Genomic DNA, 72,089 nt, shown 5'->3' with positions numbered 1-72,089 from the left:
CAAAACCAATGGACACAGCAACTGTGTCTGAGTGTATACAATGTTCCACATGCATAGTATCCTAGTTCTCCAAAGAAAAGAAGGCAGTAAATTCATCTCCTCATTTGTTCTTCAAGGTCATGGCTATTCATTATAATTACATTTGAATTCATTCGAGTCCTCTTTTTACTTACATTCTTTTGACCCTGAGGAGTAGCATCAATTTAACCCACAAGGGAACAGGAGTCCTAAGGAGCAGTGTCACTTCTGGTCCCCAAAAAGAGGGACTGAGGGACACTATCACTTCCATTCCAAAGAGAGCAATGACTATGTCTCTCCCTGGACCATACCATCTTGGAAGCACCAAAAATATCAAACCCTGAACTAGTTTTGAAAACAGCAATGGAAAAAACTCCTGAAACTTGGGACAGTATTCTGCCTGCTCTGGGAAAAGAAACCAACTTTAACATAAGATTCAAAGTCAAGACATAAAGAGGTAAAATGAGCAAATGACAAAAAGAGAAACTGACCATAAAAAAGCTACTTTGGTGATAGGAAAGATCAAAACAAAAACTCAAAAGAAGACAACAATGTCAAAACAGTTACAAGCAAAACCTCAAGAAAAATGTTACTCAACATTAACCCACTAAAAAATCCTGGTAGAGATAAAAATTATTTTCAAAATTAAATAAGAGTTGTAGAGAAAAACTGGATAAAGAAATTAAAGCAATGCTCTGCACACATATATTGTATCTAGGATATACTGTGACATATTTAACTTGTATAGGACTGCTTGCCAACTGGGGGAGGGGCTGAAGGGAGAGAGGGGAAAAGTCAGAACAGAAGTGAGTACAAGGGATAATGTTGTAAAAAAAATTACCCAGGCATGGACTCTGTCAATAAAAAGTTATAATAATTAAAAAAAGAAATTAAAGCAATACAAAAAATGTGAAAACACAATTAGTAGCTTGGTAAAAGGGGCACAAGAAAAATGCGGAGAACAATTATTTAAAAAGTAGAATTGACCAAAGAGTTACAAAAGTTCACTGAAGAAAATAATTCCTTAAAAATTAGAATTAGGCAAACAGAAAGTAATGACTCCATGAGACACCAAGAAACAATAAAACAAAATCTAAAGAAAGAAAAAGTAGAATGGAAAGTAGGTGGAAAATAGATTGAGAAGAGATCACTTAAGAATTATTGGACAGTCTGTTGGCTATGATCAAAGAAAGAGTCTACACATCATATTTCAAGAAATTATAAAGGAAAACTGGCACTAGAACCAGAAAACAAAATAGAAATTGAAGGAATCCATCAGTCATTTCCTGAAAGATATCCAAAATGAAAACTTTCTGGGATATTATAGCCAAATTTTAGAACTCCCAAGTCAAAAGAAAAATATTTCAAGGAACCAGAAAGAAACCATTGCAATATTGTGGAGCCACACTCAGGATCACATAAGATTTGGCAGTTTCATGTTAAAGGAACAAAAGATTTGAAATATGATATTTTGGAAAGAAACTAAGATTACAACCAAGAATAACCTACCCAAAACAATTGAGTATAATTCTCTGGGGTAGAGATGAATATTTAAGAAATAGACAACTTTCTAGCGTTTCTTATAGAAAGATTAAATATGAACAGCACAGTTGATTTTCAAATATAAGACTCAAAAGAAGCACAAAAAGATAAGCATGAAAAAGATATTATAAGGACTGAATAAGGTTGAACTGTTAACATTCCTCTATGAAACGATAATACATATAACTCTTAATAACTCTGTCATTAGTAGGATTGTTAGAAAGATTACATAGGTAGAGGGCATGAAGTGAGACAATTATTTTGTGGTGATCTAAAACTAAGGATGGATGACAAAAAGAGATACACTGGGAAAAGAAGAAAAGGAAAGGAAGAATGGAGAAAATGATCTTGCATAAAAGAGGTATACAAGTCTGAGCTTTTACAGTGGAATGGGAAATGGAGTGGGTGGATAATATTAAATTTCATTCTTATCTGAAATAATTCAAACATATATATGTATATATGTATGTATATTCATTTTATAAAAGGAGAATCTATCTACCCAACAGGAAAGTAGTAAAATAGGAGGGAAAGGGGATAAAAAAAAGAAGAGGAGATGATAAAAAAGAGGACAGATAAAATAAGGCAATGGTCAGAAGCAAAATAGACTTTAGAAAAGGGACAAGAAAACAGGATGGAGGGAAATGCAATTACCAGTATCAAAAAGGAAAAGGGTAAATGCAACACCAATGAAGATGAAAAATCAATTATTAAGAGTTCTTTTCCCTATTATATGTTAATAAAGCTAACAATCTAAGTAAAATGAAGAAATTTTTTGCCTCATAAATTGGCTCAATTAACAGAAGAGGAAACAAAATACTTAAATAACCCTATCTTAAAAAAAAGAAATTTAACAAGCCATCAATGAGCTCCCTAAGAAAAAATTCTCAGAATCAGATGAAGTTACAGGTGAATTTTACCAAACATTTAAGCAACAATGGATCCCAATATTATATGAACTATGTGAAAAAAATTCCTAAAGAACTCCTACCAAATTCCTTTTATTATACAAATATAGTTGTGATACCTAATCCTTGGAAAGCAAAAACAAAAAAATAAATAAAATATTAACAGGAAATTACAGCAATTGCAAAGATCATGCACTATGACTAGTTAGGATTTGTACCAGGAATATAGAGGCTGGTTCAATATTAGGAAAAATCTAAGCATATAATTAACCATAACAATCACAAAAACAATAAAAATTATATGATTATTTCAATAGATGCAGACAAAGCTTTTGACAAAATACAACCAACATTCCTATGAAAAATACTAGAAATAACCTTTGTTAAAATCATAAATACTAGTGGCAAGGAACTGGATGCCCATCACTTGGAGAATGGCTGAATAAGTTATGGTATATGAATGTTATAGAATATTATTGTCCTATAAAAAATGATCAGCAGGATGATTTCAGAAAGGCCTGGAGAAACTTACATGAACTGATGCTAAGTGAAGTAAGTAGAACCAAGAGAACACTGTACACAGCAACAAGAAGATTATATGATGATCAATTCTGATGGATGTGGTTCTTTTCAACAATGAGGTGATTCAGACTAATTCCAATAGACTTGTGACGGAGAGAGCCACCTGCACTTAGAGAGAGGACTATGGGGATTGAATGGTGAATCACAACATAGTATTTTCACTTTTTTGTTATTGCTTGCTTGTTTTTTTTCTTTCTCATTTTTTCCTTTTTGATCTGATTTTTCTTGTGCAGCATGATAATTGTGGAAATATGTATGGAAGAAGTGCACATTGAACATATATTGTATTACTTGTCATCGAAGGGAGAGGGTGGGGAGAAGGCAGGGAGAAAAAAAATTGGAACAAAAGATTTTGCAAGGGTGAATGTTGAAAACTATGCATAAATTTTGAAAACAAAAAACTTCTTAAAAATGATAAATACTATCTAAATCCGAAAGCAAATATTATCTGCTTTTCTAAAATAGAATAGGGTAGAAGCCTTCCAGATAACATCAGAAATATCTATTACCACCATTATTATTCAATATTTTATTAGAAATGCTAAGTACAGCAACAAGACAAGAAAAAATGAAGGAATAGAAATAAGCAGGGAGGAAATAAAGTTATCAATCATATGATGGCATACTTAAATAATCCTTCTCCATTAATGGTTTTTTCTCCTTTTTCAAAGAGAACCAATGACATCACAGGTGATATTTTGACTTTTGGGTGAATTGATTTAAGTGAAATAGTGTTGCACAAAGTCATCAGTCTTACTCTTTCTTCCAGAATCATCAAAGTCCAGTGGCAAGGCAAAAATCAAGATGACTGATGATGGCCCAGGATGCTATGGAATGACTTTGGCATCTTTAATGTCTGAACAAGCTCTAAGCCTTCATAGCACCTACTTCTGCTGCCTTTATCACTATTGGAACAAATTGTTCTCATCCACACCAGGGATGTCATCACATGGTTGGTGCAGACACCCTCCAACTCACCAACAGATTTGAGGCTGGTTAGTTACTCTCAACTTGGTTTGGCCTGTTTGCTGAGATGGTTTACCAAGATGTGGTGGTTATACATGGTTGGAGCCAAAGGTGAGAGTTGAGTGCTAGTAGACACCCAACATACAGAAATGAATCCTTGAAAGGATCTCAGCAAGCCCTCATATAAGAGGTATTAGTTCCCCTTTAACATCCTGATATATCTTAAATACTTTTAAAAATTAGTTGAAACAATTAACAACTTTAGTAAAATTAAAGGATATAAAATAAACTCACATAATTTATCATCATTTCTGTATTTTACCAAAAAAAACAGAAAAAGAAATTTCATTTAAAATAATTGTAGAAATTATAAAATACTTGGGAGACAAATCTATGGATTATATGAACAAAATTATAAAACACTTACCCCACAAATAAAGAGAGATCTAAACAATTAGAGAAATATTCATTACTCATGGTTAAGCTAAGTCAATATAATTGGCAATTCTACCTAAAAATGTATTTATTCACTGTCATGCCAATCAAACTACAAAAAATGACTTTATAAAGCAAAGTTAAGTTAAGAGAAATAAAAAGAACAAAATTCATTGGAAGAACAAAAAGTCAAGAATATCAACGAAATCAATTTTTTTTTAAATGTGAAGATGGTCTAGCAATATTAAATTTCAAACTATATTGCAAATCAGTAATCATCAAAACAGTCTGATACTGGTTAATAAATGATGGATTAGTGGAATAGATTTGGTACACAATACACAGTAGTAAATAACCATAGTAATCTGTTGTTTGATAAATGCAAAATCCAAACTTTCCGAACAAGAACTCATCATCTGATAAAAATTGTTGGGAGGCTGGAGTGCAGTTTGGCAGAAACTAGGCAAAGATGTTACATCATATATCAAGATAAGATCAAAATTGGTTCATGTTTTAGACATAAAGCATGATATCATAAGAAAAGTAGGAGAGCATGGAAAATTTTTACCTGATCATATAATCAATTCTTGATTAGTATAATCAAGAAATAAAGAGGATCATGGGAAGTAAAATGGATAATTTTGGTCATACAAAATTAAGGAATTTCACACAAATGGAACCAATGAAGACAAGATTAGAAGAAAAGCAATATATTGGGTGGGGGCTGGGAGGGACTTCACAGCAAATTTCTCTGAAAAAATGCTTCAATTCTCAAATGTGTAGGGAACTTAACTAAATGTATGAGCCATTCCCCAACTGATAAATAGCAAAAGGATATGAACAGAAAGAGAAATCAAAGTTATTAATAATAGCCATGTGAAAAAATATTCTTGATCACTACTGATTAGAGAAATACAAATTAAAACAACTCTTGAGGTATCATCTCATACCTAGTAGATTGGCTACCATAACAGAAAAAGATAATGATAAATTCAAGAGGGGGATGTTGAAAAATAGAGACACTAATGCTCTGTTGTTGGAGTTGTGAAATAATTTGATCATTCTGAAAAGCAATTTGAACTATGATCAAAACTGTATAAAATTGTGCATACTCTTTGATCCAGCAATACCTCTACTAGGACTATCTCAAAGATTTAAAAGAAAATGGAAAAGGACTTACATGTACAAAAATATTTACAGCAGCTCTTTTTTTATGGTGACAAAGAATTGGGAATTAAGGAGATGCCTATCAATTGGGAATGGCTGAACAAGTTGTAGTATATGATTGTGATGGAATATTCTTGTACTATAAGAAATGATGAGCTAGTTACAGAAAAAACAACTGACAAAACCTATATGAACTAATGCAGATTAAAGTAAGCACATTATACACAGTAACAGCAGTATTGTAACAAAGATCAAATGTAAAAGACTGATGAATACCCTGACTGAAAACAATTCCTAAGGGCCCATGATGGAAAATGCTATCCATCTCCAGAGTGAGAACTGATAAACTTTTGAGTATATATTGAAGCATACTTCTATTGTGCTTTTTATATTTTTTGCAACATGGCTAATATGGAAATATACTTTATATGACTTCACATAGATAATTGATATATCACTTGACTGTTCAGTGGATAAAGGAGGAATGGTAGGGAGAGAGTTTGAAAATAATTTCTTAAATGAATGTTATATACAAAAAGATTGTTGAAAAATTAAATATGCTGTTATGTCTTTTGAAGATTTTTATATTATTTTTAAATATGTATGGGTGAATATTTTTTGTCATCTTTAAGAACAATGAGATCTTATATTATCTGTATCTTTTGGTAAGGTGTGTAATAATAAAGAGAGGTGATGGGGAGGGAGGAAACTAGTACTTATAAGGTACCAACTGTGTGCCAAGTACTGTGCAAAATGCATAATAAATATTATCTCATGTGATCTATTATAGAACACCTCTTGTGAAAGTCTACCTGCTCCCTTTGAATAGCCTCCTCAAGGATCCCTTCTTGTGCATGTAGATCATTCTTACAAAATTTTTATATAGATATACTGCTAGTATATACCTGGAAGTGATACTCAGATACTCTTCCAGAGTTTACCAGTTGGTAATATGTTCATATTTTGATTTCTGTTTTGGAGAATTTCTAGGACCAAAATAAAAAAAAACCTTAAGATGAAAGGATTGGTATTCTTGCTATTACCCACAATATAAATGGGAAAACAAATAGGGAAAGCAGGACACCCAATTTCTGGGTGTTGGTTCCCTTTCCTGCTTGCTATGAGACCCAATGAGCAGACAGTGGAGAATTGGAGCAGAGGTTGCTTTTCTAATTCTTCCATGTCCACTGAGTAAAAAACTAATAACTATACATTGGTGAGATTTGTAGAGCAGCCAGAGAGCTTTAAGTGTTTCCCTTTCCTTGTCTGTTAAAGAGAAACTGGCTTAAATCTTGCATTTCTGTTAAGCTCGTTGATAATCTCTTTTCCTTTTGGGAGAGAGTTGAGATCACAAGAAATTGATACTGCCTCCACATCCAGAAGGGCAAGTCACTAGCTTCTTGACTTCTAAATAAGCTGTCTCCTCTTTCCCCACCTCCATTGTTCACTGTACTTTCATTACTAGGGTTTTACTCCCACTTTTATATGAAAGAACATCTATCATCTACTAATCCTTATTTGTGTGATTAATATGGCTATGGGTAAAGATTTGGAAAAAGTTTGGATGGTTTAAGAGGGATGCCTTTTCTGAGGCTGAGGTCTGAAGAAAGCCAAAACCGTCTGTGATTCTATTCAGAAGTCACACATAAAATAGTAAATTATCTCATTGTTATCATGCTCCCTCACATACTTTTAACTTTTTTTCTGAGTTATATTCTTTGATCCACTAGTTGTTCAGGACATTATTATACAGTTTTTATTTAAATCTGTACCTTTTGCTCACACTCCTCATATTACTGTTTTTATTTATATTCTATATAGAATATGGTTAATATCTTTGCCTTTTTTAATTTATTTATCAATTCTCTTGGCTTGACACAGTCTATTTTTGAAAAGATATCAAGTGAGATTGAAAAACATGCACATTCTTTAATGATTACATTCATAAAACATTCTGAGTCTTTTAAAATTAAAATTTTCAGCATAGAATCATAGGTTTAAAGCTGTAAAAGACTTTAAAGATTATCTAATCCAAACATCTCATTTTATAAATAAGACAATCAAGATCAGAAGGATAAGTGACAGACCCTATTCATCCAGGTAGTAAGTTAACAGAGACAGGATTTGGACTCAGGTCTGGACCTTGGTTCTGAGAAGACCTACAAATTGTCAAACTTGTATGGAAGCAAAGTACTGTTGTTCCTGATATTTTTCAGAAAAGCTACTCTAAGAATTCTCTCATCCTCACTCAGAAACGATTCATTCCATAGTGATCTAGATAGCTGACCTTTTGTTTTAAAAACCTATCACATTTTTGTTCAATGTTGATGCTAATGAAAGATTTTTTTTAATTGAAAACTATCTTGGTAGGTAATATGCCCAGTGACAACACTACATTAGCCTCTGACACATATTATCTTGGTGATTTAGGAAAAGTCACTTAATATCTCTTAATCTCACTTTTTCTCACCTACAAAATGGAAATGATAATGCCTTTAACACTGAACTGGTATGCTTATGGGGAACAGCTGAAATAATGTATGTAGGAGAATTTGCAATATATTATATAAAGTAAATTATTATTCTATTTAAATGTAATTAAATGTTTATTATGTACAGGGTACAATGACCTTCAAGAGTAATTTATCTAAAATGCAAAATTTTTTGCATTCATGTGCAGGCATCATGACCAAACAACTGTACCCACTTGCCAAATATCATCAAGGTTGCTGTCTGGAAAGTAATACAATGCAAACAGCATCTGTCTTTTCTTTAACACCCCCTAGGAGTCCTTAAAATCCAGGAAGTTTTTCATAAAAAGAGAGACTAGAATGATGTGGTTAGTATACGAATTTTTTCCTTGACTAAAAGGAAAAAACTTCAACTGGAGAAATAAGAGACAGGAATTCATCCAGAATCTGAAGCTAGTAGGAAGGAGATTCTTGACTTGTCCCAGAAATGAGCCCAAGTTGGATGGAACTTTCATGATCAATGGCTGCATCTTCCTGTAAAATAATGTGAACCTTGAATTAAAACCTGAACTTTGGAACAAAGCTTGACATATCCTGATAAGAAACCTAATGTTCGTTCTCTTTAGTACAAAATAGTATGACAATAGGCAATTTCAAGTTTAATGTCCAAATTATTGGTGAGCTGTACAGGTTTTAGCACTTAGACTCCTTTGGAAGTACACCTTTAACAGGCTAGCTACCTAGGAACTATTTTCTTCTATTGCCTTCAAGTAGAAATTTTTACTAGATAGGATCTTAGAGCCACCCATGGATAGGTCTGTGCACAGAACAATGTTGCCTTGGCAGTTTAATTGGACTAAATGTTTCCCTGGGATATTTGTGTGGAACCCAAAGAAAATACTCTAAGGATCATTTTTTTAATACTTGCCAATTTGGCATCCAATATCTCCAGCCATAAACATTTATGTCTAATATACCTGAGAAAATGTTGATACAGTGTGATGTGGAGCAGACATCATACAGATTAGTCTAAACAAAAACAGGAGAGTGATATTCAGCCCTTCTCTCCACCAAACTGTAGTTATTCATTTTTGACATAAAAGTACAATTTGCATATCCTTTCAAGTCTGTTTGGCTGCAAACACATGTGTGTTGGGTGCATAGAAATCCAAAATTTGTAAATTATTCAGAAACTACTGCCAAATTGTAATCAGGCAGTGGAGAAACATTGCACAGCTGCAAGTCTATGAGGATGGGAGAGAAGCTTCTTAGGGCTCAGGAGTGTGTTTTAAATAGAGCAGAGCTAAATTCCCCTGAGAAAACACCATTCAGAATTAGAAAAAAAAAGTTTACACTGTTAGTATATTTTTATGTATATATGCATTTCTTTTCACATATTAAACATTACAGGCAGGGGGCAGAAGGGACAGTTTTTGCATTTGAGATTTAAAAAGAGGTGCTTTCCAGTGGAAAACTAAAGACTATGATTAAGCTGTGATGTGAATTCCTACTTCATACCCAAACCCCATTGTAACACACAAGTAGAGAACAATTCTTTGAGAAGCTTATACATTTTTAAATGATTTGTTATTTTGTAGTATATTTTCAGCATCTTTTATTTTTGCTATTTCCTCAATAGAACAGAAGTCTATGGAAATACTATGGTATAAGTCGTTACATTATTACAGAAACACATAAGTTCAGCTCAATTCAGTTGTTTTTAAAACAACCTTCTTCAACCTACAACTTCTTCTAACTACTATTTCTCCTAATCCCAATAGTGATAAATGCCCTATTCAATTAACTTTTTTTTGGCACTGGATAGACACAGCTTTATTCTATTATGTTTCTTAAAATAACCATAATCATAATCACTTTCACTTCTTTATTTAGCCTTTTGGAATATTCAGAGCATTTCCTTCAAAACAATCAACAATCAATCACCAAGCATTATCTTGTGGTTACTACTTGCCCAACATTGTGCTAATCCTTCTGGATGCAAATGCAAAAGAAAAATTAATTAATCTCTCTCATAAAAATTTTAGCCTGAAAGCTATATAAGGCAGAAATTATTTTCTCCATTTAATAGACAAGGAAAATAAATCATAAAGGTTTCATGACTTTCACGTACTCATCAATTGGCAAACATTTATTAAGCACCTACTTTGTGTTGGACATTGTGGAAGTTGCCAAAAATACAAAGACAAAAATGAAATAATCCTTGCCCTCAAGGAGCTTAAATTCTATTGGGAGAGAAGACACATACAGATATAGGTGTATACAGAATATACATAATATTGTTTAGGAAGGGAAGAATTAGGAAATGCTTCATGTAGTGCTTGAGCTGAGTCTGGAAGGAAATAAAGGTTTTTATGAGCAGATAACATGTTCTAGGCAACAGCTAACACAAAGGTACAGAGTGTATGGGGGAGGAATAAGAAAGTCATTTTGGTTAGATTCCATGATATTATAGCAAGATACTGTCAGTGTCAAGATTTAAACCCAATGCTCTAAACTCCAATGTAGCATTTTTTTGTGGTAAAGGAGGAATACTATTTTAGATGCTGTGATAATGGCCCTCAGGATGAGTCTTGGAGCTATTCATAAATATTAATGTTTTGTTAGGTGGCACAGTGGATAAAGCACTGGACTTGGAGTGAGGAAGACTCTACTTTGTGAGTTCAAACCTGGCCTCAGATTCTTTATGGCTATGTGATCCTGGGCAAGTCACTTAACCCTGTTTCTCTCAGTTTCCTCATCTGTAAAATGATCTGGAAAAGGATATGACAAACCCTCCACTATCTTTGCCAATAAAACCTCAAAAGGAAACATGAAAAATCACTTATGACTGAACAACAACGAAATCCACAGTCCTGATACTTCTCCCCCATTGTCTCCAGTATCCTTTCATCTATTTAGGAATTAGCTAAATATTTCCTTCAGAAGAGCTGAGGAAATGTAAGAGCCATTTTAAAAGCAATTTGAGATCATGAGATAGGGTTCAGTGCAACCAAACGTATTTAACAAGTCGTAGAATTCAAACTCTAATGAACACAATGTTATTTGCTGATTTTTCAAGAGAAAGAATTATGAGATAGTTCAGAGGTAGTGAGAGCATGAATTATGTTTTTATCTTTCTTTGTATCTCCAGTGCCTAACATAGTATCAAACATATGTAGTAAGTATTTAATAAATGATAGTTGACTTGACTTGGGGAAAGTTGTTGAGGGTAACTAAAATTTGGTCCTGGATTCACTCATTCATCATTTACTCAACAAACAGTTATTGCCTATCCACAATTTCTTCTCTTAGACTTTTAGAACTAGAAAGAATCTTGTGTAATAACTGAACTTTAACAGCTTAAAACTCTAAGACTTTTTGGAATCCCTGTATAGTACCTTAAAGCCTTCAAAACAATTCATACCTATCATCTCACTCAAACACCATAGCAGGCACTGTAGGCATTATTATCCTGTTTTACTGATGAAAAAACTTAGATTCAGAGAAATTAAATGAGAAAGAAAATAATTCTCATGAAGAGGAAAAAATAGATTACTTAAAGAGACCAATGTGAACACTCAGAGAATTTATCAACTGACTTTGTTGTTTTTTCTTTTATTAAGATACATGCAGAAGATAGAAACAGAAAGATAATGAGGAGGAACAGAAAAGCATGGAAAAGTCCCATTGGATGATAAGAAGGAGTAAAGCTCAGGATGAACTAAAACTGGTGAGTGAACCTTAGGGACAATAAAAAGAGCATTTGGGGAGTGGGCTTTAATTGGAAGGAAAAGGAACATCACAGAACACTAGGGCAGCTGCTCAGGGAGGGTAGGATGACAACTGAGTTCAGAGAGAAGCAAAGCTGCTAATTTTTTGTTTTGCTTGTTTCCTCTGCCAAGGAGAATGACCTTTAAAATGGTAAGGACAGAGCCAAAATGACTAATAGGGAGTTGATACCCAAGATCAGTAAGGTGATATGAAGAGCTTTAGCTGACCTTGATGAATTCAAGTCACCTGGCCTGGATGAACTCTATCCTCAGGTACAGAAAGAACTGGCAGATGTGACTGCTGAATCATTGTCATTGTCAGTGATATTTGAAAGATTATGGAGGACGGTGTATCTCTACTGCAAGATTGGCAAAAGGCAAATGTCCTAATTTTTAAAAAATAGGGGATGGGGAGGAAGAATGGAATCTGCTAACTGTAGATCAGAGTTTGATAAATTCTGATATGTATTATTAAAGATGAAAACAATCATTCTAAGGACCTTCTATGTGCCAGGTACTATGCTAAGGGCTTTAGAAACATTCTTTCATTTGATACTTTCAATAATGCTGGAAGGTAGATGCTATCATGACCCCAATTTTACAAGTGAAGAAACTGAGGCATATTTATCCAGAGTCACAAAGCAAGTATCTGAGGGCAGATTTGAACTCATATCTTTCTGAATCCAGATAAATGCTCTAATCATTACAATACTTTACTAATTAGTGACTGTGTAAAAAAACAAAGCCATGGTCCCAAAGAACCTACATGGAACCATAAAGAACTGCACTCTAGATTAATCTTCTTTCGTTTGTATTCCTCTGTTCATAGGCTACTGCCCATAAAGCAGTGACATAGACTGTCCCAGAATTCATCAGTTTGCTGATGTCTTTTTCACCTTGTATAAGATAGTTTCCTCTAGGATGGGTAAGTGGCACAGTGGTCTCAATCTGTAGTCAATAAAACTCGAGTTCAAATCTGGTCTCAGCGTGTCCCTGAACAAGTCATTTATTCTCCATTTTCCTCAGTTACATCTCTGTAAAATTCATGCGCCTGCCTCCCCAGATTGTTATGAGGATCAAATGGGATAATTATAAAATCCTTAACACAGTGCTTGACATATAGTAAGTACTATATAAATGTTATTACTGTTATTTGTAGTTGTTATATGTAAACAGTTTGATGGCTTAAGGGGACAGGGGGAAATATTATGTATAAGAAAAAGAATAAATTAACTTTTGAAGGATGAGAGATATGGCAACTTTCATATGTTAACAATTTAAATGCTGAAATTTGTAGAAAAATAATTGTGAGTGTAGCACCCTATCTGGGCTCACTTTCCCAATTTCTACTCATATTGTATTGTGTTTCCATAAAGTCACTGACCACCTCAGTTGTCAGGGACCTAGGAGTAATCATCAAGTATTAAGAGGCTTTCTAGTATTAATTTATCACAAGCTCCCATCTTATGTACACTTTCTTCCATTGACTCTTTCTTTTTTAAACTTTTCTTCAGATGTTTTTACCTTGGATGATCCTCATGCTTTTCTCTGAGTTATCACTAAAAGATCTGCCCATTTTCCTAGGAGCTTCCTTCTGATTCTACTTCATTTTTAGACATTACATTTCAAAATATCTATGATGTCATTGTTGTGATCCACCCAGATCTATCCTATGCAATTTGTGCCTGTGCCCTTTTGTCAATCAGTCCCAGGCTAATGTAGTACCATTGTGATGATACTAAAATTGTCGAGATAATAACTTTGAGGTATTTCATTTTCCACTTTGTTCAGCTCATTTTTCCAGAGCTATCTACAGTACTCGTGTGCTTTTTCTTAATCACTTTCTACTACATAGTACAGTTATATCAACATGTTTTAAGGGAGACATATTATTATTTTAAATTAAATAAACCACCACTTGGTTAAATTGACTTACTTATTATTCAGATTTATGTTAATGCATCCCAGAGCAATTAAAAAGCACATCCATCTTTTAAGTGCTTTGTTAACTCCTATAGCAACCCATAAGGAGGGACTGCCTGCTGCTATGAGATCTTAGCAACTTTGCCTATTGATAGATTTTTTAAAATCAGCCATCCTTATTTTGGTTATCATTATTGTTACTTCAAAGCATAAGCAAAGAAACAGAATTATTATTAATAGTAATTACAATAGCTAGTATTTACATAGCCTCTTCTAAGTACTCTGCTAAGCATTTTACAAATATCTCACTTGATCTTCTTGACAATCCTGGGAGGTAGGTACTGTTATAATCCCCATTTTATAGATAAAGAAACTGAGGGCAGAACAAGTGGCTTTTTCAGGTCTCACAGATAGTTAAGTGCTTGAAGTTGAATTTGAACTCAGGTCTTCCAGATTCCAAACCCAGCATTCTAATAACTGTGCAGCTTCTGTGGGAGATAAGTGACAGATTTTACTGCTGAATCCTAGAGCCATTACCCAGGGGGTGATTTTAATTCTCTCTCTTACAATTTTCTTCTTTTTTACAAAACAAAGATATTAATGAAATAATGCAATAACAAAAGTAACAACAGAATATCACCTCCATAACCATTAAACTCACCTTCCCACAAATGCATATACCCTTGTGGGAAAAGTAAACCTGAAGATAGGTCACTTTACACATACTAAGCATTCATATATTCATAGAGGGGTGACATTATTGATGGAGGGGTGACTGCAATATTGCTCTCTGACCTACATGTGCAAAAATGTCAGCTCTTTTTGTGGTGTCAAGGAATTGGAAATTGAATGGATGCCCATCACCTGGGGAATGGCTGAATAAGTTGTGGTGTATGAATGTAAAGGAATATTATTGTTCCATAATAACTGATAAGCAGACTAATTTCAGAAAAGTCTAAAAAAGACTTAAATGAATTGATGTTAAGTAAATTGAACAAAACCAAGAGAACATTGTATATAATAACAGCAAGATTATGTGATGACCAACTATGATAGAATTAATTCTTACATTGATCCAAGACAATTCCAATAAACTTGGGATAGAAAATACCATCCACATCCAGAGAGAGTTCTATGGAGGCTGAATGTGTTTTGAAGCACAGTATTTTCACCTTTTTGTCTGCTGATGTTTTTTCTCATGGTTTTTCCCTTTTGTTCTGATTTTTCTTTCACAATATGTTTAATATGGAAATATGGTTAAAATGATTGTACATGTATAACCAGTATCAGATTGCTTGCTGTAAGGGAGGAAGAAAAAAAATGAGAACTCAAAATTGTAATGAATGTTGAAAAGTATCTTTACATGTAATTGAAAAAATAAAATAGTAGTGAAGTTTTCAAAAAAAAATGTTACTCTCCACCCAGCTTGCTTCATTTGGGGCACTGATCTTCACTTCACCTGACCAGGTATGATTCTCCGTAACTCCCCACCAAGCTCAGGGTTCCACAACACTGATTTTCATCTATCTATCTATCTATTGTCAGGGTCACCTAAAGCATTTTGACACATCACTTCAGATGGTATGGTGAGTAAGCCTCCACCCTGCAAGGTAAGGCTACACCTGTCTGGCTCCCTTCCATTCTTCACTAGTAAAAGTGGTGGGATAGTAAGAATAACAGGCTTAGTAAGTATTACTTATAAGATCCTTGCTTGAGGCATCTTGTAGATATCATTCAGTTTTCCATTCTCTTTATCAATTTTGTTATGCAATTATGAATTCCTCTTTTGGCTCTCTGAGTGGGGTACTACTGAGAGAACAGAAATAACTGTGAATCAAGAGCTTTGGAGATCAGGTACAAGATGCTATTTCCAACCATACTGAAAGGAGTATTCTTTCAAAGCACATTTTTAGATGAAGTCAAGGTAGGAAAGAGTGCTGGTAGTGACTGTACAAAACATGGCTTAAAACCCTAGCTTTACCACTTACATTGATCACCTGCACGATCTTGTATAAGTCACTTTTCAACTTTGGACCTTAGTTTCCTTATCTTTAAAATAGAGATGCTGTTTCTCTTTACTGGTATACACACTCTCTTAATGACCTCCTTAACAACGTACAGATTTAACCACTACTTCTATACAGATGATCCAACTATAAGGGCACAGCCATCAAACCCTTATCTAGACCCCAGCACTTTAAACACCTTTATTTTTCCATTTCCCACCCAATATAAGTTATTGGGTTTCTGAGTGGTATGTGAATAGAGCACCAAGTCCAGAATAAGGAAGATTCATCTTTCTGAGTTCAAATCTGACCTTAGGCATTTATTAGCTACATAATCCCAGGCAACTCATTTAATTTTGTTTGCATTGGTTTCCCCATCTGTAAAATGAGCTGGGGAAGAAAATGGCAAACTACTCCAGTATCTTTGCAAAGAAAACCCCAAATATAGTCACGAAAGGTTGTACACAATTGAACGATAACAACAGTATTTAATTAACCTCCCTAGAATAGCATAAGCTGGTATTTAGCTCTCCCCAACTTGTTCTGAGTTCATCAGTGTTTATCACACTATACTCCTACTATTAAGGCTGTAATATTTCAAAATACAATTTGGCCAGTAAAGGAATTTCACCCAAGTTTTCCCTCTATTTCACTGTCTAGGTCCTATTTTTTGAAGTTCTCTCATCTATCTAGACTTGCCCTGATAAGGATATTCCACAACTGTATCATCATTAGGAAAAGTCCAAATATAGTATTTGAAAACATGAAATGATGTTGCTTTAGCCTTCAGGAAAAGTAGGTGAGTTTAGTTTTACTGAGTGAAATCATGAGCCAGAGATCTGTGTGTTGTGCTGTGCAACATCTTGTCTTGAAATCAGACTGTCTCAAGCTGGTTATAATTATAGAAAAAGGCAAAATAGAGACCAGGGCAGCCAAACCTAAAATTCTACATAAGTGATATCTTTTAATGCTACATGAATAGCATCAATACATCATCAGCATCAATGTTAAAAGAGTATTAATGTGTGTGAGTATTGTGGTGGCAAGGAACTGGAAAATGAGTAGATGTACATCATTTTGGGAATGGCTATGAAAGTAATAGAATATTATTGTCTTTAAAAATGATGAACAAGCTTGTTTTAGAACAACCTGGAAAGATTTACATGAACTGATGCTGAACGAAACTAGCAGAACGAGGAATACATTGTACACAGTAACAGCAAGACTGTGCAATGATCAGTTGTGAAAGATTTGGTTCTTCTCCATGGTTCAGTGATCCAAGGCATTCCCAGTAACCTTTGGATAGAAAATGCCATCTGTATGCATAAAGAGGTTGTATGTAAATCAGCGCATGCTATGTTCACTTTTTTTTTCCTGTCATGTTTTTTTCCTTTTGTTCTGATTTTTCTCTCCCAACATGATTCCTAAAGAAATGTGTATTTTAAAAGTTAATACAGAACCAAATCAGTTCCAATTGTTCAGTAATAAAGAAAACCAGTTACACTCAGCGAAAGAACTATGGGAAATGAGTGTGAACTACAACATACATTTTCACTCCTTCTGTTATTGTCCACTTGCATTTTTGTTTTCTTTCTTAGGTTATTTTTACCTTATTTCTAAATCCAATTTTTCTTGTGCAGCAAGATAATTGTATAAATATGTATGCATATATTGCATTTAACATATATTTTTAACATATTTAATATGTATTGGTCTACCTGACATCTAGGGGAGGGAGTGGGGGGAAGGAGGAGAAAGGTTGGAACAAAATGTTTTGCAAGTGTCAGCGCTGAAAAATTACCGATGCATATGCCTTGTAAATAAAAAGCTATAATAAAAAAATGAAAAAAAGTTAATATACATATATACCTAGAAAAAACAATTATTTTTTTAAATGATCAAAGGCAAAAAATAAATAAATATGAGCATTGAATAAGGACGGGATTGGAATCGTCTCTATCCAATTTTAACCTTGTCTAAGTGAGTATAGTTATAATCAATCAAGCAATTAATCATGGTCCTTGAGATTGTGAGAAAAATCTTTGAAACTCATTGAACAAGTGAAATGATACCCATCAAGAGACCTATTTCAATTGGCTGGGGAATTTTGTTAAGCTATTTGGGTCCCATATAAAAGTCCCCTAGTCAGCTGAAAAGGGGATATTGCAGAAATTTAAGCCAGTATCTCCTTCAGGTGATACCACCTCGAGGGAAAAATGAGTGTCAACTTTAGCCTTGGATTCAGATGTTAAAACAAAATCTCTCCCAGCTAACTGAAACAACAGGCTTTCAAAGATGTTCTTGGTCTTAAGGCTAATGGATTGATTGAGATGTGTTCTCACTTAGTTATGCTATCAAGATTAAAAAGGGGAGAGTGAGTTTTGACTTCACCTTTACAACATTACATATATATATATATACATATATGTATATGCATATGTATGTTATCTATGTGTATGTGTGCACATGTGTGTAATCCTTCATAGCCCCCAATTCACTGGGCCTGGAAAAGAAGATGGTGTATTCCTTTGTCACCACTGCTATTTCCTGATTTTTCTTTTGTCTCTATTACTTAATAATAAGTATTAATAATGATCATATATTCTAATTGTAATATTAAATAATAATAAATAAAAATATAGTTATAATAAGTATGTGAGGTTCATCCATCTATCAACATCACTTTGTCCAGATCTTGCTGTTGTAATCTACCACCCTCATGAGTATTCTCCCTCTTTTTTCAAGGTCAATAGTACTTTTCTCTCCACCTCAACCCCTGCCCTCATTCTGGAGCACATCAATGTTCCTTCTGCTGATGTTCCTTCAAACACTCTGGCCTTTCAGTTGATCAGCTTTCTCAATTCCAGTGACTCCCACCTCCCACCAACCTATGGAAGTGATCACATTTTAAACCTTGTCAATAACCCAGCAACTTTCTTGACTTTGAACTTTGAGGTTTCTCTCTCTGATTATAACCTTCCAATTCTACTTCCTGCCTCACTTCTCCTTTACTTATTTTTTATCCTCACTATTACCAAATGTGTTTCCCTCCCATCTACCTCACCTCCCTTTCTACCTAGTCCATTCACCCTTGTTCTGGCCTTCACTTTCCTTCTTTAACAGTTTTAGTTCTATATATTTCTAATCAATTCAAATTAATACCTCCACCCTTCACTCCCATGCCCCACCACAAAAGCCACTGATCCTACTAATATACATGTCCTACAAATCCTTAACCTTGCATCACCCCAACATCACCATCTGTCCTTTCTGCTGATGTTCCTGAACTTCTGGATGCTCCTGGAACAAGTCAAATCACTCTGTAGGGCGAGTCCAATACAAATTCATGTTACCCTGTTTGTACTGTTCCCTCACTGCTGCACAGAAATCTTGTTAGTCTTTCTCCCTTGAATCATTCCCTACCCATTCCCCTTCAATAGTTGTTCTAAAACTTCTATCCTGCTTCCAAGATGCCTGAATTCTACCCCTTTCAACAAATGTGTTTACCTCCTTCTTGAAGAAAATCAAGGCTCTATGTTTTAAGCTGCCTTTCTCCACAGGTCAAAAACCCTTCTACACCTTAATTCAATCTCCTGGCTTCTTTACTCCTGTATCCATAGAAGTGGTCCTTCTCATTGCCAAAGACAATCTGTGTGTGCCATTGAGACCTTTGTCTCTCATCATTCTCTCTTCCATTGGCTTCTCTAACAAAGCTGTCTCCTGCTCTTTCCACTTGTCTCACCATTCCTTCTTATTCTCCACAGGACTATATACTGAGCTCTCCTTTTTTTCTCTCCCAAAGTTGTTTTAAGAGGTTCAAGTAGTATCTCTACACAGGATTTCAAATGTATATATCCAGCCCTAATCTCTCTCCTGAACTCTAGTCTGTTATGATCACTTGTTAGATGGACATCTCCTAAGTGACCCATAAAAATCTCAAATTCAATGAATTAATTCCCTCTCCCCCACAACTCACACACTCCAAACTCCTTCCTGCCAAATTCCCAATTTCTTTCGAAGACAATTTCATCTTCATGGTCATCCATGTTCATTACTCTAAGTCATCACTGATTCTTCTCTATCCTTTACTCTTCTGTGACCAAATAACTGCCAAATTTTGTCTTTTCTACATTTATAACATCACATTCTCTTTATAACCTCTTGACATTCCTTTCTTAGACTACAGTAAATAGCAATCATTTTTGCTTTGGCCAGAAACCCTGAGAACCTTCCCTTCCCAGATTCATTCATTTATTTGTTCAGACTAGGTGAGAAAGGAGATTCTTTGCCTCAATTGCTACTTAGCCTTAACCACTAAATGATTGTGGTCTTCGTCAAACTGAGATCTGTTGAAGACCTTGGCTTAAAAAGGCAAAAGTCTCCCATTGCATCCAGGACCATCTCCAGACATCCTGACTTACATCTTGCCACTGAACACAGATGGCTCTGGAGGAGCAAGTGAGGCAAGTGACTTTGCACAATCCTCCCTCACTTCAATCCAATTCACTTGCATATCATGGCAATACCTCCTTATTATCATGGTTCTCTTCAACAATGATGAACAAACAACAATCTTTTTAATGTTCTTTACAGATGTTCTTTACAGTTTCTAAAAGTTCAGTGATCTGCTGTAAAATTATAATCAAACGTTGGCTTTCCATAACTTTGACAATGCTCTCTAAACATTTTCCTTGAACAGAAACAGAAGGCTGTTTTCTAAACATCTGTCCCATCTTAGCTGAAATTCTATTTTTAACTTATTTAACAAAATTTCTTTATTGTACACCCTAATTTCTGGGTTGAGGAGACTTTTCCACTGGATCAGGATTAGAGGCTTTTCCACTGAAATCCACTGAGGGGCCTGTCAGTCCCATATTCAGGGCGCCAAAATGTGGTGTTATTCTTCTTTAAAATAATAATTTCTAATCAATGTCTGTTTCCAATCTCTTATTTTCCCCCCTTTTACACTTGCCAAAATACACATTCTAAGACACAGGTATAACTGCATCACTCATCTGCTCTAAAACCTTCACTGGTTCCCATGGCCTACAAGATTAAAATATAAACTCCTTGTCTTGGTATTTAATGGCTCCCAGCTATCTTTCCAAACGCATCTCAAAATGTTCCCCTTTTGAAAGTCTATACTCTAATCAAACTGTTTCCTGAACTCAATATTTTCCACCTCAGTGGAATATTAATTATTGTACATCTTCCTCATTTTTGCTTCTTAGTATCCTTCAAGGCTCACCTAGGTGCCTCCTTTTCCATGAAGCTTTTTTTTTTCCAGATGTAGATGTTTTTTCCCTTTTCAATTTTCCTAGTATTATATTTATCTGTGCACATGTTGCCAGGTGGTGCAATTAATAGAGCATTGGACCTGGAATAATGAAGATATGAGTTCAAATCCAGCCTCAGACACTTATTATTTTTGACCCTGGGCAACTTATTTTACCTGTTTCTTCATCTATAAAGCTGGGATAATAATAACACCTACCTCACAAAGTTGTTGCAAGGATAAAATAAAATGATATTTGTGAAGCATTTTGAAAACTTTAAAGTGCCATATTTGTTTCTTGGTTATGGCCTATATCCTGTAACCCTATTTGAGGTTTTCTTGGCAAAAATCCTGATGTACTTTGCCACTTCCTTCTCGAGATCCTTTTATAGATGAGGAAAACAGAATTAAGTGACTTGCCCAGGATCATACAGCTGGTGAGGGTCTGAGACCAGATTTGAACTCAAGTAGATGAGTCTTCCTGACTCCCAGCCTGGCGTTCTATGCACTGTGGTGCCACCTGGCCATCCCAAAGTGCCATATACATGCAACTAATATAATTAATATTATGTTACAACCCCCAATAAAATATAAGTTCCTTGAAGTCAGAGATTTTTTCATTTTTTCTTTCTATTCCCAGCACCAAGCACATAGGAACAAATGGCTGTTGATATTATATATATATATATATAATATAGATATTGATCTTTTGAATTCTTAATAAATGCTTTGGGGATTTGAGGACAAGTTCACTAGTTATTTTCAATGTCAGATACCCTAATGAGGGTTAATTAACTGAGATATCAGTCCACTCCCACTTCCACCTGGTTGAGCTTTAGTCTCTACCTACATAGTCCCACATGAACATTAGCTAACCAAATTACCACCCACTCACAATGCCTGATAGCTAGCCTGTACCATACATTATAGAACAGTAATACAGACTGTGTCTCATAGAATCTATGTTGGAAGGGGGCTCAGAGGCAAACCATGTCTATATGACATCTTTTCTACAAAAAGTCCAAACAACTGGCCATCTACCTCTTCATGAAAACCTCCTAAGATTTTTTCTCCTAAGATATCCCAATACATTTTCAACAGCTGTCCTATTTAACAGGTGTTTCCTTACATCAAGCCCAAATTTGTCTCTGCAACTCCCACTTATTAGTTATCTTTCTGTCCTTGGAGGCTGAGCCAGACACTTCTAAATCCCTCTTTTATATGTCAAGCCTTTAAATATTTAAAGACGTGCCTTCATGACTCCCCTAAGTTTTCTATTCTCTAGTCCAAACATTCCTCATTTCTTCGGCTGATCCTCTCAAGAGATAATCTTGAGGTCTCTCATCATCTTAGTCAACCCCTTCTGGATACTCTCCTTGTCAGTGTCCCTCCTAACAAGTTTTGTTCAAAAATGAAGAGAATACTCCAGATGTGATCTGACCAGGATGGAGTCTGACATTGGGACTGCCACCTCCTTCATTTGGAATACTATACCTCTCAAAGCAAACAAGACTCACATTAGATTTTTGTTTTGTTTCTGGCTGTATTTCCATGCAAAGTCTTGGGCTGTAATGCTACTACACAGCAACTAAATAATATACTTCATATTCTGCTTATGTAAAACTCTTTGAGCCAGACTCAATCACCAGCAACATGAAGTGCTTGTGTTTATATTTTATACTCTGTGTCTAATTACTGCCCCTGGGGTATAACTTCCCATGTGTGCCCCAGCTTGGTGCATGCCTTGCTCATACAACATAGAGCTGCTTCCTACCTGACAATCCTCAGGCTCAGAGGGACCAGACTCCCATTCCGCTAGTGGAATAGTTCAGTAAAAGGACTGTTTGTTTGGTTTGGACCTGAGTTTGGATCTCAGCTCTGCCTTACTTCTTATACGCCATTTAACCTTCCTAAGATTTCATTTCCTCATCTGTAAAATGAAGATAGAGGATGGATTTGGTGACTGAAAATCCGTGATCCTATAAAATCCTCTTGCTATTGGAATAGCTTACAGAAAAAAAATGGCATAGCCAGGACTGTGCTGATTAATGTTTAGTAACTAGTTATTTTAAAAATGTGCGTAGGACACATTTTTAAGCTTCATTTAAATCATTACCATTTTCTCCCTCACTTTCTTAAGCCTAGACAATCAACAAAAATGATAAATCAAGTTTTGATATACAGCCTTTGCCAATTTTTAAGATGTGAATGCTCACTCTGAGAACTGAACAATCAGCTAAATCCAAAACACCTCTGATATATCCTATCAGTCACATCCTAAGCTGTCTTGGGAATATAAAGTTCTAGTTCTTTGGCACCACAAAGAGCTGCTATAAATATTTTAGAACATGTAGGTTCTTTTCCTTTTCCCTTAATCCCTTTGAAAATAGACCTAGTAGTTGCATTGTTGAATCAAAGGGTATAAAGAAAGAGGTCAATAACTTTTTTTTGAGAAGCAATTGGGGTTAAGTGATTTATCCAGGGTCACACAGCTAAGTGCTAAGTATCTGAGGCTGGATTTGAACTCAGGTCCTTCTGACCCTGTAGCTGGAGCTTCATCCATTGCACTATCTAGCTATCCCAAGGTTAGTAACTCTTTGGGCATAATTCCAGATTACTCTCCAAAATATCTGGATCAGTTCACAATTCCACCAACAAGAATTAGTGTTTCAATTTTTCCACATCCCTTCCAACATTTGTCACTTCCCTTTCAATCATTTTAGCCAATTTGGTGAGTAGGAAAGGAACAAAAAGGGCGGGGAGGGAGAGAAAATTTACAAGACAGTTTTGTTGTGTATTTACAGGGAATAGAAAATTGTATCTAATGGATTTAAAGTTTAGGGTTAGGGTTTAAAGTTTCATGTTCAATTATTTTTTAATTATACTATGTTATGGAAATGTTTGGTTTAATCCATAAGTTCAAAATAAAATAAATCAAAAATATATAAAGTTCTTCAAGTAGGAGCCTATTTCATTTTTGTCTTTGGATTCTCAGGACCTAGCACAATGTTTTATATACAGTACATGGTTAATAATTGGGTTCCCTGCCATTAACTTACTTTGGTGTGGATCAGTTGAGGAGTCAAGAAATAAGCCATTAATTAGTTACATTGGGTAGCTAATTAAGACAAAACTGGGAATAGAACTGAGGCAGGCTATTGTTTAGACAAGATATATTTTGCTGTAGCAAACTACCCCTGGATCCTAACTAGCTGGGTGAATGAGGGCAAATTTCTTCACCTTACTAGGTCTCAGTTTCTTTCCATATAAAGTGAGAAAATTGAGCGAGGTATTTTTTGAGATCTCTTCCAGCTTTACCAATTCTTGTCTGGTGATTACTCTTTTCATCTCTTTCCAATTTCTTCTTTAAAATATCTTTTCTGGTTTTTTTCTCCATTGTAGCCCTGGGTTCCTCATTCCCTTGACTTTACAAGACCACTAAGTCTTACTAAGGGTTTAGGGGTTTTCACAGCTCTTTATTGCTTTCAGGGTGTAGATTTATGCTTGAGAAAGCATTGAGGAAAAACCCTTTGTCTTAAAGACGCTATACCAGACATTCTGGGGCTGTTTCATCAACTGACTGTCAGTACAGATCACAGATGAGGTGGAGTTTTTTAAAACATATTCTTTGTGAGTCTCTCTCCATGAGAAGTGATTTAAAAGCTTACTTAAATTGCACTTTTCTCTTCATACCTTATTGTAATCAACATCTGCTTTTTAAAAGAAAACAGCCTTCTTGCTACGAGAACAGCTGAGCCCTGTCAGAGCTACTTACTGGGACCCAATATGTCTGCAATCTGGAGAAGGGAATCACACCCCACGTGCACATCAGACCCTGGGCTGGATAGGAATGGTATGGGAGTCTGAACCAGAGCAGCTTTAGCGATGGCATCTGTCTGCACGCTCCCAAGAAGCTCAGAACCATCAAAATGTTTTCAGTCCATTAGCTAAATCAAACTAACACCCAGCAATCAGTGGCCAGAAGCCTAGGCTCTCTGGGAATCATTCTCTCTCCTGCCAATTCTCCCCATTCTGTCTGTCCAGACTGAGTTAGTACTACTGCCCACAGTGAATTTCCCCTGTTGATGAACTCAATGAATGTTTGGTGCCTATTTACTTGGGTGACACTGAGCAGAGAATTCCTTACATTAAACTCATGGAACCTCAGGGTTGGAAGGAACTGTAAAGATCACCTAATCCAACTATCTCATTTGAAAAAATGAACAAACAATTACCCAAGCATATATCTTGTAAATAAAAAGCTATAATAAAAATTTAAAAAAAGAAAAATGAACAAAATCTGGAGAAGTTATAATGACTTACAAAAGAAAGTTATACAATAGAGCCAGATCTAAAACTCAGGCTCCCTAACTTCCAGTCTAGCATTTTTTTCCTATTCTATTTCCACTATATTTTCATCATCTTTTTGAAGATTCAGGATATATCATATTCTCCAACTAGATCATAAGCTCTTAAGGCTCTAAAAGCTGTCTTTTACTCTGTGACTTCCTCAGGTAAATCCCTTGCAGTGCAACTATTCATAGGTTGAGATGTGAAAAGAGACTTCAGAAGTCATCATTTTCAACTCTCCCTTTTTATAGATGAGGATGCTAAGGTCCTAAGAAGGTAATGACTTTTCTAGAGAAGCACAGGTAATACGTTTCACAAGCAGGATTCTGGCCTGAACTCTCTAATGCTAAATCCAACGCTTGCCCAAGTGTACAATGCCTTCTTCACAGTGCATGTTCCATAAATGTTGGCCAATTAAATTGTTTAACATCTAGTACAATTTCTATTTCTTTTCGCTGTAGCTCTCCATGTTTGCCTAGAGAGGTTCTAAACCTTTTCTCTACCTTGGATCCCTTTTAGGTTTATATTGAGCTTCAGCATAGATTTCAGAGGGCAAGAATATCCCATTTTTAAGGGAAAAGACAGTAGGATAGAGATTGGTGTGCATGGGGATGATCATAGAGTTTTAAATGTTTAATACAAGACCTAGATGGCTTTGGAACATTGGCAACACCAGGTGTATGTCATCCTTTTTTCCCTTTCATTCAAATATCTTGTTCTGAGCAGCTCAGTTTGGTGAGGCAGGAAGAGGGAGGCCTCAAAGTCCATCAATCTTCTCCCTGTTACAGCCCTGAGATGCCCTGTTCTGCCCTCCCTTCATTCATCTTGCGCCTTCTCCCAGCGTCAGCAGCAGTCCTGATTCTTCCACTCAATCTGGTCTGAGATACTATTCTCTCAGCTCCCTGTTCTTCCAGAAAAGGAAGAAATGAAAAAGCAAAGAGGAAATAAGGAAAGACAGAAAAAGGTAGAAGAGATTGAAAAGTCTTAATCTAGAAAATATACTTCCTCCCCTTAGAAACAAGGAAGTTGACTATTATCAGTCAATCTGTCAGTCAACTACCATTTATTAAGTACCTAATATGTGTTAAGCCCTGAGGATAAAAAGAAAGTCAAAAGTAACCAAGCTCACAGTCTAATGGAGGAGATAATATATAAAACAATAGTTTTATAAATAGGACAAATCGGGGACAGTCTCAGAAGGAAGGCCCCAAGATTAATGAAAACTGGGGGGATTAATCATACTTTTTCAGATATGGTTATTGTACTTTTTTTTTAAATTATGTTTCTTTGCTATAAGAAGGCAATACTGGAAGAAAGAGATATTATTGGAAAATGACATTGAAGTTTAAAAAAAAAACAACCTTTTAAAAATCCAAGCAGGCATTCTGAAGACAAAGCTCATAATCTTTCATGGTACCTAGAAAATGGAACTCAGATACTTTTGCAACATGTGGACTTGGTAGGAAAGAGCAGGAAAAGCAAGGAATCTCTTAAAATAGCCATCATTACCAAGTTTAAATAACAGGGAAGAACAGATCAAGGATTGTGTTGGAGGATAGGACTGGGTTTTCTTGGAGGAGATAATCTATGTCCATGATTTAGGGACAATAATCTATGGTGAAGATCATGAACCATCCATATTTTATCATCCTCTGTAATTCTTCTCTATGACCCCCATAAAGGACCTACCCAATCACTGTGAGACCTGCTTCTAGGCCTTTTTTTCTATTCTGTAGTCAGGGTTGTCCTCCAGGAAGTCTATTTTTTCTCCCTCATTCTTGCTCAATGGCTAGCTTACCTTTTTTAATGATTACAAATTTCCTAGGGATAAAGAAGGAGAGAGAGCTTCTATGTCAGTTCTTGTGCATAAATCATCACTGGTAATATTCAGGCAACTTATTCATACTCACCAGATGCCTCTCCATCATCCATTGAGTCATCTGACATGTTAATTCTTTGGAGATTGTGATGTTCCATGATCCTCAGTCTTATACCATCACTAAAAGAATATTCATATTAAAGATTTGACATTTTGCTTCAGGGAACAGTTTAGGATTATTGAAAAGCATTATGGAATTCCCTGAATACAATTCAGACTATTTCCTTCCTCCTCAAACTCTTATTGATCATCGTTTATAGGAATGTCTTATTTATATAACTCTTTTTACATAATAGTGACCTCAGTTTCTTGAAAGCTAGGCAACTCTGTGGTGCAGTGGATAGATTTCGAAGCCTGGAAGAGTGAAAGCTCTTCTTCACAAGTTCAAATCTAGACTAAAACACTAGCAGACCCTGGGCAAGTCACTTAACTCTTTTTACCTTAGTTTCCTCATCTTAAAATAAGCTAGAGAAATAAATGTCAAAGAAAAGCTCCATAAAGAATTAGAGAACTGAAAAACCCCTAAACAAGGGGCCTATAGAGCATAAATCTGTCAAAGTGTCTGCTTTAACCACTAGATCTACATACTAAAGAAATCATAAAAAAGGAAAAGGATGTATATGCACAAAAAATACGTATAGCAGCTCTTTTTGTGATGCCAAAGAATTGGAAAGTGAGATAATTCCCATCAATTGGTGAATGGCTGAATGAGTTGTGGTATATGAATGTAACAGAATACTATTGTACCATAAAAAATGATAAGCAAACAGTTTTCAGAAAAACCTGGCCTTAAATAAACTGATGAAAAGTGAAGTGACCAGAACCAGAAGAACATTGTACACAATAACAGCAACACTGGGTGATGATCACCTATGAATGACTTAGCTCTTCTAAGCAATGCAATTATCCAAGATAATTCCCAAAGACTCATGATAGAAAAAGCTATCCACATCCAAAGAAAGAACTCATGGAGTCTGAATAAGATTAAAGCATATAATTTTCACTTTCTCTATTTTTTTCATGATTTTTTTTCTTTTGGTCTGTTTCTTATTTTATAACATTACTAATATGAAAATGTTTTATATAATTACATATATGTGTATTATGTATGTATTGTATATGCGTATATATAATCTTTATCAAAATTCTTACCATCTTAGGAAGGGGGAAAAGAGAGGGAGGAAGATAATTTGTAAGTCAGGTTTTTCTTCTAAGTTAATGTTTAAAATTGCCTTTACATGTAATTGGAAAAAAAGATTATTTAAAAAAGAATAAAAAGATTTTTAAAAAGTATCTACTATGAACCCAGTAATAAAGTGTATATCTATTATCTAAGGTTTAACCTAGTTAACAAGTTTGTTTTCAAAGGTTTGACTACCAACTTTATTCCATTACAGAGATTGCCAATTTAATTCTCTTTAACAAACAAACAAAAAAAAAAAATGAGGAGAGGTTTCAGTGTCTAGCCAGGAGTACTGACACCCTCCCAAGATTCATTACCATCTGATTTGCTACCATATCCTCCAAACCTCCAGATCCTGCAATCTGACTTGTTGGTATACCTAAGTGTGATGACCTCATATTTAAAATCAGCCGGAATCAGGAATTCAGGTTAAGGGAAAAATCTTCAGTCTTTATTGTCAATAGAGGTGAAGAAGGATTGCAATAGCAATATGGGCAAGAAGGATTGTGATAGCAATATGGGCAACAGCAACAGGAAGCCAGCTAGCAGAGGGGGATCAGAGGTGAAGGGCGGTTGTGATAGCAATGCGAGCAGCTGTGACAAGACACCAGCCAGCAATCTCTCTTTCCGCTTCCCTTTCCACTCCCCTGCCTCCACCCACCAAAAACGTTATTTCCTATACAACACATCAGGACTTGCCCAAAGAGTGGGCGGGGCCATTCTTTCTCCAAGCATATACATCAATAGAGTATGGTCCAATTGCTATTTAGCCTCATGTGCTTGGGACCTCAGTGCATCAACTCAAGCCTCAGCCCATTACACCTAAGAATCCTTCAGCCTTGTGGCTACTACTTTAGAAACACAGAGCCTTTCCATCTGTCTTGAATTGGAGCTCTCCAATATGTGTTATCTTTCCCATGTAGAATATGGATTCATCAAAATGCTTATAACTGTAGCTAAGAACTGGAAACAAAGTAGATGTTCATCAGATGGGAAATACATAAACAAATACCAGTATATTAATTTAATGTTTATTAACAAGGATCATGATGAACATAGAGAAATGGGGGGGAAAAGTTTCATGAATTCGTGCAAAATGTCCAGGACAACAATAGGCACAATGACTACAGCCATGTAAACAGAAAGAACAAGCAGAAGACAATCAAAAGTGAAAGCTGTGAAATTTAAAAGAACTGGCATGGCCCTAAAGAAGAGATATGAGAAGTCAACTCCCTATACTCCCATAGTTTTCAGACAATCTAATATATTGATCAGTTTTGCTAATTGCATTTTTCTTTCTCTTATTCCTTTTTAAAAATATAACATTCTTTACTAAATGGGAGGGTTCTCAAGAAATAGGAGATATAGAGGGAAAACAGAAGTATCACCAGTTAATTCTAGCCATTGAAGTTCAGGAAGTCAGTCTATAAGACTAGAGGTTTGTGATTCACAATCAATGGAGGGATTATCCACAGTGACAATATCATAAGACCATAACATTAGAACCAGAAGCAACCTTATCAGTCACTCTTGCAACCCTGTATTTTATAGGAAACTAAGGTTCAGAGAAGTGTATGACTTGTCCAAAATCACACAGAAGTCACAAATTCATATTCTTTCAATATTTACTCATTTAACAAACATTTACTAATATTTACAGAGCATTATGTTAGACACTAGGGCAGTGAGGTAGTGTGGTACATAGAGTGCTGGACCTGAAATCAGGAAAACTGATATTCCAGAGTTTAAATGTGACTTCAGATACTTACTAGCTTTGTGAACCTGGGAGAGTCACTTAACCCTGTTTGCCTCAGTTTCTGCATCATTCCAGTATTTTTGCCAATAAACTTCCAAATGGGGTCACATGACTAAAAGGCAACAACAAAAATTCTAGGCAGTGGAGAAGATACAAAGTTAGACAAAGGATAGAGTTTACTCTGATGAAGCTTTTAAACTAGGAGCTGTAATAGATAGAGCAATGAGTATAGAGTCAGAAAGACTTGAATTCAAATCCAGCCTCAGACACTTATTAGCTGTGTGACCCTAGCCCAGTCACTCAAGTCACTGTTTGCCTCAGTTTCCTCAACCATAAAATGGATATAATAATACTACCTACCTCCCAAGATTATTATAGGAATCAAATGAGATACAGTTTGAAATATATATATATCTCCTTTGCTAGATGATAGGTTTCCTTGGGAGCAGAGACTGTGCACTCACTTAAATTCTTATTTAATAAAGGGTAAGGGATACAGTGGGTGCTCATGCTCAGAATAAATCTGTTGAATGAATGAATATTCTTCATCACTTGGGCACAAATGGAGACATCTTTTTGAACAAAGGGGTACCTACAGAAAATCAATGTAGACACACAGAAATAGAAAAAATGAGAAATCAGGACAGTCAAAACTTGGAAATGAGGTCAAGAGGAGAATCATGCAAAAAGTCCTAGAGATCCTTTGCTGAATAAATTGATGACTTTGATGTAGGTCTTACTCAATCTTGAGGCAATAAGAGCCTTAGATGTTAAGTCTGCATCATCTCTCAAAAGCTTGCCCCTCCAAAATGCTATCGGATGAGATTCCTAGATAGTACTTTTTACTTATCAACTTTTCCTTCATTGATACAAGGAAGGGTTCCATTTTAGGGAGGGGATAAATATATCAAGAAGTTATTGTAGTTTTTTAAAGTACTGATAAATCTTTTAAAATCCATTAAAAAACCCTCTACTCATTTTTCCCAACTTCATTATTTCTATTTAGGTACAAATGTCTTCAAAAATCTATGATTTATCTTTGAGTGTATCCTCTTACACACACACACACACACACACACACACATCTACACACACACATACAGAGAGAGAGAGAGAGAGAGAGAGAGAGAGAGAGAGAGAGAGAGAGAGAGAGAGATTTAGGCAGTTTTTTTAAAAATCCTACTTATACAATATCAATGGTATATGTTCCCTGTTTTCTACTCCCATAGGCATTGTACTAATTCAATTATTCATTACTTCTCACTTTGAATACTGGAATCTATTAACTCATTTACCAATTTCTCATCTCCCTCCCTCCAATTCATCCTTTAAAAACCACAAAAATAGTCTTTCTGAATCACTTTTCTGCTCAGGAGCTCTTAGTTTTCCCCATTGCCCCTAAAATAAATAAAAACTCCCTATCTTTACAAATAAGGCCCCCGAAATACTGATCTCAATCTATCTTTATAACCTTCTTTTACGATGTTTCAATCAAACTGTTCCCTGATCTTTTCCTGCCCCATGTGAAATGAGATCTTTTCTCACCTTTATATATTTCAGTAAGCCAATTCTCATCCCTAGAATACAAGCAAGTCTGCCTATTGAAATCCTTTTCTTTGTTCAAGGCCAAGCTCAGATGATTCCATTTCATCAATTTATTCAGCAAAGGATCTTTAGGATTTTTTGCATGATTCTCCTCTTGACCTCATTTCCAAGTTTTGACTTCTCATTCTTTCTATTTCTGTGTGTCTACATTGGTTTTCTGTAGATACCCCTTTGTTCAAAAAGATGTCTCCATTTGTGCCCAAGTGATGAAGAATATTCATTCATTCAACAGATTAATTCTGAGCATGAGCACCCACTGTATCCCTTACCCTTTATTAAATAAGAATTTAAGTGAGTACACAGTCTCTGCTCCCAAGGAAACCTATCATCTAGCAAAGGAGATATATATATATATTTATACATTTTTTCCCTCTATCTAATAATTCTTTATTTTTCCTTTGTATGTATCCTATCCATCCTATTAAATTACAAACACCTTTGAGGTCAACTATCTTCATTTTTGTATTTCTGATATCTAGAATGTAATAGGATTTAACATGTATTTTTTGATTTTAGTTATTATTAATTTGCTCCAAATTAGGCTTAACAACAGTTTAATAAATCAACCTACTATATGGGAGAATAAGTGTAAACACTCTTGAGGGCAGGTACTATCTGACTTGTGGATTTGTATCTCTATATTTAGCATAATACCTGGTCCAGAGAAAACAATATATGCTCTTTCATTCATTCAAGAATTAAATAACTACTAGAAATAATAGTCCAAATGTTTCACAAGTCATGGTATAATTCACAAAATAATTGATCTCTATGAGTTTCAGATGTCTAGGAAGAGTCTGTAGAGAATCTTGAGTTGAATCCTGAAACTATGGATAGGATTTAACTAAAGGCAGAGAAGTAAGGAGAAGGCACTCCAACAAGGAAGAATTAGCCCTAAATAAACAAATGTCTTAGGAAAAGAATAAGCAAATAAAGACTAAATGACTGCAAGAATTTTCACTGAGAAAAGGACCTGCCAGAGAAAAGAGTTGGATAATTCTGGGGAAAAGAGTCAGCCCAATATGGCAGAGAAGACACTGGGCTCAAGACATATCTGGGAAACTTCCTAAATGTATGATTGTGAACCAATCATATAATTTCTCTGAGGCTCAGTTCCCTCAGTTTTAGCTGAATTTTTATTCTCCATATCCTCTTGGAAAAAGGCCTCTTTTTCCTCTGTATATAGTTTATTTTCATATTATACTATAAACTTGTAAATCCATGTAGCTGGAAGGGACCTTAGAGAATATCTAGTCTAACCCATTTGCGTTACACATGAGGGTCTCAAAACAGCTTTCTAAACCATTTGCTTCTTACAGTTTTCAGAATTAGATATTGAACAGCTCTCATTACATGCTGAGGAAAAGGTTAACAAACTACGCCATTCCCAAGATCCATCTCCTCCACTTTGGGGAGAGGTAATTTCTCACCAGGAGAAGGAGAAAAACAACACACCAACACCTCTCCTTCATGGAAGATCACCAAATAATGTTTTCAGCCTCAACTGGAATAAGATCACTGATGAAGTTCCCCAGAGAGACAGAAAAGCAGCCTGGAGAGCATTTTTTCTGTGATAGAGCAGGAGAGAACTGGTCATTCCAAATTTTGAAGAGTGATGTCTCAGTTACCCATAGTCTCTGGCTTCCAGGGAGTTGCAAGCATGAGGTTTTTACATTTGACAGGCAATTTGTTCATGCAAGTTCCTGACATCCAGGAAGAAGGGTATAAATTTTTGAGCACAAAGTGCAGATGGGAATGTGTATAAATGATCTTTGAGAGAGTATACTACCAGAACTTGAAAATTACTACTACACCTATAATTTCTAAATACAACTATCAATCAAAAGTCTGCCTTACCACAATAGAAGGGGAAATGCCGTCCACCCATATGCAAAAAGTTCAGCTAACAGGTAGAGAGAACAGAATGCTTCTGATGACTTGGCAGGAATTTTCTAATTTGCCAGCTGTGGAAATTATATACAATCCTACAGAATGAATGACACAAAACCATTATCTGCCTCTCTCTGACTGATTCCTTATCCATACACTGTAGAATTAAACACTGTGTCCTAATGAACTGAACAGTCAATCAAGTCAAGTCAACAAGTATTTATTCAAAACTTATTATGTACTAAGTGTTGAAGAAACAAAGAAAGACAAAAACAGTCCCTGTTCTCAGGGAGCTCACGATGTAATGTGAACAAAATCCTAAAGGAGAACTTCTCTAAACAATAAATTATCCACAAATCATTCAACAAATGTTTATTATGTGCCAAAGCATCATACTAAGTCCTGGAGATTTAAAAAAAAATCAAAACAACAACAACAACAAAGAAAAACAGTTCCTTCCATGAAAGAGCTTAGGTAGGTATTCTAGGAGGTAGGGATGAAGTTTTTTGGGCACAGACACAGGAGTAGCTGGTGCAAAAGCACTTTGTGATCATGTGGAACATGGGCTCTATGACAGGATAATGGGGTTCTTTAGAGGGGAATTAAGTGTAACATTGAGACCTAAAATGAGAGATAGAGTCCAGAACTTTTCGGTGTGACTGTACCATGTAAAGAATGTGTTTGCACACTGGAGTCTTGCCTTTTTCTAGCTACTTAGGGAGAAATCTCAAATTCAGAGCTCACTGAAAAGTGGTCAAAACTGGCTTCTTTTATGTTGACAGAGATGTAGACATCTTTGTATAGATGTCTTTTTTGAAAATGTGATCATTCCCTATTTTTTTGTGTTTGAACTAAGCTTCTCTTCTGGAGCATAATCCTTAATACTTCTATTGGAACAATTGTGAGATCAAGCAGAAAGGGTCCAATCCCTTCATTTGACAAATGAGAAAACTGAGGTCCAGAGAAGGATACTTGGGTATTAAACAGGAGGTCCAGGACTTGAACCCAAGTCTTCTGTGTACCCAGGGGCAAATCATTTAATATCACTGAGCCTCAGTCCCTTATCTAATTATATATTAATAATATAATTGTATTAGTTATTTTTTCTCATAATATTATATAATATTTATTTAATTTAATCAATATGTCACAATAATGTTATTTAGGTTACTTATCTTTTAGGGTCATTATGAAGAACATGACTAAGAAAGAGGAGTGAGAAATCAAGAAAAAGTAGAGAGATATGAGAGAGAAAATTGAGGGAAGGAAAGAGTAGAAAGAGAAGACCAAAAAAGAGAGAAAGAAGAAAAAGATATAGTAAAAAAAAAAAAAAAAAGACCTAGATTTGACATCAGAAGATAGGCTAAAGTTCTGATTTTGCCACTTACCAAATTTTGTACATAACCAAATTGCTTTGCTTCCTTGGGCCTCAGTATCCTTTTCTGCAAAATGGACACCATAGTGCTCATACCACTAACCCTAAGAATTGCAGCAAGGGAAAGTACTTTGGAAGCTCAAAAGGATTACATCCATGAGAATTGTTATTATGATTATCGGGCCTTATTCCTCCTCTGAAAGCTTGCGGCCACCAAAATTGTGTCTCTGTGGGGACTGAGAGAACAGACCCCCAAAACTGTAAAGAGCGATGGTACCCAGCATCAGGCCCCCAGTCTCTGTTTCCTTCTCCCTGCTTAGTCTCTCCATAGTGATGGGGAGGGAGCTGGTTTTTCTGGCAAGGTCTGTGTTTGTGGGACCCTGGGGCAATGAGAGGAGTCACCACCGGGTCTGAATCAAGGGCTCAGTTCCACAGGCTGCTCAGTTCTGTCTGGGTCTCCTTCTTTCAGACGTTTTCCCCCGAAAATTTAACCTAAATGTTTCCCTGCTGTAGCTTAACCCCATTACTGCTGCTGCTGCTGACCTCAGTGCCTAATGAGAATAATCGATCCCTGTTCTCTGTATAATATCCCTTTACACATTTCTAGACAGTTCTCATGTATCCTCCCTCAGGCATTCTCCATTCCTAGACAGAACACGCCGTGCTCTCTGAATCTGTCTAGTTTCCCTAAACTCTCTATCTTTGGGTTAGTCTCCTCTGAACTTTGTTTTTTCTTTTAATTTTATTTTAAACCAGAAATAACTTTCCCCCCAAAATACCAAGAGAACAAGTGGATAACACTGGGCCCTATTAATAAATTAATTTTTAAAATATTCATACAATTTTAGAATGACTATGGGATTCTTTTTTTAACTTTTTAAACCTCCTTTACTCTGATTCAGACCTCAAAATAACATTTTGAGGTAGGTCGGTCAGGTTTTATTATTCCCTTTTGGCAAATAAGAAAACTGAGGCACAGAGAAATAAATAGACTTGCCTAAAGCCACACAACTAGTTAGTTGTAACAAGCATCTAAGTCTTCTGATTCTCAACCCCTCGAGTTCTGCCCATCCCACTCAGTGTGGCTGCCTCTTCTCAGGATTAACCCCTGGCCCTAGAGTCACCAAGGGAGAAACTCTTTATCCAAAATCTGGCCTGAAATCCATTAGGAAAAAAGTCTAGGATTAAAACTGGTGGGCAGACTTGTGGTGGGAAAGCCACCCAACGACATGACCAATTATAATAGAAAGATTTAGGGGCAAAGAAATCTCTCATATTTCTGGCTGAGCCCTGGGAGCCAGTGCCCTAGAGAGCACTCTTGGGGGATGGAATGCCAACAAGTTGTGAAATCCCACCTTTCCAGAAGATCTCTCCTTCAGGATATAGAGAATGATCATTATTCTGGTGCAAATCTTCTGCAAAAACCTTGTACATCCTGAAGACCTAGCCTGGAGCCACTTCACATTTTCTTTCACTCAATAAATATCTACTAAATACTCACTCTAACAATAGCCAATATTTCTAGTCAGCTTTTTAGGGCTTGCAAAGAACCCTATATCCATTTTCTTATATGATTCCTACCACAAGCCTGAGAAAAAGTTTTCCAAGACTGCCATTTTATAACTACCACAGACAATCATCACAAGAATATTTATAGATGGAAATTTGAAATTACACTAAAAATTTTGGATTACCTTTACATATATGCATGCATACACACATGCATAAACACATGTATGTGCATTTGTGTATGAACGGCTGTATTTCTGTTGCATGTATGTACATACCCAGTGTCAATCAACGGCAGCTTAAAAAAAAAAACTATTTGTGACAGGTTCTTATAGGCTCTAGCTACACCAGTTTTTCATTCTCTCACTTAAACTCCCACAGCTACTACCAAAGCTCCATTTCTTTAAGGCTAATTCCAATAAAAACTTGGTCATACAGGCAAATTGGAAGGAAAGAGGAGGAAATCATCCAATGCTTCTTGCTTTCTTCTGGGTTCACTGGCTTTCCTGAACCAAATCCTATCTGGTGAGCCAAGTAAGAAGCAGACACTTTGTGAAGGTCTTTGCTTCCAACTTTCCAACTAGTTTTCCCTTTTCTCTTTCCCTCTTGTGATGCTGTCCTCCCCATCCCATCCCTGCAGGAGGAATCCCAGAGAATCTGCTTCCTTCAATCCTTAGGCCCCTTCTTCCCTCACCAACAGTGGTAGCTCAGGTCCTCCCACAGTTCCCCAACTTCCCTGCTCTCGCTGGAGAAGATAAGGCATGGAGTCATCACCTACAATCTTGGTGACATGGAGAATGACCTAAATCTTATCATATATCTCGCCACTTACCTCCCAGGAATTGGCATATGACCTGAAAATTCATCCTAAGGATGTTGGGTGTAGCCATTTTTTCTAGCAACCCACCCTTACAACCAGCAAACCTATCCATCCTGCAAATGAATCTTTCCACATCATTATCTTCCCCATTAGAATGTGAGAACAGGAAACATCTCATTTAGTTTTGCATCCCTAGCACTTAGCATTGGGATATAATAACTTAATAAATGCTTTTTTGTTTATTTTTCATTCATTCAGCAATAATTACTTGAATTGCTTTGGCCCTCTTTCCCTCACAAAAAATTCCATGTTCATCCTTTCAGATAACCTTGAATTTTTTTGCAACTTTCTGGGGACAAAGGCAGTGTATCTACTCATCAGAAAAAGAAACTGAGGTCTCCTCCCATAATCACAGAAGCTGGTAGGGCTAGGTCTTAGACAACAGAGACCAGATATCAAGTTCTATGCAACTGCCCATTCCTCCTTGTAAGATAGGTAGACTGAAGACCCTCCTGAGACCCACATAAGTGAAGGAGGGGCTCTTCCAGGGGTCCTCAAACTTTTTTAATAGAGGACCAGTTCACTGTCCCTCAGACTGTTGGAGGGCCGGACTATAATAAAAACAAAAACTTTGTTTTGTGGGCCTTTAAATAAAGAAACTTCATACCCCTGGGTGAGGGGGATAAATGTCCTCAGCTGCTGCATCTGGCCTGCGAGCTGTAGTTTGAGGACCTTGTTATACAGTTGCTGTTGCTGGATCTGCCGAGGGTTAAGTGATTATCATTGCCTCATCTGAACTTCTGTGATGCTGGAAAGCAACCTGTTGTGTATGTGTGTGTGTGATTATAATTAGTAGACTGTAATTAGCAGATAAACTAGTTGTGAAGCTGGACAGAGTTCCTCCCACCAGTTGGCTCAATGAAAGCCAGGTGAGAACATGAGCAATGTACATTTGACAGATTGAGGTGGTTTTCTTTTGTCTCCTTCATAAAAAAAATTTCCCCTCTACAAAGATAGGGGAAAGAAGAGAAGAAAAAAGAGCATTTATTAAGCACCTACTATATGCTAGGTACTGTGTTAAGTGTTTTATAAATATCTCATTTGATCCTTAACAACCCTGAGAAATAGGTACTACTGTGAGCTTTTCTTTTTTATGGTTGAAGAAAACTGTTCTTTATTTATTGTGAATAGAACTATCCATCCCTCCAGCGAGCTCTCTTAGCTCAGTCCTTCCCTTTTCTCTGAAATAGACATGAATGGAGTGAGGAAAATAGATTTACTGGCATATTTGGCAAACAATTAGATTAATTCATTTATTAGGGGTACACTATATATCAGGAATTATACTAGGGCTAGGAATATAATTCTTGTCCTCAGGAGACTGCATTCTATTTGGGGGTTGGGAGTGAGGGCCACAGCAAAATATATACAAAATTTTTAAGCAAAACATATAACTGGAGTGGAAAAGAAGAAAATGCTCTATTAATCTTTATTTGATTACTGTTTTATTAAAGTCTGTTTATAGTCCAACAATTTCTCCTTTCCAAATATTTTGAAGTGCTCAGTCCTCTTTCTTATTCCTGCCCCCTCAAAATGTGAAGTGGAAATTATCACTTTACATTCCACCATATTCTTATACAGGTAGACATTATGCAACTTCTTCACTTTATCTTGGGGACTTAAATAAAAATCCACAAAGATATCAGAACCTCATAGGTGATATAGGGACCCAATCCCTATGGGTTCTTGTTAAAAAGTCAGTCAACTGATATTTATTAAGCATCTCTATGTGCTGGATACTCCATTAAGTGCTGGGGATGTAAAGAAAGTTGGGAAAGGGAATAGAAAAAATAGAATAGAATGGTTAATTTAAAGCAAAGAGCAATATTAAGGATGATGATCATGATGCACACTAATATGACTCTTTAAAGTGCCATCCAATATTGGGTCAATTAAGTCACATAGTAGATAGGACACTGACGTTGGAATTAGGAAAATTGTCTTCCTGATTTCAATTATGATCTCAGACACTAGCTGTGTGACTAACTTAATCCTGTTTGTCTCAGTTTCCTCATCTATAAATTGAACTGGAGAAGGAAATGGCAAATCACTCTATATCTTTGTCCAAAAAAAAAAAAAGTCTTAAATGAGATCACAAAAATACTAAAAATAACTCAACAACATTCACATTTGATCCCCCAAACTACCCTACATATAGGTTCCATAGGTATTATTCTCCATTTTAAAATGGGAGCCAGAGTTACTATTCCCATTTTAGAATAGGAAAAAATGAGTCTCAGAGACATGAAGTCATCTAACAACTAAGTAGAAGTCAGGATTCAAACCCAGGTCCTATTCCCTTCAGATTCAGCCCTCTAGCTTCTCTCTACAAGTAAGAGTGCTAATACTACTCTCTCCTAGTCTGCATAATAGGAAGATTGAACAAGTAAACTAAGCTCTCTTTCAATGCTAAAATCATCTATACATAGGGTCATAAACTCAGAGATGAAATACCTTATCCATAAAGTAGTACAATATTCTCATTTTACAGATTAGGAATCTAAGGTTTAGCAAGTAGCCTTCTCGGGGGCCCACAAGTAGTTAGGCAGCAGGACTGGGATCCAAAACTAGCTTTTCTAGCTACAGACTTACCGTTCTCTCCCCTGAACCACAGGGATTTAAAAATAATTATTTCATTTTTCAAAATGAATAACCAAGAAAGATTTGAAGTTAAGGGAGGCAGACAGGAATAAATTTTCTGGATTTTGCTCCCTCTCTTCAGACAGTCTATATGAAGTGGGGACAAGGAGTTCCAGCTGAGAAAGTTTAGAGAAAGGAGTCTAACTGTAAAAATACCAGCTATCTGGCCTCTGCCTGACACCTGAGAGGTAGAGAAGGTGGCCTCCTTCTTGTCTCTGATTAACATGCTTTGTCCTTCCATTCAACTCCCCTCTTTTATCTGTCCTAATGGATCTGCAAACAGTTCCCTTTCCCTCTTCTCCCTTCCCCTACAGACACCCAAGTTTTGCCACCTGTGACTTACAAGGACAAAACGTACACACATGATACCTAGCTCAGTTGGAGAGTGAGATAAGACAGAGGTTTGCCCAAACCAAAGTGGTGTTGTTATTTTTATTTTTTTCTAAAACTTCTCAGTGGATTAGTATGGGGAATGGCTGCATCCAATTTAGACTCAGTTTCCATTGCACTTGGGAAATAAATAAGGCCATTTGCCTTTAGGTAAGGAACTGGCAACAGACTGGGTTTACCAGCAATCAGCCTGGTCTTTTCCATCCAAATGGACCAGATGTGATGAGGAGTTGTGGTTTGGACAAATATTAGAAATAGCAATCAGTCATGATTAAGACCAGTTAGGTGCTTCAACAGGTAAGGTTTCAATTTAAGGAAGCTTCTTTCGTGGTCTCAGCCAGATGAGCTGTAATTTAGAGGGGAGGTTAGCTTAGAAGTTATTGCTGATTGCATCAGAAAGAATTTTGTCAGGAGCAGCCAGTTGTAGGCAGAACACCCTCTGGGGTCCTGAGAACTTAGAGATCCCTTGCTCATTCAGGACATAATGAATAAAGGGAGTGGGGAGAGGATTGGAAAGGATTAAATAAGGCTTGATTTAAGGAAACAATTGTTAATATCTCTGGATCCCCACATAGATATCTTCCCACAAACATTCATCCTTGGGATACCGGTAATAGCGACTCCTTTGCTCTTGTGCTCATTAAAAAAAAAAAAAAAAAAAAAAAAAAAGGATGGGTGTGTAAATTAACAACAGCAGGAAGTTTCAGTAACTGCCTCTCCTTCCCAAAGTGATATCCCTGAGTTACATAGCTCTCTGGGAGACGAAGGATCTGGATCCGATATTGGACAATCCAATGGAAAAATACTAGCAAAGAAGAATCCATGATAGGGGTGAATGCTATCATTCTAGACTGTATGCTCCATGGTCTAAGTTTTAATTATCTTTGTATTTGCCTAGCACCTACTCCTAGGTTTTATACATGCTAGACACATAATGGTTGCTAAATACATGAGCCAGAGAGACATAAAACGAACTCTGTATCTATCTGCACTTATAGCATTTACACCAATATCATCTGTATTCATACTCTAAGGGCCAGGGGTCCTCAAACTATGGCCCGTGGGCCAGATGTGGCAGCTAAGGACATTTATTCCCCTTACCCAGAGCTATGAAGTTTCTTTATTTAAAGGCCCACAAAACAAAGTTTTGTCCGGCCTTCCAACAGTCTGAGGGACAGTGAACTGGCCCCCTATTTAAAAAGTTTGAGGACCCCTGCACTGTCTAGACCATTGATTCTAAAGTCATAATTGTAGATATCCTAGATCCCTTTTTACATTTAGGAGCAACTTTTTGAGCAAACATCATATACCTTTCTCCGTTCCTTTCTCTCCACTTATACAGTATCATACTAGTGCAAACCCTCATCACCCCACACTTGGACTATTATAATAGATTTCTGGTTGGTATCCCTGCCTCAAGTGCCCTCCTTACTGCAATTTCTTTTCCACTCAGCTGCCAAAATTATTATCTCTGTCTCTGTTTCTCTCTCTCCCTCCCTCCCTCCTCTCTCTCTCTCTCTCTCTCTCTCTCCTCCCTCCCTCCCTCCCTCCTCTCTCTCTCTCTCTCTCTCTCTCTCTCACAAACACACACACACACACAACTCCCAGGTCCTTCACAACTTAACCTCCAGTCTCCTCACATCTTACTTGCCTTCGTGCACTTTAGCAGCTAGCTATCCTGAACCATGACACTGCCTCTCCTACTGGACATTTTCACTGGCTGTTCTCCATGCTGAGAATGTCTTCTCTATTTGTCTCTTTCCTCCTTCCCCTGGCTTCCTTCAAGACTCAGCTCAAAGCCCACTTTTTACAAAAAGCCTTTTCTCAGATTTCTTCTCAGCTATTAATGCCTTCCCCTTTCAAATTACCTTCAGCTATTGTGTGTCATGTATGTTTATATGTACACAAATATAAATACAGACACATATATGTATGTATGTATTTATATCTTCTAAGTACCTAGTTATTTATATGCTAGAACATATACTTCTTAAAGATTATTAACTATTTTTTTTACTTTCTCTGTATCTCTAGAAGTTAGCAGTGTGCCAAGCACAAGGTATGTACTTACTAAATGCTTCTTGCCTGTTGAATGACTGATTGATAGAGTATAGGACTCATGATGTAAAGACCTAGATTTATGTTTCTCATCTGCCATTTTTGACCTAAGTAACCCTCAGCAAGTCAAACACAAAGGAGTTTCCTCTTTTGCAAATGGAGAGAATGCCACTTGCAGCAAATACCTCAGATGGTAATTGTAAGAAAATTGCTATATAAGTTGTGAGTAATTACGAAGGTGTCAACCAACCCTACGCCTAACTGGACTGTAACTCCAAGACAGCAAATTCAGTGTCTCCTGGATCTCTGCTCTTTCCCAGCACTTTCCTAGTGTTCAGGCCACATAGCTGTCTAATCAGTGGCTGGTGAATTGAATCATATAGGTCAGATGTTAAGAACTATGCATGGTCTTTATTTTTTTCACTTATTACTTTGAGAATTTACCTTCCTAATCTTTAGGAGCTTTTAATTTCTTTACTTAAGTGATGTTTTATTCCCTTTGTATCTCATTTTCAGAATCAACAGTCTGAGTACTAGGCAAGAGATGTCTTCTCCTCCATACCAAAGCCACTGGGTCCCCATCTCCCCCCTTTCAGTTCATTCAGTGTGAATGGCAGATTCCTCTGTCAGTGTCGGGTTTCTGATCACCATAGAAACAAACTAGGAGGCAGTTTCATTAATCATTTAGAGCACTAGAAGTCTAGGTCAGTCTGATTGCAGCATATAGAGTATCATCCCCAGCCACATGGGACTCAGTCGATTTGAATTAAAAAAGATTAAGCTGCCCCTATGCCGCCCAGCCCATCAGTTTAACTTCTCATGTAACAGTGGTCTCTGGAGCCATATGGATTAGTGACTGAAGCTATGCATTTATTTTTCAAGATTCGGTGAAACATTAGATGAGTGCAGGTGTCTGAGGGGAAAAGAGGACAGAGATCACATATAGTTTTTTTTTTTTAACTTGTTGCTGTTCTTTTGAAACTGGAAACAATAACTCAGTTTTATTTCTCCAGTGACAGTTACCACTCTTGCTCACCATGAAATGGTACATTTGTTACCCAAGGTTTATGGCTCACGACAAAATGGGCTGAAGGGACTGGGGCAGTCGGGGGCTTAGTGCCCGTTCGACCCCCAAGTTGGACTGTGGGTAGAGAGAACTGATGGGAAAATTGACATTGTTTCCCTTTGCTCTAGAGTAGTAAGAAATGCATCAAATAAATATTGATGACATTTTGGGTTTACTTGAACCAAGATTTATAGGCTCCAGGAAATTGACTTAGAGGCAGCTACAAATCAATGTGACTCCCAAAGAGATGTAGAGGGATCCCACAAAATGAGCCCCCCTCCAAAGTACCCACCTTATTTATGGGCCTTTCCAGGACTTCAAAGAACTTGAGTAACTTAGACCAGACTGGTTTATTGCTTCATGGAACTAAGATGTTTCAAGGGGAAGACGGAGGTTACAGTATATTAGGAAATCTCTCTTGGGCGGTGGGCAACTTTTTATGCTATATGAACTGTTGATCTAAAGCTTATTACATTCTGACTTCCTACAGGAGGATTTCTAAATCTTTGCAGTTGGCTGGTATTATCTCAAGGCCCAGGTGTTAAGCCAAAAGTAGAAATAACTTTCTATGATCTCTCTCCTTCCTATCACGAAGCAACCAATGTGGAACGAGCACAAATAAACCTCTAGTTGGTCAGTAAGTCAATGACAGAGATTTGCAGAGATTTCCATAGCTGCTATTTCCAGTGGTCTACTTCTGTTTTTTATTGAGAGAATGACTAGAAATGAGGGACCTGTTGGAAATACCAGGAATCAAAGACTAAACAAAAGTCTTCCTTGGGCTGTCTTCAACTTTACTCATGCATTTATTGAATAAGGATTTGCTAAGCACTTAATCAAGCTTATGAAGAAGCATCATGGAATAAAATCTCAGTCTAGGAAATTACCTTAGAGGTCATCTAGTTTGACTTGTGTCCATATGAGAATTGTCTCCACAATAGCTATGACAAGAAAATGACTTCTGGAGTAGAAAGCCTATAATGAGTGTTCCATGTGAAGCTGAAACTCTTAGCCTTCAAATTACAAAAATGAAATACTACCCATTGAGCCAATAAGGCTCTTTGGCCTAGTAGTCAGCCAAGATTCTACTCAAAGCCCCTAACTCCAAATCATTTTTTCCATCCCACCATATCTCCTATAAAGCTCCTATGAAGAGATCAAATACTACCCCAAACAGCCTATGTTTATTCTCTTATGACAATAAACCTTCATGCTTAACTATTCATTTACCTATTCTTTCTGTTCTCTATATTTCTCCTAAGGCAGTTTAGGGTCCAAGATGAGAAACCAAGAGACCTCCCTTCTAATCTCCCCTTTAAAGAATAGTAGAGCCTAGATTCTTAAACTGTGGGTCACAACCCAATATGGGATCTCATATCTGAATATGGAAGTTGTGAAATTATGATTTATTATCAGTAAATGTTTGATTTGTACACCTATTTTACATACTTATATACCTGGGGTGACATAAAAGTGTCTCCAGTGAAAAGGATTCATGAATAGGAAAAGTTTTAAAAATCCTAATTACAGGTACATTGTCTCTGAAGTCACAGATCTTGACTAATGTGAATCCCAATTCTAAATGCCTTTTTACACTTTCTATTTGTGTAACCATGGTCAAGTCACCTATCATTCCCAGGCCTCAGTTTTCTTGTCTATAAACATGAAGAGGCTGGACCAAAGGGCTTCTAAGGTCCCTCACAATTCTCTATGATCTTATGGATTCTGCTATGAATTGGGTGTCAGGTATAGGTCTGACCATGTCATCACCCTTATTAACAAACATCAGTGGCTCCATATCACCTTCAAGATCAAATATAAAATTCTCTGTTTAGCATTTAAAGTCCTTCATGATCTGCTTCTCCCCAACTTCCCAGTCTTCTTACACCTGATGTGGCCACCACACTCTTTGTAATCTGGGAACACTAGCCTTTTCACTGTTCCTTGAATGAAACAATCCATCTCAGCTTCTTGAAATTCTCATTGGCTGCCCCCTGTGTCTGTCCATCCATTTTCCCATGGAATGTTCTTCCTTTTCATTTCTGACCATGAATACCTTTAAGTTGCAGCTAAAATTCTGCACACACACACACACACACACACACACACACACACACACACACAACCTTTCCTGATTCCCTTTAATTCTTGTGCCTTCTCTCTGTTGATTATTTCTAATTTATCCTGTTTTCTCTTATTTGTACATAGTGATATACATACTGTCTCCCCTATTAGTATCCTTTGAAAGCAGGAACTGTCTTGCTTTTCTTTGCATCTCCAGTACTTAGAATAGTGCCTGGCACAAACTAAATGATTAACATTTTTTGACTGCTTTCCTTTAAATCGTGGCTATATTTATTTTATTTGTATAAAACATTTTAAATTTAATGTAGTCTCAGGCCAATTCCAATAGATTTGTGATGGAGAGAATCATCTGCATCCAGAGAGAAAGGACTATGGGGACTGAATGTGGATAACAAGATGATATTTTCGCCTTTATTGTTGTTGTTTGCTTGCTTGTTTTTTCTTTCTCATTTTTTCCCTTTTGATCTGATTTTTCTCGTACAGAATGATAAATGTGGAAATATGTTTAGAAGAATTGCACATGTTTAATCTCTATTGGATTACTTGCTTGTCTAGGGAAGGGAGAAAAAATTGAAACACAAGGTTTTGCAAGGGTGAATGGTGAAAACTATCTTGTTGAAAACTATTTTGAAAAATAAAAAGACATTATTTTTAAAAAAACTAAATTTTATATAATAAAAATTATCTATTTTACATCTTATACTGCTATCTCTTATTATTCATAAATGGTCTTCCTGTTCATATGTCTGATAGGTAATATGTATCATGATCTTAAATTTTCTTATAATATTCTCTTTATATCTAGGTCACAAATATTTTGACCTTATCTTGGTAAATGGTATAAGATATTGTTCTTTACCAAATTTCTGACAAGATGGATGTCCCTAGTAGTATTTCATGCTGGAAGGCAACCACAGAAAGCATCTATTCCAACCTTCTCATTTTACAAATGAAGTCTAGAAAGGGAAAGTAACCTACCTGAGAGATTGTATAGGTAAAGGGCAATTGCATAGGTATTTTAGTGTAGCTTAGAGAATAGGGTACTAGACTTTGAGAACTAAAGCCCTATATTTTAATTCTGCCTCAGACTACTAGCTGTGTGTTTCTAAGCAAATCACATAATTTCTCTGATCTTCAATATCTATATTTATAAAATGGGGACAATATCTCACTTAATTGTTTTGAAGGAAAAATAAGAGAAAAATAAGATGCTTTGCAAAACATACAAGTTTAATACGAACAGTGACTATTGTTGATAGTTTAAATTTAGTGGTTTTAGACATCTTACATTCTTTTCTCTAATTGCTTCAACCCTATCTAATTGATCTTCGCCTTTTATGAATATAATCTACAAATTATTTAAGCCAGTGACCTTGACTTTGAATCCTGCCAAAATTCTAGAACATTATTGAAGGAATCCTTAATAAGCAAATAGAAAAGAAAGCAGTGATCACAGGGAGCTAATCATGGCCTCATCAAGAACACATCACATCCTATACTTTAAGGAAATCAAAAACTGACAGAAAACTGGAAGGAAGGAAATCAAAGACATTTAGTGGACAAACTCCAAAGTTTATCCCAAAATTCAGTACTTTTTTTTGCTATCAACAACAAAGAAGCAAAATTAGATGTCCATTTATTGGGGAATTGATAATAAACTTCATTATGTGAATGTAATGGATTATTCATGTACAGTAAGAAATGAAAAGTATGAAGAAATCTACAGAAACTTGAAAAGATTTTTATGAACTGGAGCTAAGCAAAATAAGCAGTACCAGAAAATATATGCAATTATTACAATAATTTCAATGAAAGGAACATTAAAAAGGAACCAACCTTTAAATAGGTATGTAATAAATTATTAGTCTTTCAGAGCAGATAATGACCAAGATCAAGAGACAGAGGAATATAAGAATGAAGTATAGACTGCACTGCTAACCATAGACACGATTATACTCATTGTTTTTGTTTAACTGTTTTTCCTTAACACAATTTAGAGGGGCATAAACAAGGGGGAGGGAGTGGCTACATCTAGAAATGATTGCAATAGAATATATTTTAAACATCTTCAATAAAAATTATTTTAAAAGAATACAATTTAGCCTAAACTTAATTTTCTTTTCTTTTTTTTTTTTGGACAGTTACTAAACTAACAGTTCAAGAAAACACTAATGACAAATCTGTGGCTTTTTTGTGCATGGTATGGACCTCTTTGGCAATTAAGTTGAAGCCTATGTACCCTGTCTCAGAATAATGTGGGTGTGTTTTAAATTCATTATTAAATAAAATGCAACATTTCAATGGGATATTAATGAAAATAAAGATATACCCATTTAAGTTCACATATACCTACAAATTTATCCAAGTTAAAAGTCCTTGTCATACTATGTCTTGATTTTATCAGAGTATTTAAAGAAGTTTCTTGTGCTATTTTTGTGGAAAAGATAAAAACATTTAGCCTAGATGATAGTACAATTAGGTACATTTTGAATTAGTAAAATGACTGAATTCAGAAAATGTCCCAGAGAATCTATGCTATTAAATAGCTTTTTTCTGTGCTATTTAACGTTTTTTACCAATAACTGTAATAAAGGCATAATTGTATTGCTTTATTGTCATTTACAAATGACAGTGCTGAGAGGGATAGTTAATTCTCTAGATGACTAACTATCTAGAGATAGTTAAATCTCTAGTCAAGATCCAGAAAGCTCTTGACAGCCTAGAATATTGGAAAGAATCAAATAAGATGAAATATAATACAGATAAATGTAAAGCTGTCGGCTCTGATTCAAAAATTATCTTCAAAAGTATAAGATGGGGGAGGTATAGTTAAATATCTGAAAAAAATCTAAGGATTTTAGTGGACTACAAACTCAATGTGGGTGAGCAGAGTGTTACAGTAACCAAGAAAGTTAATGTTAACTTTAACTATATTATGAAAAGCATAGCATCTAGGAAATAAGATGTCATAGGATCATAGATTCATTCAGAGATGGAAGGGAACTCAAAAGCTATCTCACCCAATTTCCTTGTTTCATAAATTAGAAAAGTAAGGACCAGGAAGGTTAAAAGACATACTTGTAGACAAACAGATAGTAGGTATTAGAGACAGGTTTGGAACCTAGTCTTCTGACTCCTGAGCAATGACTTTGCATTCCTTTACTCTTGTCAGACTACATATGGAACATTGTATTCAAGTTTGAACACTATGGTTTTAGAATGGACATTAGCTCTCTTCTAGTGGCTTCATTTTGTGGAAATGAAGGGTATATCCACCAATCGGGAAATGGCTGAACAAATTGTAGTATGTAATTGTGATGGAATACTATTGTGTGACAAGAAATTACAAGCAAAATGGTTTCAGAAAATCCAGGTAAAATCAGGTAAGACTTACATGAACTGATGCAAAGTGAAATAAACATAATCAGGAGAACATTGTACATGGTAACATCAATATTGTACAATGAGCAACTGTGAATGAATTAGCTCTTCTTATCAGTGCAATGATTTAAGACAATTCCGAAAGACTTAATGATGAAAAACCTTTCTGCTTCCAGAGAAAAAACTATTGGGGTCTGAATGTAGATTGAAGCATACTTCTTTTTAAAACTTCCTTTACTATTGTTTTTTTTTTTTTTTGGTGTGTGTTTTCTTGTGCAACATGGTCAATACAGAAATGCTTTACATGACTGCACATATACAATCTATATCAAATTGCTTGCCTTCTCAAGGAGGGAGGAGGGGAGGAAAGAAGGAAGAGAATATGAAATCCCCAATTTTTTAAATGTTAAAAATTTTTGTTGAAAAAAAAGTTAAATGAAAGATAAATAGATAAAATGAACTAAACTGGAGAGCATTTGGAGGACAACCAAGATAGAGAAGGGCCTTAACTTCATGCCATATAAAGATCCGTTGATGAAACTAGATGTGTTTATCTTATGGAAGAGAATAATGGCAAGGAATGATAACTGTTTTCAAGTATTTGAAGGATTGTCATGTGGAAGAAGGATTATTTGGCATGGCCCCAAAAGGAAGAACCAAAAGCTATGGATGGTTGTGGAAAAGTAGGAAAATTTTCCTAACAATGAGAGTTATGCAAAAAGATAACGAGCGGCTTCAAAGGCCAGAAAAATCATTTGTTTGGACGTTTCAAAGGAGATCAAGAGACCTTGTCTATGTTTCTTTCCAGTTCTGAAATTTGGTGATTCTAACATAATTTTCTGGTTTTCCTGTGATTCCTAGAAGCAGACTTCAGTCCTGACTGAACATTCCAGATAATTCTTCTCAACTCAGAAACATGGCCAAAAAAAAAAAAAATCATGGTCAGAAAGTATACACAATGGAAGTCTGAAAAAGATGTAGTCAAGGTTCCTTTGGTAATATATAGTATTGATCAAGACAAAAAGGATTTGAATTTAGATATCAGAAAACAAATAGCAGATTTTTCCATTCTACAAGTTAGCTTAGTCAAGAAAAATATTGATTCTATGAAAAGTTCATCTTCTGCCTCCCATATGAAGTTGCCTCAGTTTATAGCTCCTCCTGCTGCTTAGGATAGTCTGAGTTTTTCCATTTTCCCAACAATAGTAATGCTTGTTCACACTTCTGTACTTTTTTTGTCCACATTGGTTTTCCCCCTTTAGAATTCCCTACTTGATTCTAAGTACATTCTCAAAGCTCATTTCAAGACTTTTCCTCTTTGATGAAGTCTTCCCTGACTATTCCAACCTTCCTTTTTTTAACTGCCTATTTTTTTATTATAGCTTTTTATTGACAGAACATATGCATGGGTAGTTTTTCAACATTTTCCCTTAAAATCACTTCTGTTCCAATTTTTCCCTTCCTTCCCTCCCCCTCCTCCCCTAGATGGCAGATAGTCCCATACATGTTAAATATGTTAAAGTATATGTTAAATACAATACATGTGTACATATTTATATAGTTATCTTGTTGCACAAGAAAAATCAGATTTAGAAAGGTAAAAATAACTTGGGAAGAAAAACAAAAATGCAAGCAATCCACACTCATTTCCCAGTTCAACCTTTCTTAATAACATCAAAGCAATAACTCACAAATATGTGACTCTTGCTAATTTACAAAGTAGCCCAATGAGTGTTGACCTGATGGTCAGTCAACAATCCTTTGTTAATGTGCTAATCACAGAGCTAAGGTCTGAAGAGACAAAGAATACCAAAAAAAAGTTCATGCTCACAAAAAGCTCACATTCTAACAGAGAAACATGTAAATAACTAAATACATAAAAGATTTATACAGAGTACAAGTAATCTTTGCCCATATTTTGAACTGTGCCCTTTCCCAGAGAGGGTTCATTCTTCAGCCAGTGTTGATTTCCTTCATCCTATTTCCTTTCTCTTTTAGGGGAAATGATTTTGGCACCTAGAGCAAATGACTTTCAAGATGACCAAATTTATCCAAAAATATGGGAGCCCATGGTCCCTGGAAGCCTGATGACAACCCAAACCAAACTTGGTGCTTAGATAGAAAATAGCCTCTCTCCTGAGAATAAGAAAGGTGGAGATTTAGCCTCCCTATCTTGGCTTCCGAAGGAAAATCTTAACAAGTTACTCCTGCTCTTATTAGAACAGTTTTCTCACCAGAACATCTCATTTTATATCCTTGAGAGTTCCTTTGATGGACTATCACAGTTGTGAACATATGGAATACATAGGAATAGAAGGAAGAAGAGATGGAAGGAACTCCATTCCATGGTATAACATGGGCCAGGGAAGTTCTATTTTTTCTCATTTCTAAGGAAGTAGAGCATAAAGGGCCTGGGTCATCTGGCAGATGCCATCCCCTAAGTCCCATATTATAATTGGCATTATTCACAAAATCTTGGGATTTTAGAATTAGGAAAGGGACTTAGAGGTCATCTGGACCAGCAATCCATCCAATGAAGGAATTCTTTCTGCAGCATCCTTTCTGTCAAATGGTCTTCAGACCACAAAGTACTTTTAGTAATAAGGCACTTACTATATTGGTCCTAATGCTGCCTTCAAATGGCAAAGAACAAATTTTAACTCTCCACAATTACTTGTGCCACTTTGGTGTCACTTAACCCATGTGGGCCACAGTTTCCCCATCTGTAAAATCAGGGGATTTGACTAGATGACCTCTGTGGTCCCTTCCAGTGTTATTAGAATGATACTAAGTCTCTTCCTATGTTCCAAATATCTGAAGACAAATATCATATTTTCTACCCCAAAACTTAAGTATTCTCTCCTCCAGACCAAACATTCCCAATTCCTTCATCTAGATCATAATCATCCCAGAGTTAGAAAGCATATCACAGGTAAGTTAGTCCAACCCGTATCTAATCAAAAATCCCCTCTTCAACACTGATGAGCTTTCATTTGATGACATCAAGCAAAAGGGGACTCACTATACCCAAAGCTGCCCATTGTATTTTTCGGATAATTCTGTTGGGAAATTTTTTTCTTACACAGAATCTAAAACTGATCCTCAAATATTATGGCTTTCAAACTCTTCATCATCTTTGTAGCTCTCTTCTATATGAGCTTCTAAATTAAAAAAAAAAGCTTTCTGAATATTGTCATAAAATCAGAGCTGGAACATTCTTAAGACATCAACCTGTCCAGTCTCCTGCCTCCAAGGCAGAGTATCATGAATAATGCCTCAATGTCGTAAGGAGGAATATTAAATCCAGACTCCAAGGTTACTACTTTGGAGGAGGGGGGAATAGGAAGGGAGGAATCATTTAGTTCTTCTCATCCTTCTTCAGTTATTCATTACCATATCTTCTGGTCCCCTTTATACTCAGCTGGAATTGATTGTTTTCCTTTCCTGCTCTTCCCTCCTGTCAAATAAGATTAATTAACCTCAAGTCTTTTAGTGCCTACTATGTGCCCAATCCTATAGTAAATATCATTGAACATAAAGAGAAGAGAGTACCCTAAGGACATTACAATCTGGCTAAAAACACAAAGGTATAAAGCAGATAAAAAAAAAAACATAGAACAACATGTGATCAGGCCTTAGATTCCAGAATTCCAGAGCATGTGCTAAAATCTGTCAAGGAAGTCAGAGAAGGAAAAGAAATAGATCTGTATGGGCTGAGTGGAGTAGCTAGAAAAGACTTTGGGGAGTAGGGATGAGACAAGAATTGGAGTCTAAAGGCTGCCTAGTATTTGGATAAACTCCTTAGAGAGAAAGGAAGAAGATCCAGGTCAGGATATATTGTGAACAAAGGTGTGAAAGTGAAATGAGCGTGGTATATATTTGCACAGCAAACCAGCCCAAATGGAGCAGGGAATCCATCCTGCCTCCCACTTTGGGGATTTACCTCTCTCCACCTCTCCCCAGTCTTAGCAGGACAAGAACAGCTGTGAAGTCTTGTGGGCCACGGAAAGAGCTGGGAGCCCTGCCTTATTAAGAATAGGGTTGGGCTCTGCGCTAAGGCTGCCCCATCCGCTCCAGGCAGTCATTTAGAAATGGAGGTAATGACCAAATTAGTGGTTATCCATCATATTCAGTTATCTTTCCCTCTGGCTGGGGAATGTAGAAGCCGAATAAACACGTGCTGCTGACTGTAATCTGTAAAACTCAACTCCCTCATGATGGAAAATGAGTTCAAGATGTGGGGGGCAGAGGGGGAGGGGAAGGGGAAACCAGCCTCCTGGGTCCAGTAGGTTAATCCCTCCCTGGTGGGAAGTTCCAGCAAAGCTCCCTCTTGGCTCACTGGATTTCATTTCTGAAATTTCAATGCCCTTGATGGGACTGATTTGAATTCCCTTGCCCCTCAGTGTGTCAAAAGGGTGGTTGGAGAACCACCCTTACAGTTTCACTTGCCCAAAGCTGAAAGCACTCTGATCCTAGTCACTTTTATTTCTATATCCATCCTCAACTCTGGGAACCCAAAAATAAAATTTAATTCCTACCTGACCTTCAAGGCTCCATATCAGTCTACCTCCCTTACTGTGAAACTCTTCCTGACCACTCCAGCCCTCAATGATCTTTGTCTCATGAAGTCGTAGAGTAGTTAGTTTATAGCATGTATTATATACTCTCTTGTACTGTTATTTATTTCATTGTGTAGAGCAATAGATTTTTCATAGAATTATTGAGCCTTAGTAGCCTTAGAAATCATCTAATTCAATTTTATTGGAATCCAGTTTTGATCTTCTGAAATTCTGTGATCTAAAGATAAATGGAAAATGGGGAAATAAATTATTTGTCCAAGATTACCCTGCAGATAGTATCATCAGATAGAATCTAGAACTTGTGGATCCTTCCTAAACTCATGTGGTCTTTTCGGTAACCTCGTCCTGATGAACTACAAATGTTTCTCCCTACAGTGGGCATAGCAGACAAAGCCTAACCTAACAAAACAACCCAGCAAAAGTAGGACCATCAGTGTGGCCTGAAAGAATCAAGAGCAAACAGTATTAAGAACTCAACCAAAGGGGAAGTGAAGAGAACTTGTGTTGTAGCTTACTTGTTTTGGGGAAGTAGATGGGTGGGAGCAGTGATATGAATGGAGCTGAGTCTCTTATCTTGGTTGCTAGTATACTTCCAAGTTGAAAGTACACTAGCCACTTATATGCCCAATCCCATTGATGATCAGCAAGGAAGGTTTGACCTGTTCCGTTTCCAACCTTGACTGGTTCACCCTCCTTAGGCAATCTGATAGTTTCCTATTTCTAGGAATTCTTAATATTGGTGGCAGACTTAATGTGGATACCTGAACAACATTAGTCCTACTGCAATTCAAATTTCCCAAGTTGAAGTGATCCATCTGCTTCCCCAGTAGCCAGGACTATAGGAATACGCCCCCATACCTGTTTTTATTTTTGATAGGGTGGGAGGTAAGGACTTGTTGTTGCTATTGTTATTTATTTACATACTTTCCAATGATTGGTTCAAAAGGAAAATGGAATAATAAAAATAATAACTAGTAAGAATCGTTAATCTGTTCATCTCTAGAGAACATTGGATTTACAATCAGAAAACATGCTTTCGAATCTTGTTTTCTTGACTGTAGTTTCTCCATCTGTAAAATGATGAGATTGAATTAGATGATCTCCAAGGCCTCTTACAAGTCTAAATTCTATGATATTTATGCCCAAATGATTTTCAATCACTTATTCCAGAACTAAACTTATTGTTCAGGTTGTTATCATGAATCTATCTTCTGTAAGGCTAATCTAAGTCTTTCCTTCTCAGAATGAGAGAATTGGCCTGAGAGCTCTAAGGCAGAAAGAAAAAAGGAAGGAAGGAAGGAAGGAAGGAAGGAAGGAAGGAAGGAAGGAAGGAAGGAAGGAAGGAAGGAAGGAAGGAAGGAAGGAAGGAAGGAAGGAAGAAGGGAAGGAGGGAAGGAGGGAAGGAGGGAAGGAAGGAAGGAAGGAAGGAAGGAGGAAGGAGGGAAGGAGGGAAGGAAGGAAGGAGGGAAGGAAGGAAGGAAGGAAGGAAGGAGGAAGGAAGGAGGGAAGGAGGGAAGGAAGGAAGGAGGGAAGGAAGGAAGGAAGGAAGGAAGGAGGGGAAGGAGGAGGGAAGGAGGGAAGGAGGGAAGGAAAGGAAGGAAGGAAAGAAGGAGGGAAGGAGGGAAGGAAGGAAGGAAGGAGGAAGGAAGGAAGGAGGGAAGGAAGGAAGGAGGGAAGGAGGGAAGGAAGGAAGGAAGGAAGGAAAGGAAGGAGGGAAGGAAGGAAGGAAGGAGGGAAGGAGGGAAGGAGGGAAGGAGGGAAGGAGGGAAGGAGGGAAGGAGGGAAGGAAGGAAGGAAAGGAAGGAGGGAAGGAAACAAGGAAGGAAGGAAGGAAGGAAGGAAGGAGGGAGGGAAGGAGGGAAGGAAGGAAGGAAGGAAGAGGAAGGAAGGAAGGAAGGAAGGAAGGAAGGAGGAAGGAAGGAAGGAAGGAAGGAAGGAAGGAGGAAGGAAGGAAGGAGGGAAGGAAGGAAGGAGGGAAGGAGGGAAGGAAGGAAGGAAGGAAGGAAAGGAAGGAGGGAAGGAAGGAAGGAAGGAGGGAAGGAGGAGGAAGGAAGGAAGGAAGGAGGGAAGGAAAGGAAGGAGGAAGGAAGGAAGGAGGGAAGGAAAGGAAGGAGGGAAGGAAGGAAGGAAGGAAGGAAGGAAGGAAGGAAGGAGGAGGGAAGGAGGGAAGGAAGGAAGGAAGGAAAGAAGGAAGGAAGGAAGGAAGGAAGGAAGGAAAGGAAGGAAGGAAAGGAAGGAAGGAAGGAAGGAAAGGAAGGAAGAAGGAAGGAAAGGAAGGAAGGAAGGAGGAAGGAAAGGAAGGAAGGAAGGAAGGAAGAAGGAGGAAGGAAGGAAGGAAAGAAGGAAGGAAGGAAGGAAAGGAAGGAAGGAAGGAAGGAAGGAGGAGGAAGGAGGGAAGGAGGAAGGAAGGAAGGAAGGAAGGAAGGAAGGAAGGAAGGAAGGAGGAAGGAAGGAAAGGAAGGAAGGAAGGAAGAAGGAAGGAGGAAGGAAGGAAAGAAGGAAGGAAGGAAGGAAGGAAAGGAAGGAAGGAAGGAAGGAAAGGAAGGAAGGAAGGAAAGGAAGGAGGAAGGAAGGAAAGAAGGAAGAAGGAGGAAGGAAGGAAGGAAGGAGGAAGGAAGGAAGGAAGAAGGAAGGAAGGAAGAGGAAGGAAGGAAGGAAGGAAGGAAGGAAGGAGGAAGGAAGGAAGAAGGAAGGAAGGAAGGAAGGAAGGAAGGAAGGAATGAAGGAAGGAAGGAAGGGAGGAGGAAGGAAGGAAGGAAGGAAGGAAGGAAGGAAAGGAAGGAAGGAGGAAGGAAGGAAGGAAGGAAGGAAGGAAGGAGGAAGGAGGGAAGGAAGGAAGGAAGGAAGGAGGGAAGGAAGGAGGGAAGGAAAGAGGGAAGGAAGGAGGAAGGAAGGAAGGAGGGAAGGAAGGGAGGAGGGAAGGAAGGAAGGGAGAGGGGAGGGAGGAGAGAGAGGGGAGGGAGGGAGAGAGAGAGAGAGAGAGAGAGAGAAAGGAGAGAGAGAGAGAGAGAGAGAGAGAGAGAGAGAGAGAGAGAGAGAGAGAGAGAGAGAGAGAGAGAGAGAAAGGAAGAAACTGAGATTTATTGTATTATTGCCTGAGCTCCCTTTTGTTGTGCTTCATAATACCAATTAACCAGTTAATATTTCCTCAATATCAAACAGTTGGTATCAATTACTGAAAAGGCATAGTAAGAAAAGAGGTACCAAAAACATCTCCCCCAAAGTGAGAGCACACTCTCCCCTATGCATATACATTTATGTCTTTAAGGTCTTTAAGGAAGCTGGGCTCAAATGCCCACCCCCTTCCTCTAAACATGAGGCATACTCTCCCATACACCAAGAAATTGAGGAGATTAGATTCAAAGTTGAAAGAAACTAAAACAAACATTTTGAGCATGTATTTGACTCAAGATTATTTCGTGAACCTGCAAGTTCTTTTTCCCTTTATGGAGTTCTTCCTAAGTTCACTTCTGGGTGTCTAATGGAGAAGTCATCCCTTATTTGTTGGATATTATCTTACTGCTAGGTCAATTCCTAATAAGCTGGACCAAGCAGGTTTCTCCTTACAGCTGGCTTCTCACCAGGCCCAATATGTGCAGCTACCATTGTGCTACCATTTCAAGTGAGGGGACCTCTGATGGCTCTTTTGAAGGGTATGAGGTTATAATCTGTTCTGTGTTGTCTCTGAAAACTCCTTCATCCTAAGATTAAAAAAAAAATGAGACAAAAGAAACAGAAATGCTAGACTTCCATGAGTACATGGCAGCTGAGTGGAAGATAAAGCCAATGTCTCTTCCTCATCCAGGGGGCTAGAGTAATTGATCTTAGCTCATTCAAAAACCTCCAATAAAGAAAGTATTAAATTCTCCATTCAAACTTTTCCCATGCACTCATTTTTGATATAGCAGAGAATTAAAAGACTTTTTTTGTTATCACACTATATTCCAATAGGAAACAGAGATTATTTAGCCTCTATTACACATCCAGAAGCATGTTCACCAATATTCTATGTGGAGTATTGCCTACAAGCAAAAAATCTTGCACATGGTTTGTAAAACCCACAAGGAAGCAAAAATGCACAACTCCTCAACTGCGTCTTCATTGGCGTCCTCCACAGTCATGTGGCATTTCAGGAAAACAAACCACTTTACATACATTATTTCATAGCTATAAACTTGACATTTATCCCATACCATCAGCTACTCTCATGGACTAACAAAATCTTGGTGACATTTTCAATTCAATCCAACAAACATTAATTAAGCATCTTCCATATGTAAGACATTGAATTAGTCCAGAGAATAAAGAAACAAACAAAACTGTTTGTGCACCCTCCCCGGAACTCCCATTCTATACTGGAGGGTTGAGGAAAGAGCAAAGATGACTCCAAAGTGGTGAATATGGATGAATGGAAGGTTGATGGTACCATTAACAAAAATGGGAACACGAGGATAACAGATGTAGGAGACAAGAGTAGATGTATAATGAATTTCATTTTTGATACATGTTGCCCCAGATAGAATTTAAGCTCCTGAGGGGCAGCTACTATTTAATTTATGTCTTTGTATCTTCTATGCCTAGTCCAGGACCTGACTCATAGCAGACACTCAATAAATATTGATTGATTGGTTGTGATTTACAGAATAGAAAATGTGTTGGGATTGAGATCACTTCCTAATCTTTATTCTGGTTGGGTGTCTTATTCCCTAAACTCTCTCATCTTAAATTCTAGACTCTGGGCATTTTTGCTGATTCTCTACCATGCCTGGGACTTTCACCCTTCTCATCTCCCCTTCCTAGCTTGCTTGTCTTCCTTCAAGTCTCAGTTAAAATCTGATTTTCTCCTATAAATTTTTCCTTGTGCTCCTTAATATTAATGCCCCCCTAATTTATCCTGAATATAGTTTGTTTAGAGATAGTTGTTTATATACTGTCTCTCCCTCCCCCCAATAGATTAGAAGCTTTTTGAGAGCAGGGCTCTCTTTTGCCTTTATTTATGTCCCTAATTTATATTTATTTATATCCCTAATATTTATTTATATCCTTATTGTTCATTTATTTATCCTTAATATTTATTTATATCCCTAATGTTTGCTAAAGTAATTTATGATAGACACTTAATAAATATTTGTTCATTTGTTGAATATAGAATTGACTGATTGGAAGGGAATAGGAAGCCTGTTCTTTTTGTCATTCTGTTTTTATCATTCTTCCATTGGTTCCAATACCATCTGGGCTAGAACCTTTATAAAGGGACCTATATACATAATTCCCACTTTACCCTAGTCCACGGGGAATGAATGCCATCTTTGTGAGGGAAATAGCTCCATAAAAGGGAAAACATTACTGTGTCTCATAAACACAGATCCCTTGATTTTATTTGATCTAAGGCCAAATGAGATATGTGAAATCAATTTACAAACAGTCAATTGCTACACAAAGAGAAGGTATTATTATTGGTATTGTTGTTATGACTATCTAACATGCCTTCCATGTTGTTTGGGTTCTCCCCCTTCACCACTGCATTCCACAGAAGCCTCCAGTCATTCTGCTTTCACTTGTTGGGTTTCTGTCGGTATGCATCCCTCAGTGGGATCCAACCATATTAAATTGCTTCAAGCAGTCTATAAAATAAAGACAATTTCAATGCCATAAGGAACAGCATATCCCCAACCATAAATAAATTAGGCTTCTAATTCCATCAAGGCATTTGAGTGATATCACACACTGTGAGAATAGAGCTGGGAGGAATTGTTCACAACACCACAAATCAGAGATGGAGTTACCATCTGAATTTATTTACTCTTTCTGGTGACTGGGTTAGAGTGACAGATTGTTTCTAAGAAGGCTGTTCCCTTCAGATTATGATTTCATCTTCTAGCCCCTAACCCACATCTTTTTTCCTTTCTCTCCTCTATATTCTCCAGGATGATTTCTTTCCCCAAAAGAAAAAAGATACACAGAAGTCAGCCATGGAGAAGAGGTGGCATTTTGAGAAACTAGGATAAGAATTCAAAGAAATCAGAGGAAAATTTCAGTAAGAATCTAACTGGCTTAGGAAATGGTAATTTCCATAAATATTGATAAGTTTTCTTTTGCTTATATATTTAACTAATAGATTCAATAAGTTTCTTTGAGTGCCTACTCTGTGCTTCTTTTATACTAGGCACTATCCAGGATATAAGAACTAGAGAATTTTAGAGCTGGAAGAAACACTATTCAATGCCAATTGTGATCATATATGGAGCACTTTGCCCATTTTAAAGTGTTATAAAAATTATCTAGTTCAAATCCTTGCTTTATAGATAAGAAAATAAATAAAGTGTTCCATCTTGCCCAAAGTCCCACTGATATTTAGTGGTAAAATTGGTGCTAGAAAATAGAGAAAAAAAGACCCAGTCTTTGCTTTCCACAAATGTTTGGTCTAGTTGGAAAGACAGGACATGCATATGTGAAATAATAAAACAGCAATGTAAGGCAATATGTGATTAACTAGCACCATGAGTGATGCAGACAAAAGATATCAACTAACTATTTTTAAATTGATTAAGTGCATACAAGGGACCATACGAGGGACGGAGGTTTAAAAGAAAAGGTATCAGTCTCCTCCCGCTTGAGGAATAAAAGAAGACTTCATAGAAGTGTTAGCACCTGAGCTAAATACTGAAAGAGGTGAAAGAGAAAAAGGTGGGAGAGAAAAGGAGCCCATTGCAAATATGGGAGATTACATAAACTCATGGAAGAAAGATATAACAAGATAAAATCAAGGAATAGTTAGGACAATAGAGAACAAGAAGAGAAATAGTGTAAAATGGGGCTAGAATGGAACATATGGCAAATGAAAGAGGTCATTGAAAGCTAGGGTAAGTAGTTTGTGCTTTATTCATTATAAAAACAGGAAGTAATTAAAGATAAAGAACAAAGGAGGAAGGTGGTCAGACTTGAGCATTAGGAAGATTATTTGAGTATGGATTATAGATAGGAGATAATAGAAGGAGAGAGTGAAAAAACCATTCTGGTAATGCAGTGGAACAGTGCTGACTTTAAGGAGTAGTTGGGTGAGTGAACAGAGGAGTCACATGCAAGAGATATGATAATAACATCAAGAGGACTTAGCCATTGATTTAGTTGTAGGGAATGAGATTAATGTTTTTGGTCATAGGATCATAGACTTTGGGGCTGGAAGAGACTTTAATAGATCATCTAACTCAATCTCCTCATTTTAGAAATCAGCAAATTGAGGCACAGAGAAGTTAAGTGACATGCCATGAGTCACTACAACATAAGTATCTGCAATAGTATTTGAACCCAGGTCTTCTAGATTCTGAGTCTAGTGCCTTCTTCACCATACTATCTCTCAAGAGAGCATGTTAAATATAGTCCTTTGATAAGGTTTTGAGCATAGCAGATTGGGTGAATGATGGCACCATTGACAAAAATAATGAAGTCATTGTGGAGCAGATTTGGGAGAAAAGATAATAATTTCAGTTTTTGAAATGTTGAGTTGAACTGCTGTTGAGTTTGAACTTCCAATGGGATATAGAGGTCAAGGATTATTAACTTTTTAAATTTTTTATCACAAATTCCTTTTGAAAGTTTGTGGAAAGCTATGGGTCCCTTCTAATAAAAAAAATTTAAATAATTCAAGGAAATGATAAATTTCATTTAGAGGCTAGTAAAAAGAAAGGGATAATTTTCCCCATCCAATTTCATGGCCCCTCTGAAATCTATTCATGAACCCCCAATGGTCAAAGAGTGGTAAGAATCCCAGTTAAGAAACCCAAATCTATGGATTTCCATGTGAATTCTACCAAATATTTAAAGAACAACTAACCCCAATGCTATATAAACTATTTGAAAAAACAGGAAATGAAGGAGTCCTACCAAATTCCTTTTATGACACAGATATGGTACTGATACCTAAACCAGGTAGGTTGAAAACAGAGAAAGAAAATTATAGATCAATCTCCCTAATGAATATTGATGCTAAAATCTTAAATAAGATATTAGCAAAAAGACTACAGAAAATCATCCCCAGGATAATACACCATGATCAAATAGGATTTATACCACGAATGTAGGGCTGCTTCAATATTAGAAAAATTATTAGTATAACTGACCATATTAATAACCAAATTAACAAAAACCATATGATCATCTCAATAGATGCAGAAAAAGCATTTGATAAACTCCAACATCCATTCCTATTAAAAAACACTTGAGAGTATAGGAATAAATGGACTTTTTCTTAAAATAATCAGTAGCATCTATTTAAAACCATCAGTAAGCATCATATGTAATGGGGATAAACTGGAACCATTTACAATAAGATAGGAGTGAAACAAGATTGCCCATTATCACCATTACTATTCAATATTGTATTAGAAATGCTAGCTTTGGCAATAAGAGTTGAGAAAGAGATTAAAGGAATTAGAGTAGGTAATAAGGAAACTAAATTATCACCCTTTGCTGATGATATGATGGTACACTTAGAGAACCCCAGAGATTCTACTAAAAAGCTATTAGAAATAATCCACACCTTTAGCAAAGTTGCAGGATACAAAATAAACCCACATAAGTCATCAGCATTCTTATATATCACTAACAAAATCCAAGAGTTAGAGTTACAAAGAGAAATTCAATTTAAAGTAACTACTGATATTATAAAATATTTAGGAATCTATCTGCCAAGGGAAAATCAGAAACTATATGAGCAAAACTACAAAACACTTTCCACGCAAATAAAGTCAGATCTAACCAAATGGGAAAATATTAAATGCTCTTGGATAGGGCAAGCAAATATAATAAAGATAATAATACTACCTAATCTATTTATTTAGTGCTATACCAATAAGACTCCCAAAAAACTATTTTAATGACCTAGAAAAAATAACAACAAAGTTCATATGGAAAAACAAAAGGTAAAGAATTTCAAGAGAATTAATGAAAAAAATAAAAAAAAGGTGGCCTAGCTGTACCAGATCTAAAATTATATTATAAAGCAGTGATTACCAAAGCCATTTGGTATTGACTAAGAAACAGACTAGTTGATCAGTGGAATAGGTTAGGTTCAAAGGACAAAACAGTCAATAACTTTAATAATCTAGTGTTTGACAAACCCAAAGACCCTGCTTTTGGAATAAGAACTCACTGTTTGACAAAAATTGCTGGGAAAATTGGAAATTAGCATGGCAGAAATTAGGCATTGACTCACACTTAACACCATATACCAAAATAAGGTCAAAATGGGTTCATGATCTAGATATAAAAAATGAAATTATAAATAAATTGGAAGAGCATAGGATAGTTTACCTCTCAGACCTGTGGAAGAGGAAGAAATTTATAACCAAAGAAGAACTAGAGATCATTATTGATCACAAAATAGAAAATTTTGATTATATCAAATCGAAAAGGTTTTGTACAAACAAAACTAATGCAGACAAGATTAGAAGGAAAGCAATAAACTAGGAAAACATTTTTATAGTCAAAGGTTCTGATAAAGGCCTCATTTCCAAAATATATAGAAAATTGACTCTAATTTATAAGAAATCAAGCCATTCTCCAATTGATAAATGGTCAAAGGATATGAACAGGCAATTCTCAAATGAAGAAATTGAAACTATTTCTAGCCATATGAAAAGATGCTCCAAGTCATTATTAATCAGAGAAATGCAAATTAAGACAACTCTGAGATACCACTACATACCTGTCAGATTAGCTAGAATGACAGGGAAAGATAATGCGGAATATTGGAGGGGATGTGGGAAAACAGGGACACTGATACATTGTTGGTGGAATTGTGAATACATCCAGCCATTCTGGAGAACGATTTGGAACTATGCTCAAAAAGTTATCAAACTGCATACCCTTTGATCCAGCAGTGTCACTACTGGGTTTGTATCCCAAAGAGATTTTAAAGAAGGGAAAGAGACCTGTATGTGCAAGAATGTTTGTGGCAGCCCTCTTTGTAGTGGCCAGAAACTGGAAACTGAGTGGATGCCCATCAATTGGAGAATGGCTGAATAAATTGTGGTATAGGAATATTATGGAATATTATTGTTCTATAAGAAATGACCAGCGGATGATTTCAGAAAGGCCTGGAGAGACTTATATGAACTGATGCTGAGTGAAATGAGCAGGACCAGGAGATCATTATATACTTCAACAATAATACTATATGATGATCTCTGATGGATGTGGCCCTCTTCAACAATGAGATGAACCAAATCAGTTCCAATAGAGCAGTAATGACCTGAACCAGCTACACCCAGTGCAAGAACTCTGGGAAATGACTATGAACCATTACATAGAATTCCCAATCCCTCTAATTTTTGTCCAACTACATTTTTGGTTTCCTTCACAGGCTAATTGTACACTATTTCAAAGTCCAGTTCTTTTTGTACAGCAAAATAACTGTATGGAATGTATACATATATTGTAATTAACTTATACTTTAACATATTTAACAAGTATTGGTCACTCTGCCATGGGATGAAGGAGGGGAAAAGTTGGAACAAAAGGTTTTGCTGAAAATTACCCATGCATATATCTTGTAAATAAAAAGCTATAATAAAAAAAAAAAAAGAAGAAAAAGCCCAGATCTAGGTAAGAATATGCTAGAGTCAACCAAAGGTGTAGGTCAGCCTGGAACTGAGAAAGGGGTCAGGTCTAGCGATAGAGTTTAAATTCAACAAGGAGTGTATCAAGTATTCATGGAGGATCAGCACCTCTATGAGGGCTTGTTGGCTTTTTGAGCCCTTTTCAGGGCTGCTCATCAACCTTTGATGTCCACTTTGATTCAACTCTTACCCATGGTTCCAAGAAGTTTGTAGTATATGCAGTAGCTACATCTCAGTAAAACCATCTTGGTAGACTAGAAAAACCAGGTTGTTTTGCTCAACCTCAAACTAATCAGTGATTTAAGGGAATGCCTACCTGACCTAGAAGAAGGAGCATAATGAGATGAGAATAATTTGTTCCAATAACCATGAAGGTAGCTGAAGTAGATACTGTGAAGTGCTTAAACTTGATTAGATATCAAAGATTCTAGGGTCATCTACTCCATCCCAGGCTGTAGTCAGTTATCCTGACTTTTTTTGCCACTGATCTTCAATGACTCTGAAAGAGAAAGTGAGGCTGAAAACTTTTCACAACTCTGCCACACTTAAATCAAATTCATGTGCAAGTCAAGACGTTACGCCATGATGTCATTTGTTCTCTTCAAAAAGGAAAAACAACAAATTCAACAAACATTCATTAAGCATCTACTATGGGCAGAATGCCGTTCCAAGTGCTAGAAGAGCTACAGAGATGAATGACATAATTATATTTTCCCTCATGGATATGATACGTACACTGCTAACTATAGCACAAAAGAGAAGACAGTAAATTGAGGGGAATGGAGATGTAAATAAAACGTTTTTCTGACACTCTGGGAGGAGAAATAATTGTGACCAATTGGAGGATGAAGGATAAATCAGGAGAAACTTTGTAGAGGAAGTGTTATGTTAGCTGGGAAAGATGGGAGGGATTTCAAACTATAGGTATGGAATAGAGTTGGCAGTGGAGAAAAATAATCATTTCTCTCTCATATAAATAACTAATTATTCAATCAGAACCAAGGTTTTCCTGATTTTCTACTTCTCATCCAGAAATGAACTAGTATGGGAAATCTTTCTCAAGGATTTATCCATGCCAAGATCTAATCATATTGTAAAACAAATTTTAAGTTTTAGTTAATAGATGCATCCCTACTCATTGTGTTTACTCAGAGAAGTCTGGGAAAATGTTGATTCTCCCTTTTGTCAAATAAGTGATATGGAAATGGATAAGTCTGTTTGGCCCAGATTTGGGTGATCCAAGTCACATACCACAAGATCCTCATTGTAATATAGTCTAGCCTCTCATTGTAATATTTGTTTTCTGATTAATTGTTAACCAATCAGAGTTGATTGCTATCCTCAAGAATACCCACTCTTCCAGGAATATATAAATTGTGAACCCATTACCATGCAGAGTCTTTGGTCTAAGAGAAACAGCCAAATATTTATCCTTTATTAATAAATATGATATCATTGTTAATAAAAATGATTAGATCACCTAGAAATTATGTATCTCAAACTTTTTTTATGCCACAGGGTTGGGGGAGGAGAATACTGTTGGTCAGCACAAGCCAAACTTTGGAAATCATATGCAAAAAAGTCTCAGAAGCAGAAAAGTGTGGGGGAAAAAAACTTCCTACTTCAAGAGTTACCAGAACCTTGGGTTTCCTCCTCTCCTTTTCTCTCTTGAGCTCTTCAAACCTGGCCAGGGACAGCTATGAGCTGACAGGGACCAGTTCTCAAGTCCTGGCCTTCCTTTCTTCAATACAAGAATCTATTAAGCTTTTTCCCTCGGACATCTTAACACAAAGGCCTGGAGGAGCTTGATTTATAACAATTAAATAATTTGTTAGTTAACAAGAATTTATATCGAGTTTACTTACATATTTTTTTTTACTTTACTTACATATTACATGTAACTTTATTTACATAGAGCTTTGTATTAGTTTCTTCTTGATCTTGATCAATCTTCTGTAAATGGATGGGTGCAGGTAGCAAAGTTGGTCTTATTCCCACTCCAACCCAAATATTCCCTTTCTCTCTGAAGGCCGATGCCCTGGGCTCTACTGATCTAAATCCAACCCATTCCCATAAACTTGCTCTCATGAAAGCCTTTCACATTTTATCTATTTTAAGCCTAATCTCTGGTTGTCAAAGTAAAAGTTTTGACTTAACTAGAAAAATTTCAGGTGCCAAGAGAGGGAGTTGTAGGGGTAATCTAAAAGAGAAAAGACCTTTCTTATGCCCCTAAAACTGCACCCAGTAGGCATTCATCTATTTTGCCCATGTATAACATCCTCTATATTAACCAACACCGCATAGTACTTAGGGAATCAGTATTGAACAACTGTTTTAAATTCACTCTCATGGCTAAAATTGCTCTTTCACTTGATAGAAATATCAATAGCCTCATAAACAGCTGCTTTGGTGGACTCCAATTTCAGTATTCTGAGAGCCTGGTTCATTTCATCATCAACTTTGGCTGGATTTCAAAGCTCACACCATTTTGATTTTTTTCTTTTGTATCTACTTTCCTATTTCAGTTAGACGCTTTTACTTATAAAATCCTCAGTATTTCCTTCTGCTTGGTATTAGGATAGCTTTGGACAACTGCCCCAGAATGAAATACTTCCTTCCAACATGCCTCAGCAGTTTGTCCCACCTCATCACCTTTAATATGTGGAGCCCAGGATGTGAACCCAAGAAAGAAGTGACTCTTCTCCTGTTCCTTATATGAAGACTTATAGATTAAATCAATTATATTTAAAATCCTTCAAAAACTGTTAGTCAGAATAAATCTTAGAGACTCTCTAGTCCATTTAACAAATGAAGAAACTGAGGCTCAGAGAGATTAGACTTGTAGCCAGTCCAAAGTCATACAGCTTACAAATGAAAGAGGGAAAATTTCAATCCTGGCTCTTGGACTTCAAATTCAGTCTTCTTTCATTCAGTCTTCTTTCCACTAGATATTATCTCCTGTTAATCCTGTATATGCAGAGTCAATAAACCTTATTTTGAAAATATGAATCTGTTACAATGCAATTGATATAGAGGAAATAATTTGAGCATAACACAAATTTTGTGTATGCTCATGTGCTACTTTGTCATCAAGAAACAGCAGGAAAGAATTAAACTGTATCCAATTAAACCAAACCCCAAAAGCATATACTAAATGCTCATGTGCACACACTAGGCCTGTTATTCTATAATGTTGTATTTTGCTATTCTTTCAAATTTGTGAAGTTTTTTATACTTAAAAAAAACACCCATTCATCATCTCAAACATTTCTACGTGCCACATTCATTGTATATTCTCTGCCAAGTAAGAACTTTGAGAGGAAGACTGATTTCACTCTACCTCTTTCTACCATGGGCTCAAACTTCAATCTTTCAAGGCTTTTCACCATTGACTATGTCAGCCCACCCTATAGGGACCAAGTAGCTGCTAGAGACTTTAAATGCTACTACTCTTTACTATTATTTATTGTTTTTATGTATTTCTTAACTACCTGATGTGTATAAAACTATGCTACTATTTTAACAGGTTCTTCTCTTTTACTAACATGTCATTATCAAAGTTGTGTACCTAACCTCATTTTTCTCTTAAGTCTTGTGGTTTTTATTGCATAATTTTGCACAGGGTGGTGATTTTTAAGAATTCTATATATCATTTGATAACAGAACTGATTTACATTATATATATAGCATTAGATGTCAGGGTAGCTAGGTGGTACAGTAGATAGAGCACCAGCCCTGAAGTCAGGAGAACCTGAGTTCAAATCTGGTCTCAGACACTTAGCACTTCCTAGCTGTGTGACCCTGGGCAAGTCACTTAACTGCAATTACCTTGGGGGAGGGGGGAAGGCATTAGATGTCATAATCAATGGAGTCAGGAAAATCCGATTTCAAATCCTACTCTCAGATATTTATTATGAGATGCTGGATAAATCACTTAATCTTTTATCCTCAGTTTTCTCATCTATAAATGGCAGTGATGATAATAGCATCTTATAAGATCATTGTAAGATTCAACTGAGATGAGTTATGTAAAGTACTCTGTAAATCTTACAATGCTATTTAAAAAGTAGTTACTTTCACTAGTTATTAATCTGTCCTCTCTTTAATTTGGACTTTATTTATCTTTCAGGTAATTGCAGGGGCTGATTTAGTTCCATTCAGTTTAACTCAACTCAATTCAATTGGCCCTTATCCTTGAAGCCTAGAAATGTAGTTTTCAAAATAAACTAGCTATTTCAGTTTTGTTTTCCATTCCAATCCATTGTTTCTTTCCGGGGGATTTTTTTTCTTCTATCCACTTTCAATTCCTCCATCTCACTCAATGGCCCCAAGGCACACATCCTTCCCTCCATCCCTCCCTATGGGATCAAAGTTAATTCCCCACTCCCTACCTTTCAATATTGCTGTGGCTAATTGTTCAGATTTTCTGAAATGCCAGCTGGTTAGGCAATCTGTCTCTGGCAACTGATTAGGCCCTGAGTACTACCACTGGTCCTCTTCTCTTCTCCAGTGCAAATAATTGGAAAGGGGGGGAAAGAAGCTTTCTCGCCAAGGGAAAATGTTAGATTTAGTCCCCAAGTTATGTTTCATGTTTACAACGGTCTTCTCATCATAGTTAGTTGGATTAAATTTAGTGATTACAAAGATTTTTTGTTTTTATCAATAATACCCTTGATCTTGAAAAACACGAGCAATTTAAACAGATCCCAGATGCTCTAAACCCCACCACATGTTTGCCGTTGTTTTTTTTCCTTTTTCAATCGCATTGTATTTGGGCCTGTCATTTAAATCAATTAAATCTGAACACTCCTCCTATGGCTATTTCTTTTCTCTGCTTCTTATGATGAACTTGTAGTGATACTAGAATTTAGACCTTACTAAGGAACAGTCAGGGTTATGAGCTACTCTGTCATTTCCCATGACTGTGCTCCACAATTAACTCCCTAGGAGTCAAATGTGTGGGATGAAATGAGATTATGGTAAGAATTGCCCTTGGTATTTTCAGTAGTACCATATTCTAAAACACTTCCTATATTTATTTCTCCTAGAGCAACTAAAAGTTCAAGGTGGCTTTCTCTCCTTTTGAAATAGTTCAGTTTCCTTATTATCATTATTATTTTGTTGTGTTTTCTCTGACTGAACTAATTAACAAAGACCCTTCTTTGAAAAACCCAAATCCTTCTGGTGATATTGATTACTACAAATCATGGAACATTACAGCCTCTAAACTAATAACATTGACAATCTCCCAGACAAAAGGCAATAAATAGAGAGGCACATAGTAAGTGTTAACTGGCTTCCCTACATTACAAGAAAGGATTCTGCAGGTGATACTGTATAAAGATCATTGAAGACATATGTGACCAGAAAAAAAGATAAGCTAATCACCCTGCAAGTGTGTAGCCCAATCAATGAGTAATGGCCCACTTGCTCCATGGCTATTCACATAATGTGATGTCTTTAATCTTTTTTGGTTTGGTTTGGTGTTTTTGCTAGGCCATTGAGGTTGAGTAACTTGCCTACAGCTAGTAAGTGTCTTAAAGTCCTCATTTGAACTCAGGTCTTCCTGATTCCAGGGCCAATGCTCTATCCACTGTGCCATCTAGCTGCTTTTTACCTTTTTGTGCCTTTTGATTGAGTGTAAATTGGATTTAAGTGAGGCAGAATTACTCAAAGTCATTAGTCTTACTCTCTTCAGAGTCTGGAGACCAGTGGCAGGACAAGAGTTAAGACAACTGACAGTATCTTTGGATGCACTGGATGACCTTAGCATCTTTGGTATCTGACCAAGTTCTAGCACTTCACACTTCTGCTTCTACAGGTTTCCTGAAACAAAATCTCATCAACCCCAGGGGAAAATCTTCATATGCTCGGGGAAGACACCTGTCTAACTCAGACTATCCTCAATTCACACAATGTAAAGACAACTTTAAGAAGTAACCCCCCAGCTTTTTGGATGGAGCCCCTTTAGCCAGTGTACAGGAGGACATAGATAAGAGTAAAACAGAAAGGATAAGTATTTATGCATTATGATCTGTATCACTAAAGAAAGTACCCACATTCAGTATTAAAATTAGGAAAGCCATGAGTAGAATGGGAGAGTAAATAGGGAAGGGGAATATTAGTGGTCACCAGAATTTTAAGTAGCTCTCCAAAAACCAACCTCAGTAGTCAGATTGAGGGAGGGGGAAGGAAAAGAATGGGAGAATAAAAAGGTAGACCAGTAAAATAAGAGGTAACAAGGTGTTCTAGAAATACCACAATGCTAAAAGTCAGAAGGCCTACAATCTACTGGCTCCATCATTAATTAGCTGATTGACAATTTGGATAAATCACTTCATCTCCTTCCAGAACCTCAGCTTCTTCACCTGCAAAAGAGAATTATCTAATCCCATGTAGATCAGAGACCTTAGTATAGTCATTGCTTGACACATAGTAAGTACTTAATCGATATTTATTGACCTGATTTGGCTCGAGTAATGCTGTAAGGACCAAATGAGAGAATGGATATAAAAGTGCTTTGAAAATATTATGTTCATTATGCCCAAAGGGCTACAAAACTGTATACCCTTTGATCCAACAATGCCATTGCTGGGTCTGTATCCCAAGGAAATCATAAAGGAGGGAAAAGGACCCACACATGCAAATATGTTTTCTGCAGCAATTTTTGTGATAGCAAAGAATTGAAAAATGAATAGATACCCATCAATTGGGGAATGGCTGAACAAGTTGTAGTATATGGATAATGGAATATTATTGTTTTATAAAAAATGATGAACAGCTGATTTTAGGAAAGCCTAGAGAGGTTTACATGAACTGATGCTGAGTGAAACAAGCAGAGCCAAGAATACATTGTACAACAATAGAAATGTGCAATGATCAGCTATGAAAGATTTGGTTTTTCTTACTGGTTCAGTGATCCAAAGCAATCCCAATAGACTTTGGACAGAAAATGCTATCTATGGAGACTGAATGCAAATCAACACATGCTATGTTCCTTTCTTTTTTCTGTTTTTTTTATCCTTTCATGGTTTTTCCTTTTTCTCTGATTTTTCTCTTCCAATGTGATTCATAAAGCAATTTGCATTAAAAATAAATAAAATTTTAAAAAGAAATATGTCCATATAATATATTATTACTAGAATACTGTGTGTATGGGTGTGTGTATTTTCCTTAGCTCCTACCCCCTTTAGAGAACTTATCTGAGAACCCCTACATGGAAGAGAACTACGAAAAAAGCATTTCTGTTTGTCATGGAATTGTGCCCAATTCTGTTTTTTGCAACTATCCCCCTTTGCCAGTTAGAACCCCACCATTCTCCTTGATTTCTAGAGAAATAAGTAAATAGAAATCCTCTTTGAAGCCTGCCACTTTTGACCTTACAACTTTACTCAGGATGGTGGACTTAACTTCAGATCACTGAAAATGTTTGCCACCTTGAATTCCCTTCCACCTCTAAATCAGGAGTCCGATGAGTCTTCCCTCTTGGAGCAAGAATATCAGGCTAATCCTTGCAGTTTGCCCAAGAGCCTTGTGTCCAATCCTGACATTTAATAGAACTATGACAGATTTGTTGAATCTTCTTTATTTCCACCATCTTCTTCTACTAAAACTATTACTACTGATTCACAATCAGTAAAGTGTACTCTTGATTGTGTGTCTGATATTGGGGATGTACTGCACTGACCGATTCACATTCTCTTCCTTAGCTGCTCCTACAATCGATGGCACATATCTTGTAGAGCAGATGGTCAAGTTAAAGATTCAGGCTGTAGAGTGG

Source organism: Antechinus flavipes, chromosome 2, assembly GCF_016432865.1.
Source record: "Antechinus flavipes isolate AdamAnt ecotype Samford, QLD, Australia chromosome 2, AdamAnt_v2, whole genome shotgun sequence".
NCBI classification, from domain to species: Eukaryota; Metazoa; Chordata; class Mammalia; order Dasyuromorphia; family Dasyuridae; genus Antechinus; species Antechinus flavipes.
Note: the sequence above shows the minus strand (reverse complement) of the source record.